The sequence below is a fragment of the Urocitellus parryii genome, chromosome 7 (genome assembly GCF_045843805.1).
Source record: "Urocitellus parryii isolate mUroPar1 chromosome 7, mUroPar1.hap1, whole genome shotgun sequence".
NCBI lineage: Eukaryota > Metazoa > Chordata > Mammalia > Rodentia > Sciuridae > Urocitellus > Urocitellus parryii.
The window spans coordinates 48268649-48320352 of record NC_135537.1 but is presented as its reverse complement, the minus strand read 5'-3'; the positions used below and the strand labels follow the sequence as shown (position 1 = coordinate 48320352).

The following is a 51704-nucleotide window of genomic DNA, read 5'->3' as shown; positions in this document are numbered from 1 at the left end:
TCTTATGAAATGACATGAAAATATATTTTCAAAATTATGAAGATCATTATTTTAAACTAATAGTACATGTTATGGTCTAAATCAAGCTTCCCCCAAATTCATATGATGAAACTTTTTTTTTTTTGGTGGGGCAGCGGGGTGGGGTGTACCAGGGTTTGAACCCAGGAGCTCTCAACCACTGAGCCACATGCCTAGCCTTATTTTGTATTTTATTTAGAGTCTCGCTGAGTTGCTTTAGTGCCCCTCCCCCTGTTGCTGAGGCTGGCTTTGAACTTGCAATATTCCTGCCTCAGCCTATGTCGAAACTTTTAACATGCTCAGTGTGATGCTTTTTGGAGATGGGGCCTTTGGGAGGAATTAGAGTCAGATGAAGTCAGAAGATGGCCCCCTCAGAATGCAATTAGTTCCCATATAAAAAGAGAAACTTGAAAGGGGCTTCTCTCCCAGTTACATGAAGACACAGTGCAAAAAACTACCATCTGCAAACTAGGATCACACGAGGGTTCCCTGATCTTGGACTTGCAGCCTCCAGAATTGTGAGAAAATAAAATTCTGTTATTTAAGCCACCTCAGTTTATGGTACTTAGTTATGGCAGCCTGAGTTCACTGAGACACTGCATAAACTGTTTTTAAAATAACAATTTTTATCAATTCCAGACCTTGCAAATAAAGCAGGCTGTTCTCTCTTTAAATTAATTAAAATCTTCTTAAGAAGCACTGTTGGTTAACAAAAAAAACCTAATTGACAAAAATTGTTGATGATTTAGGCAAAGGTTAAATCACAAAGTACAACTATACTCAGATAAATTATTCAAAAGTGACTATCAACTAATTTTTTCACATTTCATTTCAGATTATTAATCCCAAATTTTGTTTATAGTGTACCTTGATTGAAATAATGGCTGCCTGATCATTAAATTTCTGTGCCTTGTGCATGGGAAACATAACATTTTTGCTAAAAATGGTGTGTTCAGCTTTGCCAGTTAGTGGTGGTGTTAGTTTCCCCTTTCATTTCAGCAATTCTTTTTTTTTTTTTTTGCTAGTTTTTTTAAAAAAAATTAAACAAAATCTTTCATGAAACTTCCTTCATTAATTTCTGACATGTAGAGTTTTTGTTCAGCTAATATTTGTTGAGTGTAAGCTATACAAAGTGTTCTGACAAAAACCATTTTAAATTTTCTCCTTATTCTCAAGTGTTTGTAAATAAAATGCGGGGGGCGCCTTTCCCTTACTCAATCTGTGGGATCTCATGTATGATCAAAAATAGGATATCAATGAAGCACAAGAACAGCAACTGCTTCATATTTCAAATAATACATCCAGGACCTAATAGCAAGAACTGTGGCAATTCACAATCTTTCCCTCTACATGTCAGTTATTCCATCTGTGAAGTAAAGGTTTTAGAAAAGTTTGCGAATGAGGATAAAACCAATCCTAAAACTCCAAGATTCCATTTCCCCATATCATAATCTAAAAAGATGAGCTGTGGAATAAAAGCTTGCACTTGATTCAAGTCACTGAAATGTTCGCAGATAATGCTAAAATTCGAAAAGAGCAAGGACAGCCAAACCCTCCCAAGGACAGAAAGCGACCAACCGCTAATCTCGCGCAGTTTTACAAACTGAAAAGCCGACCAACTTCTCAGCTCAGAAATTTTAGCCGCTAGACATACTTTCGGCCCAGAAAGTATGTCTTCTTCTCTCCTTCTTTCCCCCCTTCTTTCTCCCCGTGTAGTTACGTGAGATCACTATCCCTCAGAACTGCTGCGAGTGTGAAATATCACTGGCCGTCGCCCCCCTTCCTCCCGGAGCGCTCCTCCCTCCTACAGAAAAATGCGTTTCCAGGCAACGGCGGGCCGCGGCGTCACTTCCTGCCATTTAAACTCCGGTCCCCACCCCCTCGCAGCCCCTTCTTGTTTCCACTCCCCCTCCCCTCGGTCGTGGGCTGCATTCACGCTTCCCCAGGCTCGGGAGGGGGCGGAGCGGCCGAGCGGCCCCGAGTCCGGTGGGCGCCGCGCACCTGTTGTTTGCAGGAGTCCGCGACCCTCCGGGCGGCTCTCTGCGGACGGAGGAGCGGCGCCGCGGAGCCCACCCGGCAGGTGGCCGCGGGCAGGGCGGGGAGCGCGGTGCGCGCGGGCCCGACCACCCCGGCTCCGGGACGCGATGGCGGCGGCCGAGCCCGCGAGCTCGGGCCAGCAGACGCCGCAGGGCCAGGGCCAGAGCCAGGGCCAGGGCCAGCGTCCTCAGCCTCAGCCTCCCCAGGGGCAGCCTCCGCAGCCGCCGCCGCAGCTCGGGAGCGTCGGGGGCGGCAGCAGCAGGCATGAGAAAAGCCTGGGGCTGCTCACCACCAAGTTCGTCTCGCTGCTGCAGGAGGCCAAGGACGGCGTCCTGGATCTCAAAGCGGTAAGCTCGGGAGGCGGGGATGGGGGCGGACTTCGGAGCTCATGGCCTGGGGAGAAGCCCAGCCCCTCGCGCGTGGATCCGGCGGCGTTTGTGTGGAAGCGCTCCGCGGTTAGTGGGCGCCCGGAAAGTGGGAGCCTGTGGCCTGCGCTGGGGTCCTGGATGCCGGGGATGGGGGAGGGATGAGGGACCGGGATGGCCCGGACCCGCTGCGTAACCAAAAGAGTCCGGCGCCGCGCGGCGCTTTCGACAAAGAGCCCGGGACCTCGAGCGCGCCCGCGTGGCTAGTCTCTGGCGCAGGGACCCGAGGGCGGCCAAGTGTCTGAACTGCTCCGTGTCCACCTGTGGCAGAGGCTTACGGGGAACCCGGGTGCTTTGCCCGGAGTTACCGAGCTTGATTTGCCGTGGGGAATCGCTGGTTTTAATAGGGGTTTCGATTGGGACCTTATTCTCGTTGTTCAAGAATATGTTGTGCCACTTCTTCATGAAAAAATAAAAGTGAATTTCTTTCCACACCCTTCCCCATTAACATCATAAAAGTAACTTTAAAAAAAAAAAACAAAAACCTCTTCGTGGTATACTTCCTTTCATCATTCTAACGGTTAGGAAGGGATAATTGACTTGTGACTTGATTTGGAGATTTCTAGAAGTAGGATTTGCCATTACAAGGAAAGGGGATGTTTTATAACTTTCACTCAAAAGAGGTGGGAGTGCGTCGAAAACTTTATCCTGTTTTATGAGAACGTGTGTTTCGCTCTTTGCTGCTGTTCAGATTTTTCAAAGAACATTTCATCAAAAACTGTTCGGTCATACATAGTGATTTAACCGTTCCAGGCAGGCTTTGGAAGGATTCCACATGGCCCAGGGAAAGGAGATTTGGATGATTTGAATTAAAATTCATCCAGCGCACGAAGCAAAGTTTTAAAAACCTACAAAAAAATGCTAAGGAGTCAGTAATCACTGCAGATTCCTTCTTTTGATTCCTTACATCTGATCTCACTAGGAGGATTGTTCCCAGCATCCAGGAAAGTGCTCAGACCACCCACCTGGCTTGACCTACCCTCCCATCTTCCAGTTAGCCTGAAGCAACGGAAATAGCATCTGAGCTGGAGGTCCTCCAGTACTCCCTGGATATTGGGACCAAAGACCTGTGGGGGGGTCAACTCCCTGTCTTCTGCTAGGCCCTCCTACAGGGTAGGCCAGAAGGGAGGCCCTGACTTTGAATATCCTCTCCTTTCTTTGGCTACCCTAGGTGTTCATTAAGTGACTATTGATTTAAATTGCCTGAATTATTCTACTTTATGCAAATGAAGCACATAGAACATATTTTGCATTTCCTAAAGTAGTTTCTGCTGTCTTTTATAGAATGTTATTCCTGAAATTTTTTCCCACCTTGAGAAATTCCCTGTACCTTTTTTATCCCCTCCCCACCCTCTTTCCTCCTTACTTAAAAGTGCCTTATGGTATCTATAATATTTGAATTGTGCTGAATTAAAGTGGGTTCTTTTAAATAATTCCACAGAAAATCACGAGCTTATAAGAGAAAACCAGGGATGTTACAAAACAAATTGCAAACCGCTATTCAAAATTTTAGAAATTCAACTGTAGACTGTGACTTTTGTATAAGAAATCAGGAAAGTTTGGGGTTTTCCAGATAAAACAACTCTGAGGGCTAAGCTTCTCCATCAACTTGCCTCACATTAAAAAAAAAAAAAAATTGTAGTTGTAGAGAGACACATGCCTTTATTTTGTTTTATTTTTATGTGGTGCTGAGGATCAAACCCAATGCCTCACACATGTCAGGTAAGCGCTTTACCACTAAGCTACAGCCCCAGCCCTTGCCTCACATTTTGATAGAACTTTGCCCTTGCTTGATGACTGTTTTTTGGCTTCCTCCTGTTTCATCTGTGGCCATATAATTTCTCCACACAAGTCATAGAGATAGTATGTAGGAAAAAGAGTGTGATATTTCAACATTATTTCATTTCTTCAGTGGTACTATGTCTTTTTATATTAATGGCTTTATATTTGTAGAAAATATTTTGAACATCATTCCTGATATATATTACATATAGAAATATATACATTATATCTACATATTTTCATTTATATATATGAAATCTTATATATGTAAAAATTACTTTGAAGTCTTTCCAGTGATATTTTTTATTATGTAAAAGACTTTTTAAAAATATGTATTTTTTTTAGTTATAGGTGGACACAATGTCTTTATTTTTTTAAATGTGGGACTGAGGATCGAACCCAGTGCCTCACACATACTAGGCAAGCGCTCTACCTCTGAACCACAATCCCAGCCCATAATAAAGACATTTTTGATAATAACATGGTTGAAGATGGACCAACATAGACAATTATAAAATTTCCTCTAATTTGAAATTATAAAGACAGATTTTTTTCTTATATTCTGTTTGAGAAGTGAGTATATATGTTAGCATAAGCTATTGATTTTATTATTATTACACTACTATTTTATTTTTATTATTATTTTGTTACTGGAGATTGAACCCAGGGTTTTGTCCATGCTAGGCAAGCTCTCTGTCCTTGGGCTACATCTCCAGGCTCCCCTCTCCACCATTTTTAAGAGTGGGGAGACACAGTCTTGCTAAATTGCTTACTCTGACCTTAAACTTGAGATCCTACCGCCTCAATCTCTCTGGTAGCTGGGATTACAGGCATGCACCCCTGCACCGGGCGCTATTGATATTTTTAAGTTGTACAATTTTTAAAAATTATTTTAATCTTACCATAAATATCCACATATCCCAAGCTGGGTGTAGTGGCACACACCTGTAATCCCAGTGGCTTGGGAGGCTGAGGCAGAAGAATCACAGGTTCAATGCCATCCTTAGCAAAAGCAAGGCACTTAGCAACTCAGTGAGACCTGTCTCGAAATAAAGTACAAAAGAGGTCTGAGGATGTGGCTCAGTGGTCAAGTGGCCTTGAGTTCAGTCCCCAGTACTCCAAAGGAAAAAAAAATCCACATATCTTGGATATTCATAAAATACTCAAGACCACATAGATGCTGTTTTTCTTTTTCTGACTTATGTGGTACTAAAGAATAAGAACATAATGCTGTATCTTATGATATGTTTCTTTTTTAACAACAACCAATTGAGGACATAGCCTACTTAGCAAAGCAAATTCTTTTTTTTTTTTAATGGATGTATAAGTTGTTTTTTTTTATATATATCTGACTTTTTTTTTTTTAAGAGAGAGAGAATCTTAATATTCATTTTTTAGTTTTCAGCGGACACAACATCTTTGTATGTGGTGCTGAGGATCGAACCTGGGCTGCACGCATGCCAGGCGAGCATGCTACCGCTTGAGCCCCATCCCCAGCCCAGCAAATTCTAATAAAGCTATTCTGGCATAGTTTAACAATTAGGAGAGAATAGAAATACATTGGAAGCAATTTGAGAAAATTGTATTCATCATCTACCCACCTGCTTTTCATAATTAGTCTCTCATTTACAGTAGTGGAGGTGGGTAATTATTAATTCATTCCAGTCAGGTGAGAAGTTATATGATGTTGGCTATGTGGTTTGCAGTTTATGTTGCAGTTAACATTCATTGAAAGCATACTGTGTGCTGGGCATTTTACATAAACTAACATTTACATATAATACATTTACATATACTTCCATGTATAATTTTGGGGGGTAAGCAGAAATTAAACTCGGGGGCACTCAATCACTGAGCCACATCTCCAGACCTATTTTGTATTTTATTTTTTAGAGACAAGGTCTCACTGAGTTGCTTATCGCCTCGCCATTGCTGAGGCTGGCTTTGATCCTTCTGCCTCAGCCAACTTCCATATATAATTTTATCCTCTTAATAACTGTGGAAGTGTAGTTCTAATATTCCCACTTTTTAGCCAATAAAACAGATTGAGTAGGCCGAGATAGGTTAAGTAACTTGCTCACTGTCATAAAGTAGAAAATGAGAGCTAATATTTGAAGTTAGACCATTTTTTATTATTCTCCATTCTATAGTACATTTCAGTAGTCCTAAAAAAACAAATTTAGGTTTTCATGTGTGTAAGGGTATGGGATCTGTCTTATAAATAAAAATGCATCATTCTTTTTACTTCTCTTGTAGAGGAGAGGGAGATAACTTGAGTTCCTGTGTTGAAAATGATGGTTTGAGCTGGGAATGTAGCTCAGTGTTAGAGCACTTGCCTAGTATGCATGCCCGTACCACTAAAAAAAAAAAAAAAAAAAAAAGAGAAAAGAAAATGAGGATGTGGATGGCAAATTCCCTGTTGTTTCACAAACAAAATTAGGATTCTGTTTTTCACAGCTAAGAACTTGAAGATCTGTTACGCTAATTATGACTCAGTATTGACATGTTATTTTGAAAATTTTAAAAATTCCTTTTAAATATAATTTATAACTGGCTTTCTATATTTCCTTTTTTGTATCATCTTCAACTTTTTAATAAAAATATGATCTAGATTGCTTATCACTTATTGTAAGTGCCTAAGTAACAAATTGCCTGAATGATACCTGAGTTAATGTGATAAAGTATTTATGGTGCTTCTTATCTCACATGTTCCTGAGTTATACCCATTTATGATAACTTGAGTAACACACACCCTGTAAGGAACAAAAAACTTATCCTAAGGCCTTAGTTTAAAACACCTAGCAAAGATTTTCAGTAAGTGTTCACCCATGCCTACAGGAGGTAAACAGCCAGAACTTCAGTGGTGCTGAAAAATTTTCAGGACAATTCAACTCCTGGGTATACACCAAAGGAATCAGAAGTAGGGTCTTCAGCATGTATTTGTATACCCATATTTATAATGATTTCATAATAGCCAAAAGGTGGGGACAACACAGGTCTCCATCAGTGGATAAGTGGATAAACAAAATGGTTCATTATATACAATGGGAGATGATTCAGCTTTAGAAAGAAGAAAATCGTAACATATGCAACAATATACATGAACCTTGAGGAATTACGGATAAGTGAAATAGCCAATCACAAAGAGACAAATACTGGTTGATTCTACTTACATGAAGAACCTATTCATAGAAACAGAAAGTTGAAGAGTGGTTGCTAATGGCCAAGGAAAGGAGAGAATAGAAGTTGTTTAAGGGGTATTAGGCAGAAGTGTGTGCCTCCAGAATTCATGTTTGAAATCCTCTCAGTTCCTCAAAAATACATCTATATTTTGAGATAGGATCTTAAGAAGATGAATAAGTTAAATGAAGCCATTAGGATGGGCCCTAATCAAATCTGATTCAAATCAAATCTCCTTATGAGAAGAGGAAAAATTGGACATACTGGAAGATATCAAGAATGTTTCCACACAATGTGAAGGACTATCTGTAAACCAAAGAAAGAGTTTCAGAAGAAAACAAAGTGGTCAACATTTTGATCTTGGTCAGAGTTTTGAGAATGAAATGTTCTGGAGACTGATTGTACAACAATGTGAGTGTACTTAATGCTACTCATCTCTTACACTTTAAGTGAGCAAGATAATAAATTTTATGTTTGTGTATTTTACCACAATTAAATACACATTTAATATTTACATATATATATATAAGAAACAACAATGAAATACCATTATATGCCTATTAGAATGATAAAAATCTAAAACACTGAGAACACCACATGCTGACAAGGACTTGAGCAGCAGGAACTCTTATTCACTGCTGATGGGAATACACCAAAGGTGATGTCCCAATATAGATTGGCTTGGTTTTTCTCCTCTCCCTCCACCCCCCCCCTTCTCTCTCTCTTTCTCTTTTTTTGGTGGTGTTGGGATTGAAATCAGGGAGGGCCTCACACATGATAGGCAAGTGTTCTACATTTGGAGCCCCTTCTTTTTATTTTGAAAGAGGGTGTTACTACATTGCCCAAGCTGGCCTTGAGTTTGAGATCCTCTTACGTCAGCCTCCTGAGTAGATGAGATTACACGTGTGTGCCACCATACCCAGCAAAAATTAGTAGTCTTTTAAAAAACTAAACATACTTTAACTATATGATCCAGTAATTGTGCTCCTTGTATTTACCCAAAGGAGTTGGAAAGTTCATGGGAAGCTGCTCATGATATTTATAGCAGCTTTATTCTTAATGGCTAAAATGTGGAAGCAACCAAAATGTTTTTCAGTAGGTGCATGGATAAACTGTGATGTATCTAGACAATTAAATGTTCAGTGCTGAAAAGTACATGAGCTATCAAGTTATGAAAAGATATGGAGGAAACAAATGCATATTACTAAGTGAAAGCATTCGGTCCAGAAAGGCTACATACTGTGTGATCCAGCTATGGAACATTCTATAAAAGGCAAAACTGTAGAGACAGTAAATCATTAGTGGTTAGAGGGGAGGGTAGATGAATAGAGTGAGAACAATATTTTTAGGGCAGTGAAACTATTTTGTATGAAAGTATAATGGCAGGTGGATGTCCTTATACATTTGTCAAAACTCACAGAATGTACAATATCCATGGACTCTGGGTGATGGTGATGGGTCAATATAGGTTTATCAGTTTTGACAAATGTCCCACTCTGGTGGGGAATATTGATCATGGGGAGGTTGTGCTTGTGTATCAGAAAGGGGTATTTGGGAACTTTCTATACTTTTTGATCAGCTTTACTGTGAATCTAAAATTGCTTTAAAATGTACAGTGTAGGGGCCGGGGTTGTGGCCTAGCAGTAGAGTGCTCACCTAGCACATGTGAAGCACTGGGTTCAATCCTCAGCACCACATAAAAATTAAAAAATAAAGGTATTATGTCCAACTACAACTAAAAAAATATTAAATGTATTACAATACATAAAGCTGATGATCTGGGTACATCTATTCCAGGGTCTAATTATTAGACAGCTATTAAATACAAGATAGTTGGCTCAATAGAAAAAAAGTTCTCAGAAAACTAAAGCTCTGCAAGATTAACAAAAATGAGTACTCATACCCAATGCTAAGTAACTGGTACTGTGCCAAGTACCAGTTTCTTCCTGTGAGTTTATTTACTCCCAGAGATAAAACTGAAGGATACCTCCATTGTGCTGATTAGGAAATTGGGGATAAAAGAGGTAGTGATTAACCTGATGTCCACAGTAAATGAAACTGAGCAGCACTATAATCTGATGTCAGAATTGATGTCCTGAACCACCATGCTAAGCAAACAGTCTATCTAGTACAAAGTTTTAGACTGATTTAAAAAAAAAAAAAAAAAAAAAACTTTATTAGAGAGGGGCAGAGCTATCTCATTTTTCCAGTTCTGTACAAGATAAATTGACTGTTTACAACACTAGTTTTGAGAGTTTTGGTTTTGATGTTGCTACTTCCCATCAGTGAACAAAGCCATGAAATTTGAATAGAGGTACCTATCAATGGACTTACACATATATTTGTCTGGGTGTCTATATTATGTTTTGCCATTTCTTTGATATGATAAGTTGTTTAAAATATTTTTTATTTTTGTATCATTTTTTTTAGATCTTGCCAGTGAAGACTGACTTTTCCCAATTAGCCCATGATTCTGTTTATATTTTAATGTGCTTATGAACGGGAGATCTTTTTTGATTTTTCTTTCTATACTTAAAATACAGTTTTACTCAAGTAACATAAAATATTAGAAAAGTGGTAAAAGGTTAATAAATTCTTGAATAAAAATGACCTAGGATGCCACTACCCAGAGAACCATGTTCAACTATTTTTAGTATTTCTTCAATTTCTTATACCTTTTTATAATGGAGATCAGCTTTATATTGCCAAATTATAAACATAATTTTAATACTTTTACAATTCAAGCTGTCTTATTATTTAGAATTAACCATTAATTATATTAATTATAGAATCAATTCTAGGTATGTATGTAAATTGTTGCTAGGTTTTTTTTCCCTCTTTAATCCAGTGTAATAATTTGGATCTTAAATGTCCCTCAAAAGCCAGTGTTAAGGGCTTGCTTAGTTTTCAACTTGGCACTAGTGGAGGTGGAGGTGGAGGAAACTTTAATAGGTACATCTTCCTAGTGGGACATCTTCCATATGTTGAAGGCAAGTCCTTGAAGGGGATATTGGGACCCTTGCTCCTTGCTGTCTTCTCCTCCTCCTCGTTCTCCTCTTCTTTCTGCTTCTCTTTGCCCCATCTTCCTTCCTCTTCTCCTTCCTTGCAGTTTTGTTCCACCACACACTGCCACCATGATGTTCTGTCTCAACACAGGCCCAAAAGTGATAGGGATAGCCAGTCAAGGATTGAGACTTCCCAAACTATGAACCAGAGTAAATCATTTCTCTTTTATAAGTTGATTTATCTGAGTTATTTGTTGTAATGATGGAAAGTTAATCAGCATATTCAACAGATGTGAGTTAACTTATATGTGCCCCAGTTCAAGTTGGAAATTCAGAGTTGCACACTTTTAAAAACTGTAAAAGGAGAACTTTGGAAGCACTTCTCTGAGCAAAGAAGTTTGATGATGCAAGGGCCCTAGAAGGCTTCTGGGAGCAGCTGGAGGCTCACCTGAGAACAAAGAGACTCAAAAAATCGGATGACATTGACATACATAAAACTCAAAAACTTGAGCTCAAGTTAGAATGATATCCAAATGCCTTCAGAGCCCTCCCTGTTGTGGCCCTTCCTCTCATACCTCTTCCAATCGTCCTACTCTTCTAGGCCTCTCTTTTAAGCACCCTCCCCTACCTTCTCCTCCACCTTAGGGCTACAGCATAAGCTCTTCTGCTTGGAAAGGCATTTCTACTCACACACAAATAACTGGCCACTTTAAACCCTCTGGGTGAATTTTTTTTTTTAATTTTTATTGTTGGTTGTTCAAAACATTACATAGTTCTTGACATATCATATTTCACACTTTGATTCAAGTGTGTTATGAACTCCCATTTTTACCCTGTATACAGATTGCAGAATCACATTGGTTACACATCCACTGATTGACATATTGCCTTACTAGTGTCTGTTGTATTCTGCTGCCTTTCCTCTGGGTGAATTTAAATGTTACATCTTGGATGCTTTGGTAGGTGAAATAATGGCTCTTCAAGGACCTCCATGTTCTAATTCCCAGGACATGTGATTATGTCCAGTTACATGGCAAATGGAAGTTATGGTTAAAGTTGCTAACCAGCTGACTTTAAGATGGTTACATTTTCTTGGGTTATTCAGTGGGGCTTATGTAATCACGGGAGTTCTTAAAAGTGGAAAAGGAAAGAAGAACCAGAGCCAGTGAGTTGAAGAGGGACTCAATCTGACCACTGTTGGAGGAAGGGCCACAGCAAAGGAATGTGGCATGTCTGAAACTGGGAAACAGAGATAACTTCCTTCCTAGCACATCTAGAGGGGCGCTGAACCTCACCAGTACATTGATTGCAACTCAGTGAGGACCATTTCAATCTCTGATCTATAAAACTCTAAGATGATAAATTTTTGTTTTAAGGCATTAAAATTTGTGGTAATTTGTGATGTAACAATAGAAAATGAATACAGGTACAATTTCTGATTCTTGCCTTGTGCTAAAGTGGCTAAAGTAGGTTCCCATTTATTCTCTTTCTCAGCAAACTATTATTTTCCCTACTATCCCTTATCACAAAATATATTTATTTATTTATTTACTTGCTTGCTTGTGAGAACAGGAACTGTGTCTTGTGTGTTACTATTGCTGACTCAGCTAGTCTATTGTGAGCTTTCAACAAATAGTTGAGGGAATATATCTTAGTATGTTTTATGTTCCTGTAACAAAAGTATGAAGCAAAGGGGCTTATTTGGTTCATGATTCTGGGGGCTAAAAGGCCTGAACAGTGTGGTGCTGGTGTCCTGAAGGTTGCCCCACATGACAGGGAAGTGTATATGGAAAAGGCTGCATGCAGAAGAGGCTAAGTGTATGGAATGGCCTCACTTTATAACTGTGTTCCATGAGAGTAGTACCCCTGTGGCCTAATTATCCTCCTACTTGATTTCACCTCCCAACACTGACACATTGGGGACCAAGCTTCCAGCACTCCAGCCTTTGGGGAACTCACTCAAACCACATCTAAACCATAACAGAATGGATTGCTGTTAACAGAATGAATTGAGTGATGTGAAAGGGCATTCTCAGTCTGCAAGGCAGTAGATCTCAGAGGCCAGAGAAAGAAGTGGGCACATTTGAGATGTAAATCAGATGATAGTTGGATGAATATTGTATTGCAGGCAAGGTTATAAACCTGAACTAGGGCAGAGGCAGTGGAAATAAGAAGCAAAGAGATTTCAATGATTTTTTTACCCTACTGCAGTGCAGAACTTGGCTGCTAAGTCTATAAAATAGGAAAAATCATAGATGACTGCTCCATCCCTGGCTTGGTCAACCATGTGAATGGCAGTGGTTTTCATATACGTTATGAAAAGGGAAAGATGGAAGAGAAAAGAGAAATTCAACTTTGGATATGTGTGAGATGCCAGTGGGACAGCCTAGAAATGTCTGGCATCTTGTAGGAATTATGGACTTAAAATTCATGATGAAGATGAGGGCCACCTACTTGATTTGGATATGGTTGTTTATGAGGTTTATTGTGAAGCAGATAACTTCTAGTGTAAAGAAGAAGAAGAGAACTCTGGGAAACAGGAGCTGAGAGCAGAGGAAAGGAGAATAAAACAGAAGAGAAAAACCCCAAGGGTCACAGTGACACCAAGACCAGGAAACCGTGCATTTTAGGAAGGAGGGAATATTTAAGCAGTCAAGTGCTGCAGGGGATACAGCAGAACTTTGTAGTGTGTTGAGTTTAAAGTAATATTCCGTAAAACATTTTCTGTAAACATTTGAGACTATTTCACTTCTGATAATCTGTACTAAAGAATTACTGGATCAGAGGCTAATAAACATTTTAAGACCGTTCATGTTCAATGTTGTATAACAAAAATGTTTATTAGTTGATACTCGAGGCTCAGCATATGATCATGTGCAGCCATCTCAGCCCATAAGTATCGTGGCATGGGAATTAAGAGCATGTACTCTGACTTCAAGTCCTGACCTTTCCATGGTCAGTGCCCTTGCACACTGGTTTCTCATTTGCAAAAATGGGGGCAATATTGATAGCTACCTCATAGTTATTATTGTAGAAGTTGCTAAAATGCATTTTTACTCTGACACTTAAGTAGTGCCTGGCACCTGGTAAATACTATATTAAAGTGTTTGTTAAGATTAATGGTACATAGATCAAATCAATATTGGGTTTCCTGATTTTTCATATTTTCAGATTTTAAGTGTAATACATAATACCAAGTTTTTTTTAGTCAACTTTATAGAGGTATGCTGCTGTGTAGGGTTCAGTGAGTTTGGACAAATGCTTACCTATATAAGTCCTACCACAGACAGGTGTGGCACATGTCCATCCTGTTGCCTCTCCCTGGTCAATCTCCACCCTCATCCTTAGCCCCAGGCAATCATGCTTTCTTTCTCTTGAAATGGATTGCTCTTTTTCTAGAGTGTCCTGTCAGTGGAGTCATGCTTAGCATCTTTTGAATTTCATCTGTGTTAACTGTGTCTGCCAGCAGTTCCTTTCTATCCCCAAATGGCATTTTGTTTTATGAAAGTACTGCACTGTTCCTGTGCAATGGATATGTACCTGCTATCTCTGATTCTTGGTTGTTGTAAATACTGCTCTGAATATTCATGTAAAAGTCTGTGTAGACTTATTTTCACTGTTTTAATTTGCATTCCTTTGATTACTGTTCTTTTATTAACTCATTAAAAGTTTGAAAACCTTTTGAAGAATGCTAATAATTTCTTCATTTTTTTCATGAATTCTATCTTGTCCATATTTTAATTCATGGTCTTTACATTTTCTTCTGTAATATATTTTAATGTTGAGGCAGACAAATCTCTTTCTTTTCCCTTTTATTTCTTCTATGCATTTGATATACACTTCCCAAGGAAGGAGATTTAAAAAAAAAATTTTTTTTTTGTAGCTGTTAGATGGACAGAATCCCTTTATTTTATTTGTTTATTTTTATGTGGTGCTGAGGATCGAACCCAGTGCCTCATGGCATGCTAGAGAAGCACTCTGCCACTGAGCTACAGCCCCAGCCTAGGAAGGAGATTTTTGACTGTGCATTTGCTTGAGAGTGAGTGTGTGTGTGTTTGTGTGTGCTGGGGGCTGTATTTAAAATAGGCTATTGTTGCCTATGCAGGAAACTACAATGAAAGTTGGGTTTAATTTGAGTCAGTTCACATTCTCTGTGATTTCTTTGATATTTTTAGATTATTTAAATGCCACATCTAACTAGTATATTCTTGAATTTGACACATCCTAAAACCATGTTTATTCTTTAGATAATAAGATTTTGTCAATAGCTGAGTTGTCTGATTAGCTGAAGTTTTAAACTCTGTTAACATTTCTCATTAAAAAGCATTCAGTTGTTCCTATTTGAAAATTTCCCAACATGAATTACATACATGTCTTTGTATTCATAAACTAAGAATACTGTACACAATTTTTGGTAGATTTTCATGATGAATATTGTTTTTTGAATTCTTTATGAATGTTAACCTGAACATTTTTTAAAATATGTTAGGCCACTGCCATGTCCAGTAGCCTCAACTTTGTATGCTTTTTGAGTTATTTTGTCCCTTTTATGGTTTTTCTCTTGAACCTTGATTGCTGCCAAGGTGCTTCCTTAGTGTCGTGGTGGTACTTCCTCCTGTGAATGTTGCCACAGTGGTTAAGAATGATATAAAAGTTATAAATAGGTTCCAAAAGGGTGAACTCTGAGTAGAAAATTACACCATTTTTATCTATTTTTGCTTTTCAGAAGTTTTTTTTTTCCATGTCTTTGTGCTTGACTGCGATCTGAATTTGTTAAAGTTAGTGGGATAGATTTACCCAGATAGATTTATCTTTCACACAACAGTATTTTCTCATTCTTTACTTGAAAAATTGGATGAAAATAGTGATGATAACATAAATGTAAGGCTTACTCTGTGCGAAGCATTTTTTCTAAGTATTTCAAATATTATACTCATTTAATCCTCACAGCAACAACAGTATCTTAACAGTACTCTTAGAGAGGAGAAATTGAGGCACTGAGAGGCATGCCTGAGGCTTGACTCAGAGCCTCTGTGCTTGACCTTTTCTGCTATACTGCTGACCAGTGGGAGGATAGCAGATGCACATGTAATCTTGTCTGTTTTTTAGAAAGTTAACACTTATGGGAAGAGAATTTTCAAAGTATGCAATGGAGGATGTAGATAGTCTCTAGACTTTGTAACTTATAGATTTCAAGGTTCAGCATGATTTTCCTAGTTAAACAAACACTTTACCAAGATTTTTTTTTTCTTTTAGCACTCTTTGGTGACTTGAGTAAGATAGTAAAAATAAACTTTTAAAAGTTTATGCAATGTTTATTAGAAATGAAAAAAATTTAAAGCTATGTATTTCAAAAGTAGTACAGTAGCAATTTGTGGTAGCAAAACCACTGAAAGGTGTTCTTTAGAAGAGATTCCTTTGGGGTGGGGCATTGATAAGGAATTGAAACACTTATTATGTACTTAGTGCTGCTTCTGGAGGGAGCCTTTGTGTCCTTACAGTTATTCATTCTTTGGTATTTAATTTCCTTGTTGATTTAATGGCCCTGCAGACCCATTGCAAACACAGTGGCCTCCTCCAGGAACTCTTTCCTTTTTGCCCTCACCCTAAGAATTTACTTTTTAATCCACTTTTTAAAATACTTTACATTTCTACTTTATACAACTTTTTCACTGTCTTAATCTTATTCTGTAAGATGTAGGCTACAGTCTCAAAGCCTTATGTATGCACTTTTTTCTTACTATTTATTTTTGAATAAATAAATAAGTGGCAATTAAGATCTTTTTGCTTTTTCAGACCATTTTATACCCTCTGTGTATGAAACCTCCTGTAGACCAGACCTGCTTAACTTGTATATTCAGTGCAGTTGTACGACTTGGAAACCTTTGGATGTTTACCAGACTTGTTTAAAGTATTTTAAAATTACTTCAACACATTTGAAAATGTTTAGCCACAAATTTGTTTTGTGAATATATGATTACTAACAAACTCAACTCTAATTATTCAAAGCCTACTGATTTTCCTATTGAATGAGTAAAACACCTACTTGATAAAGCTGTTTTAAGGATTAAGTTAGATAAAATCTGTGTAAAATCCTGTTACACAGTTATCCTGTTACTGGATTAAAAATGGTTCTTGTGGCTCAGTAGCAGAGTGCTTGCCTTGCACATGTTCTTCCTGGTGGATTGAAATCAGATGTTCTACACAGTATCTTTAATAGCATTTAAAATTAGGTGATAATTAGTTCAAATCTTACCTTGGACTAGATCAACCTAAGATACCTTATGGCACAATTGAATGGAAGTCTGCTCGGTGCATTCTGTGCCTCACTTAGGGTCCTTCTGCCTTATTTTTAGGTAGAATAGATTGGTTTTTATACACTATTGCTCTTATACATTTTTGATTATTCATTCTTTTCCTTCTCATTATAATATTAATTTCTGAAGTACAGTAGCTAAAATATCAAGTGTGTATATATTGACTGTTGTATGCCCTGGAAGGGAAACTACCTGCTTTGCAGATGGAGGACCTGAGGATGGGGTGTTTTCTACAGTTACTATTCTCATGTTAGCTTTTTTTTAATATTTATTTTTTAGGTGTAGTTGGACACAATACCTTTATTTTATTTATTTTTATGTAGCACTGAGGATTGAACCCAAAGCCTCGCATGTGCTAGGCGAGAACTCTACTGCTGAGCTACAACCCCAGCCCCTCATGTTAGCTTTTTTAAAGGCAACTTTATGCTCCATGAGAAGAACATTCCTGAGCAAGTGAGTTGCAACTGATCCTAACTCAAAGCTACCAGATAGTCTCACTCCTTGTCCACTTTGCACTGGGTCTTGTTGGACCCATTTTTTCAAGTGGCAGGTTGTATCATGATTCTCCAAGCTGTTTTTAGCACTTCTGTACAGTTGCAGCTGTCCTGGTTTATTTGGTTTGCCCATCTCTTAACAGCATCACAGGCTTCAATTTTGTTTTGCCTGTGGATATTGCTTTGTTAACCATTGGTGAGACATCATATTTTTAGGATAGGATTTCATTTTTGGAGGAGTGATCTATTTCTTTAGAGGATTATTTTGTTTACTTTTTCTGCAAACTGAGTTGGTATGATATAATCAGATGCTTCCTTTATGACTGTATCAGTCAAATCTTATTGCAGTAAATGTAACCTTTTGAAATGGAGTTTAATGAGTTTAAGAACATGGGCACATGTTCTCCACTTCAATAGCAGGCATAGGATAAGGATAGTGACTCACTTTGGTCTCTGCCCACCCCGTGTCAATGCTCAGGCAGTTCTCCTGGGCCAGAGACAAATGCATAGTGATGTTGGTGAGTCTCACTGCTAAATCATGAGCACCAATTTCCCAAGAGCCAGTAGTGCTGTGCCATATTCCTTCTATACTGTCTGCTGTCCTGCTTTATATTATTGTCCTGTTTTCCAAATAAAGAGATAAGGCTCAGTGAGCTAAGGAGATCAGCTGAAGATTGGAAGTAGCAGTGCTAGAACTGGATCTTGGTGGGTTCAACTCCAGAACATAATATTTTTTTTTTCTTATTTTGGTACTGGGGATTGACTCCAGGGGTGTTTAGTCACTGAGCCCACATCCCCAGCCCTGTATTTATTTTTTATTTTGTGACAAGCTCTTGCTAAGTTGCTTAGGGCCTCACTAATTGCTGCAGCTGGCTTTGAACTTGTGATTCCTCCTGCCTAAGTCTCCTGAGTCCCTGGAATTACAGGAGTGCATCAGTATGAATAAAATGACTGCTGAAAGAAAAACTTCCTGGAGGTCCTCTTGAGAGGTGTGGTTATATGTGTCAGACATCCAGGTATTTAAATAGAAAAGTATTTGAGAAATACTGGTTAGTTTAGAAAGCAAGGGTTAAATATTGTGACTATTAAGAAGTAATAAATATACTTTTTAACAATTTTGAGCTGCAAGTTCATTCTGATGGCACCCTGCCTGATGACTTGGGGTCTGGTTCAAACTTGCTCTAACAGCACACCAGGTGAGCTTTTGCCATGGTAGTGAACACTTTGGTGTGTGAATGAGTACACAGACACCCAGAACACAGCCCTGGCTAGGAGTGTTCTGGGTCACTTCTCAAGTGTGCCTTCTCAGAGGAGAGAGAGAGGTGAATTCTCAACTTCAGCTTGTTTTGAGGGGGTTCCCTGCAATTGAACCCAGGAGTGCTTAGCCAACTGAGCCACATCCTCAGCCTGTTTTATTTTTTGAGAGAGGGTCTTGCTAAGTTGCTCAGGACATCACTGAGTTGCTGAGGCTGGCTTTGAAAATGGGACCTTCCTGCCTCAGCCTTCCGAGTTGCTGTAATACAGGTGTGTGTCATTGCACACAGCTCGACTTTAGATTTTATAGTTAACTTTGCAGTAGACCGCTGCTCTTCAGGAAAACAGTCTGAAACTCAAAAAACAGAACATACATTCTTTGAAGGTAAATAAATCAGGAAGGGAATTACTAAGTACAGCAAAGAAGATACCAATGAGACTATGCCTAGTTCTAGTCCTGCTCTTAGTTCTCTGGTTCTTAAGAAGAGACAGTGCCAAGTCAAGAGTTGTGGATTCCAAAGAGCCTCAATTCCTAGTTCTTCCTTCTCTCCCATATCCTACCTACTCTCCCGGTCCACTGATAGAGGCTCTGATCCCTTTCTTGAAGGACTGAATGGGTGGGTGGTAGGTAAGTGGATTTAGAGTGCCTCCACTTTACTAAAGACTCTAAATGCCTGTGAAGAGAGGAGTAGCCATCAGTGGCACTGTCCGTGCAAGGCAGGTCTGGATTCACACTGTGCTCTGCTGGGTTTTTGTAGGAGCTACAGAACCAAGAAAGTAATAATGCCCTGGGAGAGCTGGTAACCAATTATGTGCAGTTAAATCCTGTTCATTAATTTAGATACCGTTCTGGAAATTGTCAGTAGGGACATAAATAAACCTTTACATTATTGACTTGAATCTTTTAAAAATATTTATTTTTTAGTTGTAGGTGGACACAATACTTTTATTTTATTTTTATTAGGTGCTGAGGATCAAACCAAGTGCCTCATGTGCTGTAGGCGAGCACTCTACCACTGAGCCACAACCCCAGCCCCTATTGCCATGAATCTTAATATGTGGCTGTACTTTCAAAATAGGCTGTTTTCTAACAAACTTTGAAAATGAAATGTAGGGAAACTTTTTTGGGGGTGGGAGGATTGAACCCAGGGCCTTGTGCATGCAGAGGCAAGCACTCTACCAACTGAGCTATATCCCCAGCCCCTAACCTCTTTTTTGAAGTTCTCTTTGTTCTACTGGGAAATAAATGTCAGAAATGTGAGTGGGGAAACTAATTAGAAGAACTATACATTATTCTTGAATTCATTCATAATATGGTAGCATGTAATATTTTTGTTGATCTCATGTAATGTGAATAAAACCACCAAGCTTTTGTGCAATAGTTGTTAGTGCCACAACTGTGCAATAATTTTTTATTTCTTATGCATGATTCATTTCTGTGTTTTCATTCTGAGTTTTAAAAATGCAGACAGTTATCAAAAAATTCTGTCTTAATTAAGAATTTTCCCTCAAGTGACTTAATTACCAAAAAAGATATTGTAGAGATTCAATTTTTCGAGTAAAACTTGTTTTTAGATGAGAAGAAGTAGAACAGGAACAGAGAAGTAGAATAGGAAGTGACAGCATAGACAGTTGGCTCTTGCTCAGATTAGTCCATAAGGAGACATGAAAGTATTCTCATTGTGCTTTTTTATTTTTATGGGCTTTATGGCATGACCTTATCATTACCCCCCCCCCCCCATCTAATATCTTCTAGGTCTTAAGTAGAAAAAGGTTTTGTGGTATTGTTAATGTTCAGGAGATGCTTTGAACATATCCAGCTATTGTACCCAAGCACCTGACTGGGTCATATTTGGGATGTACTCCCATGCTGTAAACCTAATAATCGACCTATTTTGGCTTTAAAATATGATGTCCTTTATTTCATTGTTCTATTTGTTTGCTTGTTTTTTCCAAACAGGCTGCAGATACTTTAGCTGTGAGGCAAAAAAGAAGAATTTATGATATCACCAATGTCTTAGAAGGAATTGATCTGATTGAAAAAAAGTCAAAAAATAGTATCCAATGGAAGTAAGTAACAAACCAGCACCCTATTCTAAAAACCTTTATTTTGCTCTGTAAAATTTGATCTTTCTGACATTTCTTCCTCCAAATACTCTTTATTTCAGCTTTCTGGTCACACCAGGCCTCTCATCTTTTTTCCTGGACACTCCTCTGGCCTCTATGTATGTCTCTACTGTTAGAATGTTCCTTTCCTCTCTTTGTTACTTAATTTATACCCAAAGGTCAAATCTTATCTTCTCCCTCAAGCTGCTTATTCATTTGGCACACATTGCATACTTCTTTGTATTCTTAATCCCCCTGATTACAGCCCAGGTCTGTACCCAATGAAGAGAAACTCTTTGAAAACAGGAACTACATCTTACACATGAGAATATGTCTTCTAGGTGTTGGGGTTCTGGCTCAGGGGTAGAGCTCTTGCCTAGCATGTGTGAGGCACTGGATTTGATTCTCACCACCACATATAAATAAATAAAGGTCCCTCAACAATTCAAAAATTTTTTTTAAAAAAAGAATGTCTTCTAAATAATAATTGATTCATGATGTTATTAACTATTGCATGGTTGTAGTTTATGACAAATACACTTTGTTCTTCAGAGTGCCCTCTTTGACCTTAGGGTTTTGTTTTATTAGCCAAAATTCCACCAAAATACCAAAAGGTTGTAATTTGTTTTACCAACATCATGAGACTGCTAGGTGTGACCATTTAGCTTTAACATCCATTTGGTACCCCAGTCACCAGAGGGTGTTCCAGAAGATGTCGAATATTCTACAGCATATTGAGAATTTTTGTAATTTGGTGATTCTTGTCAGTCAATTTTTCAAGAAAGTAGGTTCGGAGCTATTGTGTTGATGTTTTGTAAAGATTTTAATGCTTGATTTTCAGAAGAGTGTTAAACATTTTCATTTTGAATAAATTAATTAATAAACTAGTTTTATTATTACAAAATTTAAGTATGTTAACCTAGGACTGATGTGGAATATTAATTCTCTGTTTTCAAGAGGTGTAGGTGCTGGCTGTAATACTAAAGAAGTTATAGACAGATTAAGATTTCTTAAAGCTGAGATTGAAGATTTAGAACTAAAGGAAAGAGAACTTGATCAGCAGAAGTTGTGGCTACAACAAAGCATCAAAAATGTGATGGACGACTCCATTAATAATAGATATCCTTTCAAATAAGTCATACATACAGCTGTAGAATATGTATGTATATAATACAGTGTTCACAGTGTTCTAGTCTGAAGGTCAGTTATTTTATTCTGGTGTTTTAGACTTTTGTAAATGAATACAACATTCTGTAATATCCTTCTAATAATTTATAAATATTAGCTTTTTAATTTATATAGTATATTAACATTATTCCTGTGTTGCATTGAAGGGAAAAATTTAATCTATTTTCAATTCACCTATTGATAGGATGCACTGTATTTGCCAGAGTGTGCTTACGATGGGGGGAAGTGTCTGTGAATAGTGCTAAGTGCATACATATTTATATTATTATGTTCAATATCCTGAAGTGGTCAAAATTCAGCAACTCTCAAAAGTTTTGAAAATAATTTTGATTTCGAGATATATGGGTCCACAATTGATTCATGGTGCTTTCTGCCTGATATTTTGTCAAAGATACTTTATACTGGAGGACAAGTATCTTTTTGTAACCATATTGTGTTTGGAGAAAAATGTGATGTACTCCATGTATTTCTTACAAACCACTGCCTACTCATAGATACTTGTGATTCTGGTGGTTTGTGAATTTACTAGTTCTTTTATGAAACCTTTTTTTTTGGTGGTGGGGGGAGTACAGGGACACTTAACCACTTAGCCACATTACCAGCTCTTTTTGGTTTTTATTTCAATACAGGGCCTTGCTAAGTTGCTGAGGTGGCTTTGAACTTTGTGATCCTCCTGTCTCAGCCTCCCAAATCTTTGGGATTATAGGTGTGCACCACCACATCAACTTCTCATGAAATCTTTAACTACAGTTTATATATACCACCTTGTGCAGTTTTTACTAATGTGTACAACATAATTATTTTTCATGTTGTATTTGGTGGACAGGTCATGGTCTTATTTGTTGTTTCCTTTCTATGGATCAGAACTCCTTAAGTGTGTGAGAACATTGGGGGTTTTAGCCATGTCCTATAGAGCCCCCAGGATTCAAAAACCGTTGAAGTAGGTGATCTTTGACTTTGGTTCCCTGTTTTACAATCTTATAACTCTAGCCATCCACGATTTTCCAAACCATGCCTGTGTCTTAAATGTATGTATGTATGATTTTTTTGTGTAGTATGATATTTGACATCTTATAAAAATCTTTCAGGCTGGGGAGAAGCTGCCTCTCTGAGGGCTCCAATTCTTAGAAAGAATGACTCAGTCAGGAGCAGGCATTTTGATACACAGACTAACCGGTCCTGAGCTCTACTCCTCTGTCTGTCCCATAGTCTCAAGGAGGCAATATTCTGCTTTCATTCTTCCAGGGCTGGAAAACAAGGGTAGCATAGAGCCTGCCAAAATTTTTCAAACTAGCCACTCCTGAAATTTTCATTCTTCTTGCCCTGCTGTCCCTAACAAAGGTTCTAACCTGATGCTTTCTCTTCTCCCCTATTCTCTGCCTCCTGACTACCTTAACGTCTTCCCAACATGGCCTACATGCCTTCTGTCTTTTGGACCTGGGAGTATAATAAATTTGTTTTCTCAGGCTTCTCCCTTTCTATACCTGATTGGGAAAGGAGCAGGAAACAGTGGCCCAAGAAAAGTCTTGATGTGGAAGCTTGTATGGTTGCTCTCCACTCCTGTCCTTTTCCCGTCCATTGCTTTCCCGCCTCCTGCCCCAGGTCCCTGGTGTGGACACTGTTTTCTATCTCTATCCAAGAACCCTCAGATGTCCCGGAAGTCATAATGGAGGCTTCTCAAAGCAAAGGAAAAGAACTCCTCTTGTGGACCATCTGCTTTTTCAGACTCCCATTCCTTATTATCTGACCATGTATGGTAATCCCTTTATACATTTGGTGATTGAATTCTTTTGATCTTCAGATTTATTACTTTAATTTATTGTGTGGACCTTGATATAAATTGCTGTTCCTTAACTCTTATGACAGTACATTTTCCTATGTGACTCATGAAGACATCTGTAATTGCTTTAATGGTAAGTAATTACTTTTCCCTATGTTCTTCCTCTGTTGATTGTAGAACAATTCAGAGTTTCTCATGCACTCAGCCTTAGTCCTCAGTTTCAGGAGGAATTTGTAGATGTTTTTTCTTATTCTATAGTGTTGTGTGTTGATAGGCTGCTTTTGTTTCCGTTTTCATGGAAATAACTGCTTTTCATAGCTTTCAATTCATTGGCTCCATTGTTAGGCATAAACCCAAGTGCAGGAGGGGAAGAGGGCCAGGGGGTGGAGAGGAACCTAAATCAAAGCAGGATTGAACAATAATTCCAAAGTCAGTGACCAAGTAATTTCACAGTCAGTGACCAAAACTTGAACAAGAACACAGTTCTTTTCAGCATTGTATGAAACTGTACATAGCAGATGAGCTGGTCACAAATGGAACCCAAAGAAAGCATGTGGAAAGAATTAGATGAATCTTTTTTTTTTTAATAACCTGGAAAATTCTTCCTATTCCCATTCCATCCTCTGCCCCCCATGTTTACCCCTTGAAATGATAATATCATGTTTTAATAACTAAAATGAGGTAGGGACTTGTATTCCCAAAACATAAGTAAAATGAAATCTGCATACATATTGATATTTAATTCTGTATCCATGTTTATTAAAAGTACAGCCATATGTATTATATACACTTATATACAACCACAAATGGCAAGTTTCCTTATCAAGCAGAATCTGACTCTCCATAAAGACTCTGTTGGAAATGTGTGTGGGTTTATTGTTCTGTTTTGTCAGGATAGGTCTTACACATTTTCCAAGAAAGTTTGGAGAATTTTTTGTTAATCTTCAGTTCCACAGAAATCAGTCTGTAAAATTTGGCTTCAAAAATAATTTAAAGCCAACATTTTACTGTCTTACCTAATCTCTAATTTTTCAGTTATTTAAATAGTTTAAATATTTCAAGTAGGGCTGGGGATGTGGCTCAAGCGGTAGCTTGCTCGCCTGGCATGCGTGAGGCCCGGGTTCGATCCTCAGCACCACATACAAACAAAGATGTTGTGTCCGCTGAAAACTAAAAAATAAATATTAAAAAATTCTCATTCTCTCTCAAAAAGTATTTAAAGTAAACAGTATTATTTATTTGAGACCAAAAGATTTGAAGAATCAGACTTTATATTGAGTTGAATTTGTTGAAAGTAATAGAGCTAACACAATTTACTCTCCTATGACCCATGAATACATGTATTACCTCATTTAATACTCAAAATAAACCTATGCAGTAAGTTATATGTCCCCTGTTTTATAGGATCCAAGGTTATCTAGCCTGGGATTTAAACCCAAACTTCTTAATCTTGAGCCTCCGTTCTGGCCTATATAGTCTTTTTTTTCTTTTTTCTCCCAGTCCAAATATCTGAAGTGGGTTTTCTCTTTCTCCTCCTCCTTTATTTTCTTTCTTTCTTTCTTTTTTCTTTTCTTTTTTTTTTTTTTTTTGGAGAAATTGCTAGCAAATTATGACATTTATATGGAAATACAAAGACTTAGAATAACCAACATAAGTGAAAAAAGAATAGAACTGAAGGACTCATTACCTGATTTAAAAATTGAAGACAGTGTGTTTTTGGCATAAAAATGGACATGTAGGAAAAAATGGCACAGAATTCAGAATTTCAAAAACAACCCACACATACATGATTTTGAGCAAAGTAATGCAATGAGTAAAGGACAGTCTTTCCAACAAATAGTGCTGAAATAATTGGACTTCATATTAAACAATAACAAAACCAGAATTCCTTGACACTTGTCCTTCACCAAATAGAAAAATGAATTAAAGTGACCAAATAAATAATACAGATAAAATATATGGATTTATGAATAGTAAAATACAGCATCCAGAAGATAAAAATCTTAATAGCTCAAAGTCTGGCCCTTATATCCTGATCAACATTAATTTCTAATTTTTTTCTTTTTTGACCAGGTGATACACTTTTGGCCATTCAAGCACCTTCTGGTACACAGCTGGAGGTACCTATTCCAGAAATGGTAAGTAGTATAGCTTTTAAGTAAATGGGAAAAGTGGATCTCTTATCTCAAGAGAAATACATTCTCTTGAGTTAAATACGGAACTAATAGTTAACATTTGAGTTACTGTTTTCAAGTTTTATATTTGAAAATATTTATCTGAATTTGGATGTTGTCAGTGGTAGAATTATAGAAGTAACTGAATAAACCATTTAATGTTGATTACAAGTTTAAAAAAATGTTTGACTTTATTTGATTTAGAGTTCATTAAGGAATGAGTAATGATTGTATTTAGGCATTTATATTACAGCATTTTATAGTTTCAGGATATAAATTACTTTTGAAATGGAGGGATTTATATCTCTGTTAAAAAAAAAAAAAAAAAGTCATTGACTTTGTTCATGGTGGGTAACTCCAGGGTATAGAACTTGTGCTTGTAGAGAATGCTTGAGGGACTGCTAAGCATGGACAGATAGAATTACACACAGTGGAAAGTGTATGGCTGTCAGAATTCTATAGCTGAGAGTTTCTGATGATCAGTATTAGAGAAAAGCTTACTTACTTTTTAGTGGCCAGTTGTTTAGAGCCATCAATATCCCATTCTACTCATCTTTACATTTCAGCTTTATGAGTTTATGTTGTTGTATGATTTCAATTAGTACTTAATGCCTTTGCTTAATTTTTAATGTTTCAGGATAGCTAAAATATTAATATTTATTACTTTGTTTATACCAAATAATTTCAAAGGGTCAGAATGGACAAAAGAAATACCAGATCAATTTAAAGAGTCATTCAGGACCTATCCACGTGCTGCTTATAAATAAAGAGTCCAGTTCATCTAAGCCTGTGGTTTTTCCTGTTCCCCCACCTGATGACCTCACACAGCCTTCCTCTCAGTCCTCAACTCCAGTGACTCCACAAAAACCAAACATAGCAGCTCAGAATCTGCCTGAGCAACTTGTCTCCGAAAGAAGCCAGAATCTTCAGCAGATACCAGCTACAGAAATATCTTCAGGTGGGTTCAGGGGAAAGTAGAAGGGAAAATTTTTTAAAAGTAGAGGGGAAAATATGATTATTATGTAAGTTGGAGATTTATTATTTGTGATATTATTCTTGTCCTCTAATATGGGAGGCAACAGCATGAGTTTAATTTAATCAACATGTATTAATTTAGTATCTCTTATGTGCTTATGAGAAAAAGTTTAAAACACTCTTTAATTATATTGCCAAAGACTTGTTTTATATATGCGTGTACATATATATCAATATATACACAATTCAGAAATATCTAATAAGATATAATGTGTTTATGATTGTGTAAAGAACTGTTGATACTTAGCATGATATTTATGGGCATCAGGGTTTGCTGTTTCCTTTAGAATTCCATTTTTAGGATTAATTAAGTCAAATTCGTTCCTTTTAAGTTTACTTGGTAAGGTCATTATCTCAGTAAGTCTAGTATAAATTAGTAAAAATGTGCTTTAACTACTTAAGAAAAATTGAGAACATAGTGACCTCCCATTTCTCCATGTTCTTTTTTGTAGTTTTTTTTTAAGGGAAGCTTAGAGATGATAAATGGTGTCAACACCAATTACATAGGAACTCTTTTTTCCTATGTGATGCCTTTCTAAATTGTTTCAACTATGAGATGATATATAACTAAAACACTAAACATTGGGTATCGGGAGATAGGAGTGACAATTCTTAAATTTATTTAAAAAAAAAAAAAATGCCTTGGAACCCAGTGTTTTCCCTTGGTTCCAGGGCTGGGTCTATAACAACTTCTTACTGATTCCAAATAAAGGGAGTGTGATATGGAGTAGCAATGATTTTTTTAAATGAATGAATTAGTTGTGCTACTATAGCTGTCATGTTAGAAACTACTATACATAACGCAAATTGTTGTTTACCTATGGGATGTCTTGTTGCTGCTACTATGGGAGTTCAGAACAGTTAAAAAAGTGAAGTTGAGAAGACGTAACTAGACATAGGATTACTTTTTTGTTCTTGTTGTCCATATTCTCTCCTTCCTTCCTCTGTGTTTCTGAACCAGAAATAATAGAAATGCACAATTGAAGGTGTAGTTCTTAGAAGTTTTTAGTCTAATTAGCATGAATTAAGCAGGCAATCTTTATATGCCTTAGGCATAATTATATGCACCAAATTGTATGTACCAATTTAACGTTTCCAGAGTATTAAATTTTTTCAGTATTTGGTTCTTATATATGCACTTACATTTGGAAATAGTGAGGAAAATAATTTGGGGACAGATTAAAGAAAGCCTTGAACATCAGAGTAATGAGTTAAGACTTTAGCCAATGAACTAGTTAAGATCTGTAACAAAGGAAAATGGTACAATTAGAGCTACACAGTGGTGAGCACAGGAGTAATGAACTAAGAAGATGCTTTGAGGAAGCAGAAGAGACAAGAGGCTATGGAGATTGAAAATTATTTGTGATTATGCAACTGTGCTGGAACAGTAAGGTCAAAATAATGTGATGCTACTGGGATTGGAGAGAGAAATCATGAACAGATTTTGAGCAATACAATTTAGGCAAAATACTTAACATCTCATGTGCGAGATCTGTAGATAAAGTGAATAGGAATAATGGAAAATGATGTTGAAGTTTTAAGGTTGTGTGTCTCGGAGAATTATAACACCAGACTTTATAAAACTGAATTTATTTTAGTCTTTTGGTCTGCATCTTGAGTTTGTAAGTTTAAAAGTAATGCCAGGCACAAAGTAGGTACTCATCAAAATGATCTTTTCACAAAATTCTAGTGAATTTTCTTTGTCAGTGAACCTGGTATTGTGACTGTGTGTTTAAATATAATAGCCTTTTTCTAAAGTTCATAAACAGACATAATAAAATTTGTCACATTTCTTTTTCCAGCAGGATCTCTCAGTGGAGATATCATTGATGAGTTAATGTCTTCTGATGGTAAGCAGTTTAAAATTATACTACTTTATTTAAATCAATAATACTTTCCTACTATTTTTAAGTGCCATGTGATTTAAGAGAAACGAAGAACCTTTGTTTTCTAATTGCTTTCCTATGATGCATGAAGATTCTCCCTTAATAAAGTACTTTATAGTAAATCAGAGCTATTATTCAGAATTTATTTCTCTTTGCTTGCATCTCAAGGGGAAGGAGTCCATAAAGGGAGATTTACTACTTTTACTAAATAAACTCCTAACTAGCACTTTGCACCCCTGAAGAATCTGGCCCAAGAAGAGTAAAATAGTATGTTGAAATCAATAAGTAAAACCCACACCAAGCCACCAATGTGAATTACCAAACTATTACTAATATTAGCCATCGCATCACCTAATATGAAATAATTCTTAAATCAATTAACTAAAATATACTAATTAATAATTTCTCTCTGGGCTTCCACTTTTCTATTTAGTTCTTGGATTCAGAGTCCTGGTTCCTAACAAAGTTAGCAGAGACCTTAGAAGTGGTTGCAGTTAAGTTAGCAAGTAGTACAGTAATGACTTAAGAGATTTACTAAACATTTAGAGAACATCAGCAAATTTTAAATCTAGTGCATACATCAACAATATACTTCACAGAATTTTTAGATTATGTGTTTAAATGATAAGTTCAACCAATAAAAATTTTAACCTTATTTAACCAATGTATAAATTGCCTTTATGAGAATCTTTCAAAGTTTGTTAAAATTGGACATTAATGATCATTATTTTATACGTAATTTTTAAAAAATCATGTGTAACCTAGGAGATCATTTGAATTGATATATTTGATACTGTTTTACGTTAAACATCATTATGCATCCTTAACATTAAATCCATTCTTGTTTGCAGTGTTTCCTCTCTTACGGCTTTCTCCTACACCGGCAGATGACTACAACTTTAATTTAGATGATAATGAAGGAGTTTGCGATCTGTTTGACGTCCAGATACTAAATTATTAGATTCTATGGAAACTTGGGACTGTTATCTACCTCTAACTGTGTAACATTTTAGACTTCTTAATAACCTAAGTATTTAAAATAATGAATGTAACACCTTTTAGTTCACTGATTCTGAAGTGTTCTTCTCTAATACTTTTTTACTTCACAAAACTTCAACCATAAAAACAAAGGGCTCTGATGCGATAGGGGAAAAATGATTTAATATCTACCAGCCTCCCCTACAAACAATTAGTTACATTTTTGGATTTCAGTTTTCCTTCAATTTTGAATCCTTCTGTTTTCTCCTCTTATGAGAGGAAGATAAAAGTAGACTTCAAGACATCAAAACAAAAAATGTTGGCCAAGGGCTAATCACTGTTTGTTTAGTATTTTTACTGCCATGAAACGATTTCTGAATATCCTTCAATCCAAACAGACATTCACTGCCACTTATAAAATGAAGGATGTAAATGAGGATATGTAACTGTTTCAGTGAACAGATTTTGTGAAGTGCCTTCTGTTTTAGCACTTTAAGTTTATCACATTTTGTTGACTTCTGACATTCCACTTTCCTAGAGTATAGGAAAGATCTGTTTATGTAGTTTGTTTTTAAAATGTGCCAATGCTTGTACATTAACAAGATTTTTAAAAATAAAGTTGTATAAAACATTTAATTTATTGGTCTTTTGAAGAGGAATTTGGTATATCACCATTACATTACAACTGAGCCATTAATCTTGTAGCTTCATCAACATTAACTGGTTCATTTTCATGATGCCGAGGACTCTGAAGGGAGAAAAGTATTATATAGTTAAAAATTTAGATAACAAAAATAATTTGTGTATAATCTATTATCCAGTTTAATTTTCTCTTTCTTAATTTTCTTTTTTTTTTAAACTGAGGACTAAACTACACTGCCACTAAATAAACTACGTCCCCAATCACTTATTTTTTTGAAAAATTTCCAAGGATAGCTTTGAACTTTGATCCTCATGCCTCAGCCTCCCAAGTAGCTGGGATTACAGGTGTGCACCACTATGCCCATCCATTTTAATTTCTTCTAGTCCACACCTTTTGGAAGTAGAACAATAAATTCATATATTCAGTCTAAATGTTTCAGAATCTGAATATGAATGCATATGCCATACATACTATAAAGCCAACTACTAAAAATTTCATTCAATTTATAGGCTTTGAAAATGAGAAGTTTTAATTTTTAATGATTTCTACTTGCCAGTTCTTTCTGGAGAGGTTCCAGAGAAAGGCCTCTTGAGAAGTGTGCAAGTTCCTTCTGTATGTTCACAAAAGCTTTATTCACTCGGTTAACTTTTTCATTATTCACAATGTTTATCTATTAAAAAAAAGAGTAATCCACAATCTCATAATAATTAGATAAAATGTATTCATCTTTACTCTTGTTAAACCTAAAAAGTGTTACTGACGCTACCAAATTGTGGGACAAATTCACACTAAATCTGTTATAGTCTTACCTGGAAATTTTAGCTAAGAGGTTTTGGATTTTTAAAAATGATGGATATGTCTCATTATCTAGACTTCATTAGCATAAGCAGGCCACAATATGTGATGACCAGTCTTTTCCAGGCTAACATGCTATCGTTCTTTCATCTATAAAACAAATCTGATTTAAATGCTTTTAGTCCCCCTTTTTCAGTAGACTCTGAATCCTTGTCCATCTTATCTTAATGGAAGCTCCCAGAAGCCCTCTTCCAAAGAGGTGGGCGTAGTGTTCTGACATTCAGTGATACTATCAAAACAATTTCCTTAAAACCTTCAGCTCCTTTGCACCATAAGCATGAGAACATTCTGGTACCCCATACTCATTGCTGTCACCTACCAACACCACAATTATTGATCCTTCATGAAATATTTCAAACCTTGGCTCACTTACCCCTCTCATGCCTAGTGACATCAAAAATCTAATCATATGGCCTCTGAATGTCTCACCTCCAGGGACCTTTTCCACTATCTACCTCAGCTACTCTTATGATATATCTTCTGCAACTACTTCCCCTCCTTATAGCTCATTTAGTTTATTAACAATTCTTAAACCTCCCAACAATTTCATGATTTTCAGCTCTTCTATCCTAGTTTTCTCCTCAACCAGCACAGTTTTCATGACCACCATCTAATCACTTAACTTCTTTACACTCAACTTCCCCTCTCATCTTTCCCTTGATCAAACTTGCTTGGCAACCTGGTTAAGCCCAGAACAGAAGCTAGAAAAAAGTCACAACCAACTGACTGACTTTACTTTAAATTCATCACCACAAACTTCAGTTTACCACTCATATAATGTCTGGCAATCTTACAACCTTCCCTAGCAAAGCCTATTTGTCTTGGCTTCATTGTCAACTATGAAGATGATCAGATGTAAAACTCAACTTCAAACCCATGGTATCACTCAGATTTATTTCCTTTACAGCATTTACAAAGCCAAACTGCTGGATTAAAAGCTTAACTCTTATGAGTTAAAAGAAAATATCTCTTTTCTATGACTACTGTGAGTCACTGACTCCTGGATAACTGGCTCTACCTACTATTTGAATTTGGAAACATTTTCTTAAAAGAATGTTAAAGATATCTACTTGAAGAAATTACTCAAATATTTTAAAATATAAAGGTAAAACTCCTTTTCAAATTTTGCACTTCAAGAAACAAAATAATTTTTCATCATTTGAGTCCCAAGATAAAATTCCTGAGAAAAATAAAGGGTACCGGCTGACATTGCATATGTGAGCTCTATTAGTAGGTTCTTGAATAGAGGGTTCAGAAATAAGAACTGTTTTCCATATAGTAGTTTTTATTTTAAAAAATGATTCCTGTGCTCTAATAAAGTTATCAAACTATTATATTATACCTCACACTTACACTTAAAATGCCTTTTTACACTTGAATTTGAAAAAAAACATTTTTGTTCCATTTTTTGTTTTTTTAAACAAAAGAACTTCTGATTTCAATAGAATTCAGCTGTTCAGGAGCTTTACCACTGTGGTTTCCTTGCAAACAATAAAGTCAGCTTACATAACAAATACTCACCTTCTTAAGACTAGTAGTAACTGGTTTTGCTTTGTTTTTAGCCTTAAAGTTTTTTTGGCTGGCTATGTGAAATACATTCCGGGGCTTCTGCCCTCTTAATTTGTTCTTGCCCATCTTCTAGGAAGAAAGAAAAGGAGGAGTTCAATTAAGCTGCCTACTGTTATGAACTAAGTTCATTTAAATCTTAGTTTTAAAATAAAGGTATCAATTTAAGAATTCTATCTTATTCCTGGTTATTTAAAAAACTTCTTATATATTAAAGTATTTCTAGGTCTTTCCCTCTGACTAGATTCTTTTGCTCTATTGATACAGCATACTTACCAATCCTTTAATATATCCCCAGTATCTGACCATAGGATGTACTCAATTAATGTATGGTAGTTGAATTCATACTATCAACATGACTTTTTCTCTACAGCATCTGACAATGTTAACCATTATCAACTACCCCTCTGCTTGTGGACATACTAACAATACTATTTTGGTTCCTATTATACTGCTTTGTATCCTTGATTTCTTTCTCCTTTTTACTCTCATTCTCTCCTGATCATCCCATCAAAATTAGGTTCTTGCCCTAAAAACTTAGTGTCTTTGCTCTGTAGCTAAATGCATTTAGCCTTGAACTTTAGAAACAGCTCTCAGATCTGATTTAATAATGCATGTGAGGAACATTTTTTAAAATAATGGTTAATACTGAGCTTTTGGTATATGTGCAAGCACTATGTTAATATTTTATGTGCTATATAACTCATTGACTCCTCAAAACAACTCTTTGTGAGAAGTACTGTTATCCCCATTTCACAGATAAAAAACTGATGGAAAGAGAAGTAGAAGTGCCCCAAAATTACACTGTTAGTGCCAGTGTAAATACCAGAATTTAAAGCCACGTAGACTAGATCAGTGCAAATGTTGGGTGATATTGCTTTTCAGATATAAATAAAAATCAGTTCAAAAACATGGTGTAGTATTGCCTACAGCCGCAGTTGCTAGAATCATTTTTTTAGACCATAGATTGGCAAACTGTGCCTATGGACTAAATCAGATCAAGCACCTATCTTTGAAAGTATTTATTTAAACAAAACTTCATCCATTCATGGTGTGCTGTCTATAGTTGCTTTCCCATTACAACTATGGCCCACAAAGCCTAAAATAGCTAGTATCTGACTCCTTACCAAAAGTTTGCCAACCTCTTGCTTAAGCCAGTTCACAGTAGTCTACCTTGTACGTCATTGCCATGTGATGAACCTTCCCAATTTTAAAAACCTTCACTGTCTCCTAATATAGAAAGAGAAATATGCCTTGGCCTGGCATCTAAATCTACCAAATATTAACTCCTATATTTACATATACTGCACTAACCATCCTGGCCTAATATCGCTAAAGGCAACTCTGATATTTTTCCTGTCTCTTTTTTGCTCATATTTTATCTCTTGACTGAAATTCATATCCTCCATTAATGTAGCCTTAGAAAACTTCAGAGAGACAGCACTGCTATTGAATTCCAATGGTACATGTTCTTAAAAGAAGTGAATACAGTAGAGAAGACATGATTATTACACAAGAAGCAGAAAATACATATTAAAACCATTCAAATACAGTAATCTAAAATTTACAATAGTGACTAAAACCCATCCATGCACCTAGTGTTCATTTATTAATCAACTGCTTTGTCGGGTACAGAACAGAACTGACATGTTTATGGAACACACACAGCCACATAATTATAGTATTATATATTACAAATAATATATATAGCTGGGCACGATGGCGCAGAAATGCAATTCAGGGCCTTGCCTGTAATCCCAGCGACTCCAGAAGTTGAGGCAGATTTGCAAATTTAAGGCCCACGTTGGCAAGTTCAAGGCCAGCCTCAACCACTTCGTCTCAAAATAAATGACATGTGGATATACGTAAGTCAGTGGTAAAACCTCTTGAGTTCAAACCCCCATACCGTAAAACAAACCAACATAAAATTATATATCCTTGTAGGGGAACCCTCCTAATTTTAAGAAAAATTCTCTAGCCAGGCGTGATGGCGCACATCTGTAATCCCAGCGACGCCAGAGGCTGAGGCAAGGGGATCGCAGGTTCGAGATCGGCCTCAGCAATTTAGCGAGGCCCTGTCTCAAAATTTGAAAAAAAAAAGGGGGGGGGAGCGTCCCTGGGTTCAATCCCCAGTATATAAGGAAGAAAATTCTCTGACAACCACATGGAAATCGAGATCATAACAGTGCCGCACTGGGAACCTGCTAAGGGGTGGCACCAGGATTTCGGGCCTCGGTTTGTAGGCATGTTATCCACTAGGGTTGCCAGAGGTACGCACGATGAAACCGAGCCCTCCGGGCCACAGCGGCACGATGCCGGCTCAGGCCTCCCTCAAACCCAGCGAATTCAAAACTAGCCAGTCAAAAAAATTTCATTTACCTCTCACCAGATCTTCGATACCAACGTGCAGCTGCTCAAGCTCCAGGTGACGCCATCTGCAGGCACACGGTTCAGGAAGTTCCGGTGGGAGGACCCACGCAAGGTTCCTCTCCCAAGTCGTAGCTCCGCCCACCTAGCTAAGCCCCGCCCTGGGGACGGAGTCAACCACCCTGCGGGGTTGGCACTCAGAAGTCCCGCCCACAGGGCGAGATCCCGTCCAACCTTAGCCTTCACACAAGAGGCCCCGTCCACTTAGCGTAGTTCCCGCCCACAGCCTTGCAGAGCGAAGCCCCGCCCCTCGAACGCGTGCTCCACCCACAGGGTGGAGTTCTACCCTTCTCAGCAGGTCGGTATACAGAGCGATGCCCCGCCCACTGTCAGGAGTCCCGCCCATGGAGCGGATGAAGCCCCGCCCGCCAAGCTTAATTCTACACCTGCTAGCAGGTTCCCACCCACCTGGCGTAATCCCGCCCGCAGGGCAGACTGTGTTCTACCCAGCCAGCTGTCGCTAGCCGCGTAAAGCCCCGCCCACAGGGCAAAGTTCCACCCACCAAAGGAAGTCCCGCCTCTATTGCGTCCCTTGCCTTTCTCGAAATAGGTGTCCGCGTAGTCTGAGCGATGTTGGGGTTTGGGAGGTACGGCTAAGACTGGTGAACTTTCTGGGGTAGGTTCGTGCACGGAAACTGTCTGAAGTGTGTTTGAGTCATCTGAGCGGTGAAGACCTCTTACAAGTAATCTAGCCTCAGCCGCTGCTCCTGGTTAGCTCTGCCCGGGCCCCCAGGAGGTGGCGCTGCGGTCCTCCGGTGGCATCCCTGGCTTGGCTCACAGTGGAAAGAATCTTCTTGAGTCTGGGAAAGGTCTAAAGCTATCACCTCTTAGGGGAACATTTGTAATGAGCAAAAGTTAAAATGCTTTTCTTAGTGTAACTTCCTTTCTTCAAAAAGAAAATTTCTGACTGCGCATCAGAGATACAAGGAGCCAGTCACAACATAGAATATAAAAACAAGTACTAGGTAACAGAAGAATAGAAGAAACCATTTTTGCTTGCGGATTGTTTGTGTCTGTGGTTCCCATATATAAAACATTCTGAGTTGAAGTTTTTGGAAAATTAACTCAATTCTTACAAGAGGAAATCCCTATTAAAGCTAACAGTTTTCACATGTTTCTATACTTTTTTATGTCATAGGAAAAGCCAGATTTTGGAAAAATGTTGGAGTACATATATATATGCTGTTTTGTAACTTACAGCCTACATGCTGCTTTAAATAAGAGATAATATCACCCCTCTTTTTGCAAGTGAGAGTACGACTAAGGTTAAGAGTTCAATCCTTTTGATGGCAGTCTCACAACTTCTAATTGATAAAGCCAGACTAGAATCCAACTGGGAAGGCCCTTACTCAAGTCCTTTTTCTGCCCTATCAACTATTTACCTTAGAAAAATAAGTCACTTTTTAATAAAACCTTTTATTATGTTTATGCCCATCACAAAAATTAAGGAATGTTAAGCATAATTACCTATCAGTGTATGTTTATTCGTATTTTGTGTTCTTTCTAAAGACCACCTTCTAAAAATACCTTAAAGTGATGGTATAAAATGCCTAAAATGTGTGGAAGCAAAACCAAAATAAGGGGCTGTGGTTGTGGCTCACTGGTAGAGCGCTCGCCTAGAATGTGCAAGGCCCTGAGTTCAATCCTCACCAACACATTAAAATAAAGGTATTGTGTCCAACTTCAACTAAAAAAATAATAAATTAAAAAAAAGAAATCCTATTTAAAAAAAAATAAAACCAAAGCTACAGAAAACCATTAGATTATTTTACAAGAGCAGAGTTATTGACACATACTGAAGGAAATAAGACAGGCATAACTATAGTTTCTTCAATGTGAAGTTATTGATATACATGCAGAAAACAAAGAGATTTAAAGGAATGACATTACAGTGTTTAAACTTGTAGACTCTACTTTTTTTTTTTTATTTAACCTTTGTCTTATTTATTTATTTACTTACTTATGGTGCTGAGGTTTGAACCCGGGGCCTCATGCTTGCTATGCAAGTGCTTTTACCACTGAGCCAAAAAACCCCAGCTCAGGGTCTAGCTTTTATATTGAAATGGTGATATGAAGATACACAGATCAAGGAAATAACTTGATTATACAGACAAGAGTAGAGGCATATATAAAGTGAGGAGGCAGGGGTTTCTGTTTCACCTTTTCCACCAACCAAGAGTGTAAACTTGGAAAAGTCATTTCATTTATTCATGCCTCCTTTTTTCATATATAGATGGCCACTAAACCCAATTCAAAGAACATTTATCATCTGCTCAGCGTCTCCTTCTGGGTACCTCTCTTCTTCCATCAAGTCCTGGTTGGGCTAACAGTTCATAGTCTTCCTCTTAATCATTTTCAAAATAGAGCTAATTCAGCAAAAGTTGGAAGAAAAATCCTTCCCTCTATTTCTCAGTTAACTGAGCTAAAACAATGTTGTTTTTTTTTTGGGGGGGGGCATTAAATTGCCTTTGAATTTTAAAAAAATTCTTATATCTTAAAGAATCTTGATTCTATTCTGTCTACTTACTTCATAGAATTATTGTCCAGTTAATGAAATGCAAAACAAGATAGCATAAGATATTACTAAGACAAAAGAAGGAGCATATTAACTCTCTAAAAGCCATACTTTCCTACAAACCAAATGAACATATAGAAAGAAAAATATTGCTCAAAGTTTTTTAAAAAAGTTTTTAAAAATTCATACTAAGACCATATTTCCAGTTTTTCTAACAATCTTAAAGATAAGTAAAATCATAAATGGAAAAAAAAACCTTTCCAAAATCTTGGTTTTCCTGCTGAGATTCATATTCTGGCTCCTAAAAGAATTGCCCCAGGAAGCAGTTTAAATGAGTTAACAAAGGTAATTAGGGAGAAGAAAATGAGAGTACACATAAATAATTACAAACTGACTATAACAAAACTCAAAGTCCTTGACCTAAACAAAGCCAGTTTTGTACAAATGATACTGCAGAACAGTTTCATCTATTCAATCTGTTCTGCCCACTATTCAGTTTCTTTCAATCAAAACAGTTTGAAGACCTAGGCTCTGTGGGTGCTTAAAGAAAGCACATGGCACATTTCTTTCTTTTTTTAAAGAGCACAATCACCTGGATTGAGTGTACAACAAAATGATTATTTTTGACAGAAAGTGGTAAGGACTATGATAAATGAACAAAAAATATGCTACTTATGGAAGAAAATAATTCTGAACTCTGGAAACATCCATGTAAAAGTTCTCATCTGATTGTCTTCCAGTAGAAAATGGCCAACTATAACCCAAAGGCCAGATCTGTACTGCTTATTTTTATACAACCCACAAGCTAAGAATGATTTTTACATGTTTTTAAATTATTTTTTTAGTTGTATACAGACACAATATCTTTATTTTTATTTATTTATTTTTATATGGTGCTGAGGATAGAACCCAGGGCCTCATGCATGCAAGACAAGCGCTCTACCACTAAGCTACAACCCCAGATCATGATTTCATTTTTTTAAATACAGAAAATTCAAAATAAAAAATACTTTCTATTATACTTATAAGCTTTCTATTATATTCTTTGTGTATGTGTGTGTGTGTGTGTGGGGGTGGTTACTGAGGATTGATCCCAAAGCCTCATGCATGCTAGGCAAGTGCTAGATGACTGAGCTACATTCACAGTCCTACATTTTTATTTCAGTGTCCATAAATAAAGTTTCATTGGCACACAGCCACATTCATTGTTTATGTACTGTCTATGCCTCCTTCATGCTGTAGTATAGGTGAATCATATAGCCTGCAAAGGCTAAGATATTTACTACCTGACCCTTTACCAACTATAATTTTTTAAAATATTTTTTAGTTGTAGTTGAACACAATACCTTTATTTTATTTATTTATTTTTATGTGGTGCTGAGGATTGAACCCAGGACCTCGAATGTGCGAGATGAGTGCTCTACTGCTGAGCCACAATCCCAGCCCTATAAAACGTTTTAAAACTTTATCGGCCTGCATAATAGAAGATGAACAACATGGTGAAGTATCAGTTTTAGAAGTATGATTTTTATACTCAAAGGTATGGAAAACTTAAAAGAATGAAAGGCATTTTTCTTTCCAGCATTCCAAGAAGGCAGATCAATCTTTACATTACATCAGCAATTTGGGTTCCTTTGCCTATAGTGGTTCTCAATGATTTTCATGCTTCAGGGCTGAAAGTGGAAGATCTCAGATGTGTAGAAAACACTCTTACCTGAATTCTTCTTAAGAAGTGGAAAAGGTTGAAAAATGGCTTAAAACTGAGGGAAAAGATGAGTCTTCCCAGAGACTGAGGAAATGGTTGGGAGAGAGTGTGGTTCAGAGATTTCTGTGATTGACCCTTATGTCTCTGTGGAATATACCACGGTGGCCTTAGGAGCACCAAGAAGCATCACAAAGGGATCAAGCATTATGTCTTCAAATGAATCTGGACATTGGCCAAGTTAATTACTATGATGTCAAATTATACTTTTTATATTTCCCTCATCCTTCTACAATCATCAGTTGACACTCCATTGCAAAAAAAAAAAGTTTTCTTCTCTACTTACTTATTTATATTACTATGGGCTCATCAGTAGCTAGCTTATTATCATAATTCATTATGATGGTCACATTTATCATATTCACCCAGTGAATGCTCCTTTAAGCACCACCAGTCTGCATAATTTTGACCTATTCCCACCACTCTTTGCTTCCTCATTTGCTCACATGACCAAAAAAAGAAAGGAGGAGAAGGAGAAGAAGCATTCTAGGCTCATCTTGGACCTATGCTTACTGGAATAAGTTCTGTCCCCTAGAATCAGTTATTTCTCCATGGAGCTCTGGTTTCTTTTATGAAAAATTATATGAAGAAATCATAATCAGAGTATTGATGCTTCCATATTGCAGTGGGCAGAGATGGGTAACCTATTCATGTTTGCATGTACTGTTTGTCTATCTGTGTATAAATATTCACATATCTCACCAACTGTATTTATTCTATATGTACAAACCATGAGTTCATGCTAAAACCCCCAATTCAAAGTAAGTACCATAGGGTTTATTTTAGTTTTCTGTCATTCTTACCTATTTTTAATTTCCTTTTCCACCGGTGAGAAACCAGACTCCTATTGGTTAATATATTCATTTGGATTATCTTTCTTAACTGTTGCCGTCTACTTACCCTGGCCCTGTCCTATGCAGGTGCCCATCAACCTTATGGGCTGCTGCCATATTCATAGCTGCCTCCTGCAGAAATGGTTGGTTTCCTCATCCTGCCCAGTCTGACTTTTCCTGGGATGCTGCCATCTTTCCTCCTCCTTCTAAGATCTAGTGATTTTTTTTTTTGACTGAATTAGGAAGAAAAAAATAAGGAAGGATGGGGAGGAAGGTAAGAAGACAAGACGCCTGCAGAGTTTCAGATTTTATTCTGTAGAGTAGAAGGACTTCTCCCTACCACACCCTAATAACACATGAGTATATGCACATGCGCACACGCACACACACACACACACACACACACATACACATGCACAATATGGTTTGTTGTAAGGAATGATTCTAGTGTCAGCACAAAAGTAGCTTGGAGGATGGAGGGGTTGCAGACAAGTTGGCAGGTTCAGGAAACAAATGATGAGGCCTAATGATGGGATGGACACCCCTTAGATGAACTTGCACTTACTTTGACTCCTCTGACTCTATGAAGAACAGTCCAAAAAATTGTATATTATATGCATTCTTCGTCTCCCCCCCAAAATAAAAACATAATAAAGCTACACTCCCTTGAAATCTGCATTTCTAGGCAGGAATGATGCCACACCCTTATAATCCCAGTCACTTGGAGGCTGAAACCGAAGGATCACATGTTTGAGGCTAGCCTCAGCAACTCAGTGAGGCCCTATCTCAAAATAAAAATTAAAAAGCTCTGTGGCAAAGTGCCCTTGGATTCAATCACCACTACCAAAAAAACCCAAAAATCTTAATTTTAAAATTTTGTTATGAGAAGCCAATTAGATCATGAAATTTTCACTATTGCTTATGGAAATAGTCTTTTTTTAACCCCTCAGTTACAGAAGCATTTATTATAAACTATGAATGAATACTTATGACCTATTTATATAAAAAAACAGAGTAGAGCAAATTCAATCTTCTACCTTTATATCTAGACCAAATTCCTGGAATATGTGGAGGTTAAGAGCCAGTTAATGAAAAAAATGGTTAAATCTGTATAGTGAAGGAAATGTAACTCCTTTGATTGATATGAAGCCGTTGGAGGTAGGTCACAGGCTTTTGCTTTTTGCTGTGTATTTCTATAGCTAAGCTTCAGATGATGTTGCATATTTATCTTCATATCTTCTTCGACTCAGGTCCATTATTCAATCACACTTGGATTCCCATCCAGGATTATATATTTCAATCACATGGGAGATATGTCATAAGCATTTGCTGAATGAAATAATTTCTGAATTATAAAAAGTAAGCAAGGATTGAAACCAATACACTGACAAATATTTTAAAGCATGATTATCATTAGCATGACTCAGACAATACCTAGAAGAAGTCCCTTATCTTCTTGTAGCACTGCTCCCTGGAAATATAGGTGCTCCACATTGTGTTTTTAATTCAATCAAGCAAATTTTGTCAGAGCACTCTAGATAAATGCCTAGATATCTAGAACCCCTACTAATTACAGTCACAAGAAAGGGCTTTCATATGAAACACATGAAGGTTAATAATGGTCAAATACAAATCACAAAGACAATAAAAATATCCAAGGGGTACACGAAGGCCTTTCACATCTTTTATAATATTTGGTTAAAATGCAAGTAATGGTTAAAAATGAGAGAAATTGTGAAATACAAGCAGGTGCATGTTTCAAATGGAAAACTGCCTAAGGCAAAGAAGGCAGTGTGCTATTAAATTATAATCTGTCACTCTAAGTGTCAGCAATAGATAAAAACAAAAATAAAAAATGAGGGGCTGGAGTTATGGCTCAGTGGAGGATGGCTCACCTTGCACATGCAAGGCCCTGAGTTAGATCCTCAGCACCACATAAAAATAAATAATAAATAAAATAAAGTTTTATATATAAACATAAAAAAGTCAGTCTGCTAGTCTTCAAGAAGTAGTATTTATACTATCAAAAAAAAACTAAAAATGCAAGAGAAAGAGATGAAGAATGTAGTGCTTTTTTAATTATCAAGTTTAGTAGATTATGTAAATTCCCAAGCCATCTAAAACTAAATAATGGTTTTGTTTTTCATTGGAAATTATGTTCAGAGTCTACACAGACATTTTCGTTTTTGTTTTGGTACTGGGGATTGAATCCAGGGGTGCTTAACCACTTAGCTACATCCCTAACTCTTTTTATTTTTTATTTTGAGACAAGATCTTGCTAAGTTGCTGACTCTGGCTTTGAACCTGTGATCTTGCCTCAGCGAAATTTTTTGAGCCTACTCTTGTTCTATAGCAAACCCATTGTACTGAGGTCATACTTGGAATGACATGGGTATCAAACATTGTGATAAATACCACAAAAAGTTTTGCAGACAATGAAATATTTTACAAACATTTGGCTCCTTAAAACTTTTTATTTTTCATTTTGAATTAGAAAAATGATGAAGCATTACAATGGACATTTGGAAAATTCAGAATAGTATAAAGAAGAAGAAGACGAAGAACCAACAATCGTTGCATTCTGATCAGCCCTCATCATCTTTCTCTGACTTGGATTATTGTTAATGGCGTCCTAATTGTTTCCCCAGTTGTTTCTTAATCTCAGCCTAGCAGCCAGAAATATCAGTGCTAAAATGTTGATTAGATTGTGAAACTACTCATCTCCAAATCCCCCAATGTTCTTTCATCACTCAGAACAGAAGCAAATATGAATAATGGCTTGTGAAGTTCCATTTGACTCCCCTTGACTCCTGCTGCTTCCTTATCACTCATTTATCACACCAGGTGTGCCCTTGCTATTGGACCTTTTTGCGTGGAGCATCCACATTCTCCCTAAATAGGAGCAAGGCTAACTCCCCACCTCTTTCAGGTATTCTCTCAAACATTAGCATTCCAGGGAGAACTTCCCTAATGACCTCTAAAATTGTAGTCCTCCAAGATCCCTACCTCCTTCTCTGCTGTCCCATTATCACTATATAACATATAATTAATTTCTATCTGTCTCCTTCTGCTAGAATGTAAACTCCATAAAGACAGGTCTTTTGTCTGGTTTCGTTTGCTGCTATTGTTAGTTTTCTAATGCTTCATAACAAATCATATCCAAATCAAGTGGCTCAGAACAGCGATCATTTACTGTCATGTTTTCAGTGGGTCTGGAGTTTGGAAGGGGTTAGGCTGGGTGGTTTTGGCTCACAGTCTCTTATGAGGTTTCAGTCATATGTAGTCTGGGCTACAGTCAGCTAAAGGCCTGATTGGGGCTGCTTCCCAAGCAGCCACTCACATGGCTGTAAACTGGTGCTGGCTATAACCACGATGACTCAAGTCCTTCCTAAATGGACCTCTTCACAGAGCTACTATAGTATCCTCAGAACACAGCAGCTGGTTTCCCTCATATTGAGTGTTTCTAGAGAGTATGGGAGAAGTCAGTGGTTTTTATGACTGAGTTTTGGAAGTCAAATGCCATCACTTCCGTTGTATTTTATTAATCACACATGCCAGTTCTGATTCAGCGAGGAAGGAGACTATACAAAGAGCTGAATACCAGGAGGGGAGAATTACTAAGGACTGCCTGGGAGGCTGACTAGTGCATCTCTATGCCCCCTGTGCCTGAAACAGTGCCTGGAACACATCAGGAGTCCAAGAAATACTTCTATGCAAATAAATAAGTTCCCCCACTCAGTAGGTTTTGATATATTTCTTTACAGTCATTTTTTTCTAGACAACATACTATATTGTTTATTAAAAACTAGAACTTCCCTATAAATAAAATGTTATAATTATACATGCATACATATATTAATAGGTATAGTTTTAAAATAGGATATCTTAGATCCTTTAAAGATTAAAGCCTACCATATAACTTGTTTCAAACTGCTTCTTATCATTAGCATTCCTATTGTTTTTCAATTATTTTCTGTTATAAATACACTGTGGTGAAAAAAACACACGTTTATATTGAACCCCGACACAAAGAAAAGACCACCAACTCCAATTTTAAGTCAAATTAAAGCAAGCTTGTAATTGTATACACAAAGGCTGGCCAGTGACTGTCTCACCTGAAATCCCGGGCTAGAGATCAGTACCCCAGCTTTCCAGGGACATGGTTTTATAACACCAAAATTGTAAAGGGGTTAGCTTCAGAACTTACAGATAACAGAATTTTGACAAGCATAATACAAAGGCAGATAGCAGGTTAATGATCTACATGGCATGATATTTCAAGGTAGGGAGTAAATTCAGATCCCAACATCGGAATTTATGAGACACCAACTGAGGTTTCTGAGAGAGTTGTTATCTGGTCAGGGAAAGCCAGGCATGGGTGAGTTCAAGGCAGGGGCTAGGAATTCCAAACAAGTTGAGAAATCGCAGTCATTTATAGTAAAAAAGAAATTAACTTTTCATGACTTTGTGATGAGATGGCTCCCAATCTTAAAATGGAATTGGGCTGGGGTTCATCAGTGTAGAAATAGGATCTAGGGCTGGGGTTGTGGCTTGGTGGTAGAGCGCTCGCCTAGCATGTGAGAGGCCCTGGATTTGATCCTCAGCACCACATAAAAATAAATAAATAAAATAAAGGTATTGTGTCCAACTACAACTCAAAAATATTAAAAAAAAAAGAAATAGGATCTAAAGTTATAACCATTTAAAATTGTTGATTTAAATTACTAAGTTGTTTCTAAAAGATCACATATTTTACATTTAGGGGTGTGAGCACACCTATTTGATACCTTTAAAATGTTGATAAGAAATAAATGAAAAAAGGTTTTTTAAAAAATTATAAATTATATTTTTGTATTTTGTTTTATGTTCATAGTATCGTTTTCTTGTTTTTAAATTAACTGATTGTTTAGATGTTAAAACAGAAAACAATTAGAGGCAAGGAGAAAAAGATAAAAGGAGTAATTGATATAATTATTAAGTTTTTGACTTGTGCAACTGTGTGGATTGTGGTGCCATTTAATAAGTTAGAGAAAACTGGAGGAATCTATAATTCCCATTTCAGACATTTTAAGAGCAGCTGTGTGTAATTAGTTCATGTAGAACGGGGCTGCCCAGTAGCTAGTAGGCTCATGTGACTAGTCTGAATTCAGATATGTTGTTGGGTTAAAATACACACCAGATTTGAAACACTTTGTAGGAGAAAAACAATGTAAAAAATATGATTGTATCACTAAGCTCCAGTCAGAAAATAGAAATCATACATTATTTCGAACAGGGAAGGTTTACTGTGAAGAATTATTAACTCTAACAAGGAACACTCTAAGATGGTCTGAGAACTCTGAAGAATTCCCTGAGCCTAAGGGAGTTTCTAATGACCAACTCGTTTGGGAGTCAGCGCCTCTCCAAAACTGAGATTCAGACCACTGGAGAAGGCATGGTTGCAACTCAATATGGGGCAGAGACATTTGCTGGGTTGTGTAGGTTAGAGCTGACCCACAGTTGTCAGACAAGCAGGCAATACCACTGCAGGGCATTTGCACTGGTATTATGGACGGGTGAGCTAAGGCTGGTGTGCAGGCATTCACATGTGCCAAAGGACTCAAAAATTTGGGAACTCTCTGGCTGTGTCATACACAACCTAGAGTGCTCATGGTCCAAGTCAGAAGAACTCCTTTGGAGTTCAGGCTGGTGGGCAGCCATGTTGAGGGAGTCGGGGCATTTGCTTGCCCAGAGGGTGGCATGGGACCTGGACTGAATTGCTTCAGGATGGGCATTGAGATGATCACTAGGCTGGGGTCAGGGCCTGGTGAGCAAAGGGCACACTCTGGTTGTACAGGTAGATGCCCTAGAGGTCTTCATCTGGATGGCTCAGGTAACAGCTCAGCAGCACCAAGAAGAAAACAAAAACACAGAACTCTGTAAACAAAAAGAGATGTTCCTTTCTCCTGCAATGTTCTCCTACCAGAGGGCAAAGAAGAGGGTGTTCAGGTTTCATGATCACAGAACTGGTAATGCCTGGTGAATTTCGATCTGAGAGGTAATAAATTGATAACTGATGCAATTAATGTTTTAAAATATTGATTCATATTGAAAAGATAATATTTTGGATATATTGGATTAAGTAAAATATATCACTAAAACTAATTTCACTTTTATTTTTATTTCTCAGAATTAACTAATGAAAAGTTTGAATTTATATATGCTGCTTACAGTCATAATTTAACTCACATTGTTTCTCTTGGATTGTGCTAGAACAGATGTCTAAGTTAGATAGCTCATGTGCACAGAAATTGATGGAAGTACCTAGGAAGAGATTGTAGAGAGAGGAGGGCTCTTAGTAAAAAGTCCCCAACCCCCTACATTTAAAGGTTGGCATGGTGAATAATTTATCAATATGGGCTATGAGATGCTCAGTTATGAGGGTCAGAAAATTGGAGATGTAGCTCATTGGTAGAGCACTTGCCTTGCATGCTTGAGGTCCTGGGTTTCATTCCCAGCACCACACACACACACAGATGTTGGATCAGATATTACTCTGGAGTGCTAATGTTAATATTTTGGGGGAAGAGACTAATATTGCATACAGCAGAAAGATTAAGCTTTGCCTAGTGGGATGGGCTTTATCCAATCAGTTGAAGGCCTGAATATAGTAAAAATACCGACCTTTTAAAGAAGAGAAAATTTATGAAACCACAATGCAGTTAAGTTGGGACTTTGGTATTTTCCTACCCTGGGACTCAAACTGAAATGTTAGTTCTTCCTGAGTTTTGAGCCTTCTGATTTTTGGAATGAAAATATCTTCCATCAGCTTTCCTGGGTTCCCAGCCCCCAGCTTGTCTCCATAATGAGATGAGCTGATTACTTATCTCTCTCTCTCTCTCTCTCTCTCTCTCTCTCTCTCTCTCTCTCTCTCTCTATTCTATTTCTCTGCAGAACCCTAATTAATAAGATTGTACAATTGCACATGGAAGGATGAATCTGAGTAGTGTTATGGTGGTGAGGGGGAGCAAATGGGAGATGTATGAATGTTCAGGGATCGATTTTCCCATTAAAGAAAAAAATATTAAAACATGAAAGTATCTGGGTGGTAGTGATGAAGAACAGGGGGTGGAGTTAGCAATGTAGGCTATGAAAGATATAATGGAATGTTTGGTGGGAGAGGGAGGTCTTGATAGGTGTTTAGGGCCAGTGCAGCAAGACTTCCATAGTGGAAAGGTAGGATGCAGACGGGGAAATTCTTGAAGTGACAGCAAATCTCACCTTCCTTAAGGTGAGATAGGGATAAGGAGACTGCTCTTGATAGAACAGTGTGTCCTTCTTAAAGAAAAAAAAAGGAGTGGATTAACCTTGTACCAGCCAATAATGGAATAACTGTAGCACCCATAATTTTTCTCTTGTCATTATTAGAGTTGACAGCTATAGTGACACTGACTTATTCAATCCAAGTCAAGAGGGACTATTAACTAATTTTTTTTAACAGCTGAATTGTTCTGGACTAGATTATTTGAATTTTTCTACACTGATCTGATACTTACACAAGTTCATTTCCTTTTACATTAATTTTAGCTTTCTTTTTTTTTCATTGATACTTTACTTCCTTCTGTAACATGATTACCAAATAGAGTGTGAATATGTTTCTAGTAGGAAATTGTGAAGATTAAACTAAAGAACAAAAATGTAGAAAGTAGGTTTTAGCAATGTGTTTTTGTGCCAATATAGGACAAAAGAGATGTTTGGCTCTAGCTTCTGAAAGCTATAATCTGAGAAGAGATTTGAGAGTGATTCATTGAAGTTACCCTTTCAATTTTGGCCTAAGAATCCTCATCTTGGCATGAAATCTAGGTCACTTGGGCAAGTCCTTTAAATTTTTTTTGGACTCAATTCATCCTTGGGAGATTGCATTATTCAACCCTAACCTTAGGATAACTTTAGGAATGGAAAATTAAAGAAATTGAAACCCCACATAATATCAATGCTGTATAATCAACACTCCCCACAAGATAACAAATGATAAAACATATCTGTGGTTAATAAACCCCAGCTGCACAAATCATAGAACTTGATGAGGGAAAACACAGGGCACAAATTGTTGGAAAACACCTTGGACTTGGAACTGTGCAGATTGGAGCTATATCCCTGACAGTATGCTTGCTTCTCTAGGTAACTGGACAATCTCGCTCAACTCACCTCCCCATTTGTTAAAAATCAGAAGGTAAGAGATAATTAGCTTCACATTTGGAGTTTATAAATAGAATGCCTGAAAACATATGCATCTCAAAGAAATGCTATTACATACCCTAAGAAAACAATATTAACTCATACTTTGATATTCTTAATATACAATTAAATTAAGTACTTTTATGGCTAGGTTTGACATTTACAAATGCTGCTCATTATGATACACAGTATCTGATTAATTAAAGTGGAGAGCCCATTAAAGCATGTTTTGTTGCACCGGAAGCTTAACCTGGATCTAACCAGTGTTACAGAGCACAGACACTGAGGCAGAATGGAGGTCCCCCTTCAAACCCCGATTCTTACAATCATGCCAGAAAGATTTCAGACCATGTCTTTCCTGCCCTCCCCTTCATGGGAGGTCCAGGGAAGCTTCCAGATAGTACTCAGGTCCACCTCTGAAAAAAAAAATATATATATATTTGTTGTTGTTGTTGTTGTTTAGTATGAGGGATTGAAGCCAGGGGCACTTAACCCCTGAACCCTATCCCCAGTCCATTTTTACACTTTTATTTAAACACAAGTTCTCACTAAGTTGCTTAGGGCCTTGCTAAGTTGCTGAGGCTGGTTTTGAACTCATAATCCTCTTGCCTCAGCTTCCCAAGTGGCTGGTATTACAGGTGTGTGCCACTGCACCCAGACACCCACCTCTTGACTTTTTTTTTTTTTTTTAACATTTTTTAGTTGTCAATAGACCTTTATTTTTATTTATTTATTTATATGTGGTGCTGAGAATCAAACCCAGTGCCTCACACATGCTAGGCAAGCACTGTACCACTGAGCCACAACCCCAGCCCGCCCACATCTTGGCTTTTGACTGGCAGCAAGATGACATCAGATTTTCTAGTCCCTACTGCCATTGACAACTCTGGGTCACTTTGGCCCATGCTCACCAGTTCTAATTGGAACTTGTTATTACAGATTTTATGGTTAGGGGGAATCATCCTTCTCTTCCTGAGTTCTGGGATCTGGTCTGTGTAAAGATTACAAAAGTTCAAGTTCATACCTTGTGTTCTTTTTGTCAGCATTGGGGCCTGCATTTTCCCTGCCACAAAAGGTTGTTTGCTGAGGGATGTAACGTATTCTGTCAGCTTAAGTCAGACAGGGCTGCAGGTAAATTGCTTTTTAAAACAGAAAGTATGTGGGGATCGGCACAGTGGGCCCGGTTTATAGAATTATCCCCTTAACCACATGTTCCCACTTCTCTGTTTTCTATCATTGGTACAAAGTAAAGGGGAGACAATCACTTTATCGTCAGTCAGGATCCCTGAGTTCCCTAGTCACAGTAATTCTTCCTTTACTTGTTTACACCTACTGGTTGTAAAGGCTGAGACAGGGGCTCTTTGTTAAGGAGAAGGGTCACAAATGGTTATGAAGGGTTATTTAGTGAGTTCACAGGTTCATTGATCAGAGGAGAGAAAAGGGTGATGTCTTCCCAAACTTTTGTTTTAAACAAAATTTAAACATATTGAAAAACTGTAAGAATAATATGGAAACCTACTAAGTATCTTTACTAGATTCACCAGTTATTGACTAAGTGAAAGTTACTTTCCCAAATCTAGATACATAGCTTCAGCATCTATCTCCTAAAGCATTTCATCTACCATTATCACACCTAAGATAACTCACATCAATTAATCATAATTATATTATGCTGTCTTGTTTACATTTCTCCAACTGATTCAGAACATCTATTACAACTTTCTTCATAACCTAAGATCCCATTGGGGTTCATTCTAGACAGTGTGAATATTCTATTAATAAATAACCTTTTGCCCAGAAGTTTTAGTACCCATTACTGATCTTTGCTTGAACTAAATATACTGATCTTGCAGAAATTATTATTTTAAAGTTTTATCATTTTATCTGTATTTGATAGATGGTATAAAGCTTTTCTCAGCTGGGCACAGTGGCACAGGTCTGTAATCCTAGCAGTTTGATAGGCGGGGAGGCAGGAGATTATGAGTTCAAAGCCAGCCTCAGCAAAAGTGAGCCATGCTAAGCAACTCAGTGAGACCCTGTCTGTAAATAAAAATACAAAGTAGGGCTAGGGTTATGGCTCATTAGCCAAGTGTCCCTGAGTTCAATCCCTGGTACCCCATCCCCCCAAAAAAGAATATCTTTTGGTGTGTCTTTATTTCCATTACGTGGACTCCTGGATATTTGGAGGGGGATTGTAAACGATTACTATCATTTTTCTTTATGATGGTCCCATTATCCTAAATTTGGCAGTGGGAGCTCCTTCAAGGTAGCTCATTAATGTACATATGTATGTATGCATCATACAACCTAAATTAGTTTTTGAGAAATTTCTAGTTCTCTGGCATATACAGTATGTCCTAGGCTGATCTTAATCTTTCCCTGCCCTGGAACTGAAACCAATCACTTCTCCCAGGATCTCTGGTTCCTTCTAATGGGAAATGGTGTTTAGAAACAAAAAGCTCAGTGTTAGGTGTCTAATAGCAAGGGGTAGATCCAGATTTATGGTGGCTGAAGCAAATACAGTTTTGGGATTTTTTAAAAAGGAAGAATACAGAATTACAAATCTAAAATTGGGTAGATAGCCTTCTTATTACCTCTTTCACTGCATACATACCATGCATAGATGTGGCTCCACTACTTGAAATCTATATCCATAGGTTTGATGTAAAATTAGAGCCCTTACTTAGCCAAGAAAGCAAGGCTTAAATTTTCAAGACAATATTCTTAAATACATATAAGATGTACACAAATATAAAATAAATACACACATAAGAAACACACATGCATATATCTATATATCTATATCTATCTATCTATCTATCTATCTATCTATCTATCTATATGCCAACCCTCCATAACTATGGGTTCTGCATCTATGGTGTCAACCAACCTTGAATCAAAAATATTAGGAAAAAAATTGCATCTGTACTGAACATGTCCAGACTTTCCCCCATCATTATTCCCTAAACAATATAGTATAAAAGCTATTTACAAAGCATTTACATTGCATTAGATATTGTAAGTAATCTTGAAGTAATTTAAAGTATATAGGAGGAAAAGCCAGGCATGGTGGTGCACATCTATAATCCCAGGGACTCTGGAGGCTGAGGTAAGAGGATTAGAGCCTGTGCAACTCAGTGGAGATCTTGTCTCAATAAATAAATAAATAAATAAATAAAAATTTAAAAAAGACCTGGGATGTAGTTCTGTGGTAAAGCTCCTTTGGG

General features: G+C 37.3%; 2 protein-coding genes across 4 annotated transcripts; one reads left to right on the top strand and one right to left on the bottom strand.

The window, feature by feature from the left end:
• Nucleotides 1–1938: 1938 nt before the first annotated feature.
• On the top strand, nt 1939–29888 carry E2f5 (E2F transcription factor 5). Of its 2 annotated transcripts, none has more exons than XM_077800921.1 (8): nt 1939–2402; nt 20473–20582; nt 21576–21739; nt 23678–23719; nt 25660–25724; nt 26451–26718; nt 28601–28645; nt 29533–29888. In XM_077800921.1, the coding sequence occupies exons 1-8, from the start codon at nt 2163–2165 to the stop codon at nt 29640–29642; spliced, it is 1044 nt and encodes a 347-aa protein (XP_077657047.1). In that variant the 5' UTR covers nt 1939–2162; the 3' UTR covers nt 29643–29888. The 2 variants fall into 2 exon arrangements, with proteins under 2 accessions (XP_077657047.1, XP_077657046.1); XM_077800920.1 differs by having other exon boundaries at nt 28598–28645.
• A 428-nt stretch (nt 29889–30316) lies between these two features.
• Nucleotides 30317–35226, bottom strand: Rbis (ribosomal biogenesis factor). 2 transcript variants are annotated; one of them, XM_026383795.2, is made up of 4 exons: nt 35103–35226; nt 32679–32795; nt 30856–30972; nt 30317–30407 (listed from the first exon to the last, which is right to left on the bottom strand). In XM_026383795.2, exons 2-4 carry the CDS (start codon nt 32790–32792, stop codon nt 30339–30341), a joined length of 300 nt encoding a protein of 99 aa, XP_026239580.1. In that variant the 5' UTR covers nt 32793–32795; nt 35103–35226; the 3' UTR covers nt 30317–30338. The 2 variants fall into 2 exon arrangements, with proteins under 2 accessions (XP_026239580.1, XP_026239589.1); XM_026383804.2 differs by having other exon boundaries at nt 32679–32792.
• Between the last annotated feature and the right edge of the window lie 16478 nt (nt 35227–51704).

Excerpts from the sequence above, each read along its gene's own strand:
- E2f5 (XM_077800920.1), top strand. The coding sequence starts at position 2,163 with ATGGCGGCGGCCGAGCCCGCGAGCTCGGGCCAGCAGACGCCGCAGGGC. Across the intron at positions 23,720-25,659 it reads CATCTGTAATTGCTTTAATG|GTGATACACTTTTGGCCATT; the intron begins GTAAGTAATTAC and ends TTTTTTGACCAG. Across the intron at positions 25,725-26,450 it reads AGGTACCTATTCCAGAAATG|GGTCAGAATGGACAAAAGAA; the intron begins GTAAGTAGTATA and ends ATAATTTCAAAG.
- Rbis (XM_026383795.2), bottom strand. The coding sequence starts at position 32,792 with ATGGGCAAGAACAAATTAAGAGGGCAGAAGCCCCGGAATGTATTTCAC. Across the intron at positions 30,973-32,678 it reads TTACTACTAGTCTTAAGAAG|ATAAACATTGTGAATAATGA; the intron begins GTGAGTATTTGT and ends TTTTTTTAATAG. Across the intron at positions 30,408-30,855 it reads AACCTCTCCAGAAAGAACTG|AGTCCTCGGCATCATGAAAA; the intron begins GCAAGTAGAAAT and ends TTCTCCCTTCAG.